The sequence below is a fragment of the Akebia trifoliata genome, chromosome 9 (genome assembly GCF_017979445.1).
Source record: "Akebia trifoliata isolate Shusen 1 chromosome 9, ASM1797944v1, whole genome shotgun sequence".
Classification (NCBI taxonomy): Eukaryota; Viridiplantae; Streptophyta; class Magnoliopsida; order Ranunculales; family Lardizabalaceae; genus Akebia; species Akebia trifoliata.
The window spans coordinates 26,412,725-26,471,847 of NC_141383.1; the positions used below are offsets into that span (position 1 = coordinate 26,412,725).

General features: G+C 35.2%; 7 protein-coding genes across 11 annotated transcripts; 4 read left to right on the forward strand and 3 right to left on the reverse strand.

Annotated features, from left to right (window-relative positions):
- Window positions 1-1,278: 1,278 nt before the first annotated feature.
- LOC147395099 (65-kDa microtubule-associated protein 8-like) lies at window positions 1,279-6,269 on the forward strand. The gene is made up of 11 exons (XM_086454851.1): window positions 1,279-1,640; window positions 1,716-1,919; window positions 2,666-2,923; window positions 3,017-3,232; window positions 3,562-3,717; window positions 3,866-4,025; window positions 4,114-4,265; window positions 4,358-4,445; window positions 5,080-5,153; window positions 5,587-5,660; window positions 5,720-6,269. Exons 1-11 carry the CDS (start codon window positions 1,557-1,559, stop codon window positions 6,057-6,059), a joined length of 1,806 nt encoding a protein of 601 aa, XP_086310977.1. The 5' UTR covers window positions 1,279-1,556; the 3' UTR covers window positions 6,060-6,269.
- A 1,164-nt stretch (window positions 6,270-7,433) lies between these two features.
- On the reverse strand, window positions 7,434-12,078 carry LOC147395100 (ribonucleoside-diphosphate reductase subunit beta). Its single transcript, XM_086454477.1, has 6 exons — window positions 11,682-12,078; window positions 11,145-11,396; window positions 9,649-9,687; window positions 9,468-9,543; window positions 8,075-8,153; window positions 7,434-7,966 (listed from the first exon to the last, which is right to left on the reverse strand). Exons 1-6 carry the CDS (start codon window positions 12,003-12,005, stop codon window positions 7,840-7,842), a joined length of 897 nt encoding a protein of 298 aa, XP_086310603.1. The 5' UTR covers window positions 12,006-12,078; the 3' UTR covers window positions 7,434-7,839.
- A 3,051-nt stretch (window positions 12,079-15,129) lies between these two features.
- On the forward strand, window positions 15,130-19,344 carry LOC147395101 (mitochondrial import receptor subunit TOM20-like). 2 transcript variants are annotated; one of them, XM_086454472.1, is made up of 7 exons: window positions 15,130-15,335; window positions 15,813-15,891; window positions 16,471-16,640; window positions 17,696-17,743; window positions 17,963-18,046; window positions 18,968-19,120; window positions 19,230-19,344. In XM_086454472.1, the coding sequence occupies exons 1-6, from the start codon at window positions 15,237-15,239 to the stop codon at window positions 19,091-19,093; spliced, it is 606 nt and encodes a 201-aa protein (XP_086310598.1). In that variant the 5' UTR covers window positions 15,130-15,236; the 3' UTR covers window positions 19,094-19,120; window positions 19,230-19,344. The 2 variants fall into 2 exon arrangements, with proteins under 2 accessions (XP_086310598.1, XP_086310597.1); XM_086454471.1 differs by having other exon boundaries at window positions 18,968-19,344.
- A 3,900-nt stretch (window positions 19,345-23,244) lies between these two features.
- Window positions 23,245-27,411, forward strand: LOC147395102 (DHBP synthase RibB-like alpha/beta domain-containing protein). Its single transcript, XM_086454698.1, has 9 exons — window positions 23,245-23,628; window positions 23,811-23,926; window positions 25,563-25,616; window positions 25,771-25,795; window positions 26,013-26,135; window positions 26,230-26,396; window positions 26,493-26,562; window positions 26,679-26,777; window positions 27,124-27,411. Exons 1-9 carry the CDS (start codon window positions 23,422-23,424, stop codon window positions 27,208-27,210), a joined length of 948 nt encoding a protein of 315 aa, XP_086310824.1. The 5' UTR covers window positions 23,245-23,421; the 3' UTR covers window positions 27,211-27,411.
- An 8,760-nt stretch (window positions 27,412-36,171) lies between these two features.
- Window positions 36,172-41,051, forward strand: LOC147395103 (acetolactate synthase 1, chloroplastic-like). The gene has a single exon (XM_086453549.1). The coding sequence runs from the start codon at window positions 36,244-36,246 to the stop codon at window positions 38,224-38,226; it is 1,983 nt and encodes a 660-aa protein (XP_086309675.1). The 5' UTR covers window positions 36,172-36,243; the 3' UTR covers window positions 38,227-41,051.
- On the reverse strand, window positions 40,779-42,338 carry LOC147395104 (uncharacterized). Its single transcript, XM_086453550.1, has 3 exons — window positions 42,064-42,338; window positions 41,850-41,942; window positions 40,779-41,741 (listed from the first exon to the last, which is right to left on the reverse strand). Exons 1-3 carry the CDS (start codon window positions 42,109-42,111, stop codon window positions 40,779-40,781), a joined length of 1,104 nt encoding a protein of 367 aa, XP_086309676.1. The 5' UTR covers window positions 42,112-42,338.
- A 2,739-nt stretch (window positions 42,339-45,077) lies between these two features.
- Window positions 45,078-49,845, reverse strand: LOC147395105 (plant/protein). Of its 4 annotated transcripts, none has more exons than XM_086454621.1 (7): window positions 49,712-49,845; window positions 49,552-49,592; window positions 49,319-49,376; window positions 49,128-49,221; window positions 47,042-47,126; window positions 46,899-46,964; window positions 45,078-45,359 (listed from the first exon to the last, which is right to left on the reverse strand). In XM_086454621.1, the coding sequence occupies exons 1-7, from the start codon at window positions 49,815-49,817 to the stop codon at window positions 45,246-45,248; spliced, it is 564 nt and encodes a 187-aa protein (XP_086310747.1). In that variant the 5' UTR covers window positions 49,818-49,845; the 3' UTR covers window positions 45,078-45,245. The 4 variants fall into 4 exon arrangements, with proteins under 4 accessions (XP_086310747.1, XP_086310746.1, XP_086310748.1 ...); XM_086454620.1 differs by having other exon boundaries at window positions 46,899-46,961; window positions 49,665-49,836; XM_086454622.1 differs by having other exon boundaries at window positions 49,552-49,571; window positions 49,665-49,835.
- Between the last annotated feature and the right edge of the window lie 9,278 nt (window positions 49,846-59,123).

Here is a 59,123-nt window from a genome sequence, read left to right on the forward strand (position 1 = left end):
GATATATTGGAATGACTTTCTCTGATATAGATGGTCGAAGCTCTTCCAGAAACTAAGGATCTAGAACCTTCCAAGTTGTTTGATTCCTATAAATTTTTTCAAACACCGAGTTATAATTCTTAAATCTTATCTATCAAAATATATATATCTTAAGAGTTGCCTTGGAAATAGTACTGAGCTCCCCCAACCCCCAATTCCTATGTCCTTAAAACAAGACAACATTTTACTCCAAGAGGCTCTCTGATAACTTGTCGCATACTGTCATACTCGACCAAGGTGCTTGCGGACCCAATGATCTCCCATAATTTACCCAAGCTTCGAATCTTTTACTTTTCTGAACTATGTAAAGGATATTATTCATCAAAAATATATATTGCATTTGCAAGATCCTCATAGAGTTTTGAATTCTCCTTTGATTCGAGAGAAGTGATCAATGAATGTAAACTGCGACCCATTGGAGATATACTTTTGCCTTCAAACAAAGTTGAAAGAAGATAAGATTAAAAAAATGAATAATGCTGAATTGCCTCCAGATTGTACCTCACATCTCACATTCACGACGTGAAAATGTGTAAGAACCATAGATGTTTTCATTGAGATACGAGTGAAAAGTATTTATGATTCTTACATACTCCCATGTCAAGGAAGTAAGTGCGATGTGAGGTACAATCTTGAGGTCACTCCAACACGACTCAAAAAAATGAATGTATGAGATTTTTGGCAAGAAGTTGAACGCAAAGGCACTTAGGTTAGGGCCATTTTATTTGCACCCACCATCTATGCTCAGTGCACCAATATTCCCCTACATTCCACCCCAAAATGTGTTTTAAGTGGGTGCAGCAAGCACAAATGGTGGGTGCAAATAACCTAGCCCTAGGTTTATTAATCTTTTCCACTCTTGTGACTGATGAGATGAGGATGAAGCATCAATATAGGCCAATCAAGTAGGTGCTCATGGTACATTTTTTATCATCAATCACAAATCGGATGGCCCTTAATGTAGATTTCCTTAGAATACTTGAAGCATCAATATAGGCCAATCAAGTAGGTGCTCATGGTACATTTTTTATCATCAATCACAAATCGGATGGCCCTTAATGTAGATTTCCTTAGAATACCTGTCATTGGACCCCACTCCCAACTTTTTTAAAGATGATATTGCGACACCAATTTTTACTAATGCCACACCAATTCCTATGTAACAAACCAAAGAATTGCACAGGGTTGGTGTGGCAATAGTAACTCTCTCTCTCTCTCTCGTTTTATTTTGATTACTTCTTCAAATTCAAAATAATAGGAGAGGGAAAGAGGGACCCTTGATATAGAACTATTGAAGGGAAGAATCCTTGAACCCAAAGCTTCAACTGTTCAACATCACCTACCTTTGTCAGTCTTGTCTTTTAAGCAAAACTCACAACCAAAGCTTCCACCATCCACTCTTGTTGATCTCTTTTTTGTTTGTTTGTTTGTTTGTTTGAGCTCCTCAGGAATTAAAACATAAATAATAGAATCTCCGGTTCTTGGGTGTTTTCATAAACTATAGCTGAATTTACAAGATGGGTTCACCCACAACTTTGGCGAAATTAAGAAGCTCTGCATTGTTAGAGGTCTCTTGTGGGTATCTGCTTCAAGAACTAAAGGTGAATTCTGTTCTTCTTTCTAATAATGTTGTATTGTGTAGATGTTGGGTTCTTACATTTTATATCTTGAAATAGCTAATATGGGATGAAGTTGGCCAAGATCAGCTAGAAAGAGAGAAGGTTCTGCTGGAGCTCGAACAGGAATGCTTGGAAGTTTATAGGAAGAAAGTTGATAGTGCCAATAGTTCAAGAGCTCGCCTTCATCAAACTTTAGCTGATTCTGAGGCTGAATTCACCTATCTTCTTGTGTCCCTCGGAGAACGATCTTTACCTGGACGGGTAATATAATTCATCACTCTCAATTATACAATTAAAATAGCTTATGTATTTCTTTACAATTTTACACCCCGCCCCGCCTAAAAATAAAATAAAAATAATCTGGCATCATATACCGCTTCCCCGATTCAAAAGAAATTAGAGTTGACACCCATGCCTTTTGATTTTGACCACCACCGAAACACAAAGCCTTATCATATGGATTTGGGTCGGCTAAACGAATGTTGTTCCTCCTTTGGAGATCATGTCAAAACAGAGTTGAAATGAGGAAAAAAGAAGTAGTAAAAGGATGTTTATTTTGATCATTTCAAATTAGAGTGGAAAATGGGAAAAAATTGAGACAAACTCAAAAGTCAAGGGAGGGGTTTATTATTATTATTATTTTGAATCGCTGGTGGCATGTCTAATGGGCCTAATTAATAAGGAAGATTAGTTTACAAAATATTGTTGTTCCAATTCAAATGAATGTGTTTACATTCTTCAATGCATATTGTTATTTATCATTTTTTTTTTTTTTTAAAAAAAAAAAAATTCATATATGAATACACTTATGCACATACAATCAACAAATAGTACATGTAATCTAGTCAGGATGATACGGCAGGAAGAGCAATCCTGACTGACCCCCATCTTGCAGGGGTAGAGCCAGGATTTTGCCCATGTGGGGGCAACTAAGTGTGGAATTTTTTTTGTGGTGGCAACTAAGAGGGTAAAATTTTGTGTGGGTTCTGCGTGATTTTCTTAAACAGCCAGAGAAGATGACAGGAACGCTGAAGGAGCAACTAGATTCAATCACACCAGCTCTACGGGAGATGCAAGTGAGGAAGGAAGAGAGAGAGAATCAATTCCGAGATGTCCAAATGGAAATCCAAAAAATTTCCGCAGAAATAGCTGGTCAATCAAAGGTCGATATTTTACCATCGGATGTCATAGTAAATGAGAATGATCTCTCATTGAAGAAACTAGAAGAGTACCAGATCGAGTTACAACAGCTACAAAAAGAGAAGGTAATTAAACAACATACATTAAGTAGTAGGCAATGTGCTTAGAAAAACTAAAAAATTAATGGGTTTGTGTTTGTTTCCTTTTGAACTTCAAAGAATGACAGGCTTGCAAAGGTGGAAGGATACATAGGTGCCGTCCACAATCTCTCTGCGACTTTGGGGATTAATTCCTCCAAAATCAGCAGAAATGTTCATCCAAGCTTGGATGGATCATGTGAGAAACAATCAAAAAACATAAGTGACGATATTTTGACTAAACTCAATAGTACCGTGAAGTCTCTTGAAGAAGAAAAGCAAATGCGGCTTGAGAAGGTAATTCTTACCTGAGCTTTCCCTTCTTTGAACCGATCTGTACGCCTGCACCATGTAAGAAACATACCTTTATAAAGAAACTTGTTCACAGAAGAATGGCCATATAAGCCTGACATGAGAATCCATGCAAATTAAATTCATGAAGAAGATATCCAGAATCAGATGATGTAGTCACAATAATTTCTAAAACAATAATAATAATTCAAAGGGTTAGATCATTAAACTTCTCATGCTTCTGTATTTTCAAGATTTATGCTCCGTAACAATTTCAGTAAAAAAAGAAAAAAAAGAGATAACTTTTTCCTTCATGTTTCTTGCAATCTACGTAGCTTCACAAACTTGGGAAAGCATTGACAAACTTGTGGACTCTCATGGATACACCCTTCGAAGATCGTGGGCTATTTTCCCATGTAACTGACTGTATATCACTCTCTGCGGCCGAAATATGTAGTCCGGGAAGCCTGGCCCTTGATATAATCAAACAGGTAAATGGTTCTATCACCATCATCATCATCATTGAAGCCATATCCCAAAGATTTGGGGTTGGTTCAATGGTTTTATTATCAATGGCACTCAAATCTATTAATCAGAGATAATGTCAAAGACTAATTAGACTTTCTGAAATTCATATAGGCTGAGGCTGAAGTTGAGAGATTGGATCAGCTAAAAGCAAGCAAGATGAAAGAGATTTTCATTGAGAAACGGATAAAACTCGAGGATATATGCAAGAGAACTCACATGGAGATGCCTTCACTGTCAGAGATGGACAACATAATGAACCTCATAAACTCTGGTGGGATCGTACTTGATATATGCGTTCAAAGTGATAAATTTTGTTATTTTAATGACTTAACTGACTCATACACTTGTACAAATTGAAGGGGAGATTGACCATTCAGAACTCCTCTCGACCATGGATGAACAAATATTTAGGGCAAAAGAAGAGGCTTCTAGCAGGAAGGCTATAATGGAGAAGGTCGAAAAATGGATGTTATCACGTGATGAGGAGCGTTGGTTGGAAGAGTATGGAAGGGTTAGTTTCTTCTGGCACACCAATCTATATGATATTTCTGCAGTAATTTTTTCAATATTCTGCCATTTCTGCTGTTCTATGTACGTTTGCAGGATGAGAATCGGTACTCGGTAAGTAGAGGCGCTCACAAGAACCTGAAACGTGCAGAACGTGCCCGAATTACAGTCAACAAAATCCCTGGTAAGAATGAGGTTAGCAAATGCTCAAAAACTATTAGTTGGTCCAAACTCCCCATAATGGAAAAAACTTTGAAGCGCCCATCCCGTCTCAAAATTTCGGTAGAACCGTCTCCCTTAGATTACACTTTGTGTCTCCAAGGAGGTATTCCAAATATTAATGAAAAAGTACAGACATGAAATAAATACAAAAGCTACGTGTTATGTTGCAAGGAAGGTTCATCCAAACTTTTGAAGCGGCCTAGCGGCTTTAAAGTCGGACTCCCACATACCTGCTCGAGTTGGTTCAACTCTGTCAAACAAGTCCTTGATCAACTTACACATTTTAACTGAAGAGCTAACTATCACACACTAACAAAAAAAAAATGTTAACCAAACAGCTAATAATGTCAGAAAACCCTTTTTTTAAGAGCTTGCTTGGTATCTCCAAAAACTCACTGAGCTAGATCATTGACTGACTGAGTTGAGGAAGATTTAGGTCAAACATAATTGGTAGAGTTTGAAAACTCAAACACCTAAAGTCAAATTCTTGGTCAACTTGACAAGATTTCGATCACATGGTTATTTGCTAATTGCAAACCAAATTAATACGACAAACTGATTGAATATGTGTTCACATGCTCTTGGTATGAATGCAGCTTTAGTCGAATCACTGATAACAAAGACAAGGAGTTGGGAAGAGGAACAAAAGAAAGTATTCTTGTACGACGAGGTAATATATTCTTCTGCTTACGATAGAGTTTTGAAATCATATATTCCTTTCAAAAACATCAATCCTTTAAACCATTGTTTAGAAATAGATTTTTGATAAATGTATTTTACTGTTTGCATTTCAAAAATAGCTTTAGAATGCAAATGAGATGCAATACAAAGTGAAAGGCTTACGGAACAAAGAAGAAAAAGGAATTGTGCTACCATTTGCACTACTTCAAACTCTAATGTTCACCGAATAAAGATAAAAGTCAACTGCACAAATTTTTTTAATACAACATGCAGATCAAGATGAGGATTTAAGTTTTATGTTCTATTTATATGTTTGAAGACCCTAAATCATGAAACCATTCTCAAAACTTGTTTTGAATTGCTGTTCTATTAAACCAAATTTACTTTTACGATTGGTATTGAATGTTTATATGTTCGTCTAGGTACCACTCTTGGCAATGTTAGAAGACTACAATTTGCTAAGGTGGGAAAAGGAAGAGGAGAAGCAATACAAAGGGTAAGTATAATTTTTTCATTTAGAATAATCGAGTTCCTCGCTATTTTCTTTCTAATTAGTTTCGTTCAACAGGAAAAGAAGAGGGTGCAAGTTCAGATAATAGTTGAACAAGAGAATTTGTTTGGTTCTAGGCCAAGCACAAGCAACCGTCGTCCCACAAATAGAAGCGTAAATGGAGGTTCTGTCAGTGTTACCCCTTTGAACAGGAGGCTTTCTATGGGGATCCAACAACTAGGATCAAACAGCTTCAACTCCACAGCTCGAGGCACATCTATCATTAAGGGAAGTAAGAGGTCACATGGACAAAAGATGTCACCTTGGCATGGAAATGTTTCTCATCTTGTAGAAGAGACAGCGTCAGTCGTCTCTGCGACATATTCGGGACCATTATCTCCTTGACTTTTTTAGTTAGTTGTGAGAAGAATCTGTTAGTTCTGTATCCATTTATAACCCCAATGTGTGAGTTAGAAAGGAAGTTTTCGGGATATATATGTAATTGAGCCAGCAAACAAGTTGGACTTGTTGCTCTATTAATTTTCTGTAATGTCATCTTACCCATGCACACGAGTGCGCAGTCAGTACCTCAATAAATTTGTGATTGCAAGAGAATCTGTTACTCTCTTCTCGGACTGTACATGAAACCCTAGAACTCTATGTACTACTATAAGAAGGCAATAGTTGCAAAAGAAAAATAATTGAAATAGGTTTAATCTTATTCATATTTGTAAAATCACAAAAAAAAAAAAAAAGGATCTCACGATGACATTATGTTTGGAAGCTGAGAGCTATATAACATTTTGTTGGTTCAGCTTTTACATTCAACAGCATACATTTGTTCAGACGTCTCTTTTGCCAAATTAAGATCCAAGATAATTTGACTCTTTAATACCTACTAAGCTACCATGCCAGGTCCGGGACTTCTGTCCACACTAATCACTTTTTTTGTTGTTGTTGTAATATCGTAAGTTCTTTCTTCTATAAAACCAATTTGTTTAAGGAAAAATGATAATCGTACAAAATTTTTAACGTATCACAGGCTCAGTTTCAGCCAAATTGCAGTCCGATTTTACATTCCTTGTGTCTATGATTGGATGTGAACAAGAAAAAACAAAAACAAAGATAATTCAACTCCATACCATAGTCACCAAAGTCGATAGCTTTTTCAAAAAAATCATGTTTAAATCGTAATTTTAAAAACTAGCAATTGAATCACAACTTTTTGAAAAAATCGCGATTTAGTCCCGACATTTTGAAAAAATTGCGATTTGAACACACAAAATGTATTTTTTTTTTGCTGAGCAAGCTATTTTAAAAGGGTTTTTTCAAAGATCATTTATTCTTAAGTATAAAATAGAATTTGGTGATATAAATGATAACATCACTTACTAGAAAAAAAAAATTATTGTCTTAACATTATTTTAATTTTTTCCCGATTTTTTTTTTCCGACTTTTTCCCTTGCAGACTTATTTCCAAACCACAATTTGGTGACTATGGTCCACACAATCTGAGATTTTTCATAATTCTCACTGAAAAAAGTTTGATTTTTAATTGTTAGTTTCCTCATAATACACTAATAATTCTTATTTTTATTCAACATGGACACTAAGAAATACTAGAACATGCCACTGTCCATATGCACAAACAATAACAGAATAATTCTCTATCAAATAGCCTTTGCCATGATGCTTTCAGTATCTTCAGAGAAGGGTCACTCAGTAACAACCATGTTTCTGTGGGTATTACAGATGATTGCAACTTTTGGAATATGAACATGGAGAAAAAGAATAATACTTTCGGAAATTTTATAAAAGCATGATTCACATTAAGATAAGAGTAAAAGTTTTCATGACAAGCTTGAGAAGAATGCAAGCTGGTTATGTGCAAGATACAACTTGGGCCCTTTCTCATTCACACGTTCGAGGTATGCTAAGTTTACAAAACTCAACTAGGAGACATAGAGATGTGTCACTGATTCCAGTGGATGACAAAAGCTGCCTACCAGACACCTTACACTAGGACACTGCCAGGATCAAGGAGCATAGCAATCCTCCCAATTTTCAAATCTAATGGTGATCTAAGTCTTGACCGTGCATCAACAGTAAAACCCTCTTCATCTTGAGAATGTGGTGCATAACTCAAAATAATCGTGATATTTCTTTTCTTGTTGCACACATCAAATTACTGATGATTTGTGATGTCCATAGGTCCCTGTCCATGCAAGGATGGTGAAGCAGATTCTTTCAAGCTGTTCACATGTCCATGATTTGAGAGGAGGCTGCTAAGCTGGTTCCCCAATTCAGTTAAACTGATCCATATTAAAAAAATAAAAAATAAATAGAAGTGTGAGCGCTGAAATAAACAATATCATTAACTGAAAAACAATAAAAAGGAAAAAAAAGAACTATTCACTTACAGTTCATATCTACGAAATGCTTCATTTCGTTTGGCTAAAGATAAATCTTTAACTTTTGATATCTTCCTTGAAGGATTGCCTGTATAAAAACAGATGTCGAAAGGACATTCTATTTAGACGAGAAATAAATCACATGGAAAATAGGGGAGATCGTCCCCTACATGGAAAAGAATGCCTACGTACACCAATTTTACCTAACAAAGCAACCTTGTTAGCACACGTCCAGAAGTTCTCAAAAGAAGTTTAATTGAATGTTATGATCCCATAGAGAAATGGACTTAAATTTTCACGCCATTAACACCGTGGCATGTTAGGTTTATTGATTGTGTCATATCATTTGGTGTCAAAGCTACCATGTCTTGAGTTTAAACCTCGAGAGGAGCGACTTGCAGGAAGGGCAACCAGGGGCCCAAAAAGAAGAGCACTAGAGTGAACTGCCACAAAGTGGGCATTAGTGGAAGGGCAATCTAGTGAAAGAAGGGTTACCCGGGGGATTGAATAAGAGGGTACCGGAGTGAAAGCCGCCACAGAGTGGACCACCGCAGATGTCGGCTGCGAAGCATGGTGTTATGTTACAATCCCAAAGAGATATGAGCTTAACTTCTCACCATTAACACCTAGGTAGTGTTGGTATATTGGTTGGGTACATATCAATGTGGATGACCATTAAAGTGAAATGATCAAGCATGCACTGAATCCACAAGTATAAGATGAAAAAAGATTATAGGAAGGAGGGGAGAAGAAATATTGTCAAACAGTTAGTAGGAGCAAGGAATATGGTTGTGTCCAGAATCAGAAACTGATGCTGACTAACACCAAGAAGAGTTTCTCAAGTACTAAAAACTTGCATGCTTTGAAGTTCTATCTTTTGTTTCCTTCATAAAGATTTAACGAGCAACACTGAGGAGATACGACTGAAACACCAAAGATAAAAGAACGAAGGCAGGACCCAGAGATTTACCAAAAGACACTACATAGAGTAGAGATTGAAAATGAACCTCGTAGTAATGGAGGTCAGAAACCAATGTGCGGTTAGAAGTCTAACAACAACATCATTTTTTTCTTGATGAATATAGAAAAACCTCAAAGAGGTTGCCCTTCCCATATAGCTTCTTGATAAAAAGATAATAACAATTAATTCAACATAGAATTTATAGTAGGACCAATATGAGACCAATCAAGGGTCTATACTTCAAAGCAGTAGTATCTACACTAAGGAAAGCCCCTGGTTACCAAATAGGCACGTAAGTGTACGAGAGCACTAAGCATAAAAACAGCACAAAAGAAAGACATCCTAATTTATTTACGTTATAATGTTTTTTTATTTATTTTTTATAAGTCAATGTTATTGGACACAATAAATAGACTATACATCAATCAAAACAAGCCTTACATGAAGGAGGAATTGCAAGTGTTGTCGCCCCATTGTTAAGAGCCTTCACCAGAGCTGTTGCAGAGTGTCGGATCCCCTGTTAAAGAATGAAACCCATACTTTAGAATACTCATATGGGCAATGATACACATGGATGCCAACTGGCTAAGTTGGTGAAATCATGAATGTTGGTGACACAGACCTGAGTTTGAAACTTGTTCCCGACCGCTACTGCGCTTGCCTACCAAATATAGAGGGGAGGAAAAAAATGATTGACATTATTCAAGTGAATAGCTACAACAGCAGTTGTCGCTAAAAGATTTTGATCAAAAAGTTCAAATGAAAATGGGAAGTGTTCCAAAACTCTTGACTTGGATAAATACAAAAGGTATAATCAGTGCAAATTACATGCTCAAGGACTAAAATACATAATTTGTGATTAATGAAAATTTGAATATATTAGTTTAAGCATAAATAGAAGTGGATTCGTGATTCTTTAATGTTACTCTTTAAAAAAAAAAAAAAAAACGTGACATTTCGGATTCCATGTACAGTAAAGAGAGAGACAAGCGTAATAAAAAGGATGGAATTCTTCTAAAATATTAGCCTTATCTCCAAAATTTTGGGTTGGTTAAACAAATAGTGTTCCTCCATTTAATTTTGGTTAAATCCATGCCACATTTGATAATTCAAGAACTCTTCCAAAATATGAAAGATTAAAAAAAGGCATTCAAAATGTTACTGATCCTTCAATCTTCTATGTTCAGTGTGAGAGAGAGTTCTTTGATTACACAAGTCAACCACCTTCATGCTTGTGAATTTCTCTCAAGAAGAAGACTGGGATTACCAGCAGTGAAAGCTCAAGCTTTGTTATTTTACCTTTTAAGTGTGAGTGTATGAGTATTGTAGTGGAGAGGGTGAAAAAACTTTGTGCTATCCTTACGTCTTAACTCTATTAAAGCATCTTTATATGATCCTAAATGATCATTTATGTACTTGGATTCGCCTTCTCAATGGTTCATGAGGATAGAAATAATGAGTTAGGCTTTCCATTCCGCATATTTTACCACAAAAAAAAATTCAAATGATGAAATTATTTGATATTCCATACATAATTCTATCCATTCTTTACTCAAAAATAAAGAATAATGTTTCTAATTAAATATGTGTATGTGTCACATAATCCATTTCTTGGCATCATTCTTAACACCTTGGATCAATGTCAAATATTGAGAGTGTTTTGTGTCCATGTTAAATGCATATAGACGAGTGAACAGAATACTTCACATGGATAGGCTAAACCATAAACAAAATAAATTAAGGGATCATATAAATCTTCACTGATAACAATCACAAATGAATGTGGTACAGATAGTAGTAACAACTAAATATTAAAAAATTCAGAAAATTAAGAGTGGGATCACATAAATGTTCAGAGACAACTAAACCAACAAAGAAAAGCACAGATATTTATTTGCAAATGCAATTGTCAAATTTTACATGGCACATATGGGCATTATGATGTTTATTAGGTCATTAATAAGATTCCAAGAGCTAAAGAGATGCAATGGAGTCCAATTAATTGCACCGGTGCAATTGCAATCATGTAAGCTTACCATATGTGATAATTATAACAACAATACTTGAATGTAGTATTATGTGAATAGAAAGGTTATTGAAACAAGAGATAATCTATACCTTTGGCAACTTCCCACGTCTCTTCAATATCTTCATATGACATTTTTGGACGTAGTGCATCAAATGATAACGGGAATGTCTTGAATATAACTTCTCTTTGACACTAGGGTTCTCAGATAACCAATCAGAAATTTCTTTAGATTTAACAACCTCATTTTTATCTAACGATTCTAACCAAGTATAGATCGGTAGCCACTGATCAGTTCGTTGAAAGCGAGCATGTGGAGTTTCAATTGGATTATCTTCCTTCACCTACAAATTAGAAGAATCACATTCAGAATATATCAATAAAGGTAGGATTTTTTTCTCCCTATTTTTCTTTTGGACAAATTAATATTCATAAAGGTCGAAGCTTTAAGCCATAAGGGCACCAAAACTTGTATCAAAAACAAGATTTTTGTAGAACAAAAAGCAATCAAAATTCAGAGAATCCACGATTTCTCAAACCAATACAACATTGTAGAAAACGAACAACATCAAACAAGCTAACATAATGACAGAAATTGAGACGAATCAAAGAAGAAACGATCGTAGGACCTGATTAGATTGTTGCATGAGCTTGTGAATAGCGAGAACCCTCTCACAGATCTGAGGTCTAGGCAAGGATTTGAGTTCTTCGGGTAGAGAATCCTGGTTCGAATCGATCCAAGCTTCAATCTCGTTCGTCATCAAGTTTCGTTCCTTCGGCAATGTAGAGAGCCATGATCGAGTTTTGATCTCCCATTCTTGAACCTTACAATCTGCAGAATTAGGGTTTTGCTCTAGGGCTTGGTGCTCTTTGGTTTGATCTCGAATCGATTGTTCGTCAATAGTTTCTGTTGCTCCTTCGCGGGCTTCATGTTGAAGTTGAGACGACGACATCTCTTCGCGCCCTCGTGTGTTCGATCTTCGATGGAGATAATAGGTCCGCGATGTTTTAAGGCCTGAACCATCGAGTCCTGCGGACTTTGTACTTAATTATTATTGGGAGCTTCTATTGCCACACCAACATTTACTAAGGCAGTATTTGTTTGCACTATTTTTCAGCACTTATTGCTGAAAAAAATTAAATTCAGCACTTTTGTCGAAATAGCGCATTTATTCAGCGCTTATTGCTGAAAATAAGTGAAAATAATTCAGCACTATTTTGATGCTGAAAAAAAGTGCTGAAGCGGTAAGCACTTCGTTTTTTTCAACACGGATAAGTATGCCCTTTATTTTTTTGAGCATGGACAAATATGCCCTTATTCTTAAAGGATATTTACCTCTTATATCCCATAGATAAGTATATAAGCACCCCACAAATTAATAAACCCACATCATAACTAAATTATTTTGTCTTATATGGATTAAAAGTTTTGGAATGAGTTGATTTTTGGTGAGGATGATCTCTACAATGAGGAGATCATCCTCACAAAAAATTAACACATCTTAAAACTTCTAACCCTATCAAAACAAGTTCAAGAATCGTAAATTATCCTTTTTTTTTTTTATATACTATTTTTGATGAGTTAGAAGTTTCAAAATAGATTGATTTTTTATGAGGATGATCTCTAGACCATATAAACCATCCTCACTAAAAATTTGTTCATTCTAAAAACTTTAACCCATATAAAACAAAACAAAAAATGGCTATAGTGTGGGTTGCCCTTATTAATTCATAGGGTGCTTTTATAATTACACATCCTTCATTTCTATCGAAAATTATTCATTCAAAATTAAGTTCTTTTAAAGTTAATTTCAAATTTTGGTGACTTGTATGACATTATTATTTTTAATTTGAAATTTGTGGGCTTTTATAAATAGAAATTATTATTTATAAATTGAAGATTTGAGTATTATTTATTATTTAAAAATAAATTGTATTTTAATTTTATAATAAATAATACATTTTATTGTGTTTGATAATAAATAAGCATTTGAAACATACAAACAATGTATAATATGATTGTAAGGGTAACAAAGACAATTTACCAGTTTTAGCAATGTGTAACAAACATGATTCAGCATCTAAACAAATAACTTTTTCAGCACTTAAATTCAGCGCTTATAAGTTTCAGCGCTTAATGCTATTCAGCACTTATTTTTTTCAGTTTAACAAACAGCACCTAAGAGAACTTCTAGATGTGTGCTAATTGGGCTGCAACTTGGGCTGGGCGGGCCAAACCAAACCCGATGGGTTCAAGTCAGGTTGGGGCACAGTTAGCTAGGGTTTGAGTTTGGGCAAAATAAAATTTGACCAAATCAAATCCGGTTGGGTTCGGGTATAGACAATGCTGATTTGTCCTAATCCGAACTTAATATTATTATAATTTAAATATCTTTGTTTCTTTCTCATTCACAATTCATATTTCAAACTTAAAAGTCAATAGTTATCATCTTTTTTCTTTATAATTTCTTGTATGTATGTATGTGAACTTTGAAATATATTTTTAAGGACAAATAATTGTAATTTTTTATATTTTTTTACATATCCAATTATCTTTATATAAGTCATTATCATTATAATTTTATTTTATAGGTAAGTTGGACTTGAACTCAATACCTGATACCTCATCATAATTTCTAAATTATTTAGTATTAATGAGGAATGAGCCAAGTTGATCAACCCAACTTGATTGGGCTTGGGTTGAACATTTCATGTCACACCGTCGGGTAGGATGCATGCACAAGTTGGTGTTTATCAAGTGTGGGTACATTCCAACCCGCACGAGTTGCCACCCTAGTTGAGCCAGTGAGTCAAACATCGATTGAGATGGGAGGAGGAGAACTTTATTGTAGGGATTTTTAAGAGTTTTTTATTTATTTATTGTCAATATTAGAGATAACCCCCGACATTTTGAAACTGATGACATATCCTCTTGACCTAGGTCTTCTCTGAGAGGTTAACCTAAATGCTATAATCTCCAACAAAACACTTAATTTTTTCTAGATTATCCTAGACTAGTAAAAATTGTCACTTCAAACTATTAATCAAAAACTCTTGATTTTTCTTCCAAAAATCCATTGTCTTCAAGATTTTCAACTTATATGAAAAATTATTTGTACTTGTTCATCATTGACTTGAATCCATCGGTTATAATCTCATCTTAATCTCTTGATTTTCTATCAAAAATCTCATCATCTTCCACTTCCCAGAAATCCTATCTCTTTATTGAAATTTTGCAAGTTGAACTAGATAGATTTTAGAGGTTGAAGAATGAAGATGAGGGTAAAAGATTTTATCCAAAAGGTATTAGATGACTGAGAACATCCCAACTTGTACTTCTCCAAAATTCCTATCTAGTTATTAAGGGTTGAAGGTCGAAAAAGATAAAATTCTAAGGTTGAAGAATGATGGTAAAAATATTGACTAAAGAATACTGATTTTAAGAAGAAAGAACAAGGAATTTTCATAGTTAATGCTTGAGGCCATGAGTTAGATATCTAGTATGAGCATTGATTCCTCAGGGACCACCCGTGAGAGCGCACCCCCACTTACCTGGTGCATGGACTAATCCCTAGACAAGACAATGGTCTATGGATTGGGTAAAGCCCAGATACAAGCTTGGTCCGCTATCTACAGTGATACTCAATTATAAAAAAAAACAAAAACCAAGATGAAGGTATTTAAATCATCGTTAATGATTTTTTGACTCGAAAATTTTCACTTGATCTTCATTCAGTTGACATGGCAAGTGCATAGTATCGTATATCTTTTTCCTTGTGTATCTTGAAGAAAAAGATCTATGGTTCTTTGCCCTTACCACGTCGACCGAGTGAAAATTTTCGAGCCAGAAAATCATGGCTCTTAAATCATTTATGCTATCTTAAAAAGACCTAGGTCAATAGGGTATGACATGTGGTCAATTTGAAAACACAGGGGTATCTCTAAAATTAATCATAAAGTATAGGGACGTATTTCAATCAATATTTATGGAGGGGTCTTCTCACAACGTGTCACAAAGCCACCTCGACAGGTGCCAAAGCAAGAGAAACTTACGTATATATACATATGTAGCCAGACCGTTGTTTTCTTTTCGCACAGTCAAACTCGCAAGCCCTAGCGTGAGTGAGGTTCTAAGTTCGAAGAGAGTTGCAGAGATTTTCGATCAAAACTAGTTTTGAACAGCCATGGAGTTGCCGCAGAGCGAACTTGAACGCATGATGTTCTTCGAGCACGCTAGAAAGGCAGCTGAGATTACTTACGAGAAGAATCCTCTCGATGCCGATGTTCGTATAATCAACCCCCCTTTTTTTCTTTAATTTTTTAACATTTTTTTCCTTCATTAGCATTATAGGATCGTTGATATTTGTTCCATCGATCTCAATTTGATTTATCTTGATCTTCTATTAAAATCGACATTTTCTTAGTCCTCCATGAATTTGTTATATGATCGATCTGTAATTTAATGTGATTGAAACCCTAATAACACACTAATGGAATGAAAGATATATTGGGTTAATGTCGATGAATCTCAAGTTGGATGTTCTCAACCAAAAGACTGATTTTTTTTTTCTGCCTCAATTTCCAAAATGTTGTATTTGTTGTCTGAAGCTCGGTAAGACTGGACAAGTTATTTTATTGATCCATGATAAAAGCATTGCGAGTCATATCCATTGTATTAAAATTTGTACCATTTTTTTTTCTTCCAAAATTTGTATTTTTTTTTTTTCCATCTATATATTTAGATTTTTGTTATTTTGCAGAACCTTACAAGGTGGGGAGGAGCGCTTATGGAGTTATCGCAATTCCAAAGCGTCTCGGACTCAAAGAAGATGATAGAGGGTATGTATCTATCTTTCAATTCAGTTCAGTTCACTTTTATGGCTTCCATTTCCAATTTTTGAGAAAATCAGTGAGATTAGATTAGGAGGGGTAGGTCAAGTTTTTGAAACCCCACGAAGCTATGAATTTCTTGGGGCCACCCTCCAGGGTCCGGTTGACCCTCGACTCAACCAGTTGCACGTCCGCGTGACTGTGGGATTAGTTTCACCTGAAGTGTGGGGATACCCACGATAAGCAATGCACCTAGGCCGACCAGACATGCTTTGGTCCCCCATTTGGGGTTACATTTTCTAGGCCAGAATTTGCCTCTTTGTTTGCAGTGATGGGGGTCGAAAATAGTTTCAACAATGATAGAGGTTAGAAGACTGATCCAATAATGGCTTTGGATGAATGGAAATTGCATTTTATTTTTTTTGGCCCAATGTCTTAAGCAAGAGTGAGTGAATAGAAAAAAGGAAACAATTTAAATTCAATATCGTAAAAATCACTTTGTTCTGATCCGAGGGTAAGTGGATAGAACAAGGTAGCATTTTAACTTCCTAGTTATCTTAATTGTTTGTTTTTATTCTCTATTCACAGAAGCCATGACAAAATTGGAGGAGGCATTGCTACTTAATCCTAGAAAACACGACGCTCTCTGGTGCTTGGGAAACGCACAAACTTCTATAGCATTTCTTACTCCTGAGCAGGATAGAGCTGCACTTTATTTTGATAAGGCATCTGAGTACTTCCAACAAGCACTAGATGAGGTCATTTTTAGCCTTCATGCAATGACGATAGTGTATATTATTCCATCATCATGATCTTCAAAGTCTTATCCCAAGAAGTTGGGGTTCTCTTTAACTTGCACGTTCCTTCTAACCAGGGCCGTTATGGGTATTTGTTGCGCGTGATCGAGTCATTTTGATTGACTTTTCCTTAGTTTATAATATATTGGGAGATTCTTGCATTTTCACGAATGTTTTCATTTCCAATTTTATCTTCTTAATCTTTTCACTTATCCATTTCATCTTTGACTGCTCAACATTTACCTCCATAGCTACTTATTGTTTTCTTATAATTTAGTCCTTTTAATTTGATTGAGATGCATCATTACATGGCACTCCATGAGCACAATTCTACTTTAACCATTTGGTTTTAATTTTGTAGAACGTGGATGATATCGTCCCCAGTATCTCAATGTTTTTAGATAGTGGAACCAAGTTAAAAATGTTCATTATGTATCTCGTGATTGTCAATTTTTATGGGCCTTTCGTCTCTATATTTGTGATTACTAGAGCTGCACTCTATATAATATTTCTTTGTTCTACTTATTCTAAAGTCCGCATACTCCAAAATACTTTTCAAATTTATGTTATTGCTGTTGTTGTTTTAGCATTGATTCCTTTTCTATATATCATTAACAAACACTATTTGATTTGCAAATGACATTCACCAAGGACTACTTTGGAATACGAGTAGTCACTTCACGGCTTCAACAAGTTGGCACAAATGGTCATTTTAGGGTATTCCATGACCATCAGTTTTTACTAGCCTTTCCTCTATATATTTGACATTACTAAAGTTGCACTTTGTATACTATTTTTCACTTGTACTTATTCTAAAGTCTTTGGACTCCAAAGCATCCTTCCAAAGTTCAAATATTACATTATTCATTCTCGTATCTCATCAACTAACATCATCTCGTTTGCAAATGGCATTCACCGAGGGACTGCTCTGGAATACAAGTCATTACTTCATATACTATTATGTGTAGGTGATTATACATATTACAAAACATTGAGAATTCCATTTTCCTTTGTAGGATCCAGGAAATGAGCTTTATCTCAAGTCTCTGGAAGTAACTGCTAAGGTACTCTTCCATCCTTCACGTCTTGGTAGATGTTTCTAAGTTACTATGTTAAATGTGTTTGGCTTATGCCCATGCGTTCTTTGGATACAATTATGCCTATGGAAAGTGTTCATGGTAATTGCTCCATCGTTCTATACAACAATATTCTGATATATATACTTTATGTATGCTTTATAGTGAACTTTCAATGTAAAGTGATTATTAACCTTTTTCTTCAAGGCTCCCGAACTGCATATGGAGATCCATAAGCATGGGTTTGGTCAACAAGTGGCAGGGGGTGGATCTTCAACTTCAAATGTGAAGGTAAAGTTAGCAATCTAACTTTTGTCTATTTGTTGTAAAAAACTGAGAGGTATTACCATCATCTTCTTACCGTCAAACAAGTTCTTTTGAAAATGGTAAACACTTCCAACAAAATGCTTTCCTTTCTACACAATCTTTACCATAAATACTATTATTTGTCGAGTTTACCTTGTGACCAAGCCAGCCATTCCAGCTTCCTTCCTTGAGAGAAATCTCTTTACCATTTGCATATATGAATAGAAGGCTGCAAAGATTTTGTGGGCAAAATATTGTGTATTATACATAGCTACCCATTTTCTTCCCCCATAATTCTCAAGAAACTTGAATTTATGGTTTGGTTGGCACCACTCTTCTTAATTTTCTCAGGAAAATGCTCTTCATTTTTCCGTTCCAAAATTTCCCCTCTATTCAGTGATAACTTCATTTTTCAAAATCAGTCCTTTGGACCTTCCATAGCAACAGTGGAAGCCTTGACATTTTGGATGCCAGATAGGCTCTTGTTTTGTTTTCTTTATCTTGAATAATGATTTTCAGACGCCCCCTCTGACATACGCCTCCTGATGTGGCATATGCTAGAACCATATATCTTTTTCCTCAGTATACACTACTGCAAATATTTATGGGGACATATAGTTGTGTATCCCGAGGAAAAAGATCTGTTGTTCTATCCTATGCCATGTCAGGGAGTGTATGTCAGGGGAATCAGAAAATCACGACTCTTTTATCTTTGGTGGCCTCCTTGGCGACCTCTCCTTTAAAAATAACTATACTATAAATAAATAAAAAAGATAAATGTGGATGGCTTCATATGTCATACCTGTATCACCACATTGTGGATGGCTTCATATGCTACTTTACACTTGGCTTCTTGGTTGTGTGAAAGCATAATTTAATTTGAGATAATTGATTTTTCTATTTCAGAGCTCTAAGAAAAAGAAAAACAACGATCTTATGTATGACATATTTGGATGGGTAATCCTCGCTGTTGGGATCGTGGCATGGGTAGGAATGGCAAAATCCCATGTTCCTCCACCACCTCCAAGATAAGAACACCAATATGGCCGATCCTCCGAGGTAATTCGACAAGGTTTCATTTCGTCAAGAGGTTTCCAGAGCTGAGATATGTTGAAAACTAAGTAATACATGTGGGTTCTTTATCCAAATATTATTTTTGATTTTGTAGTTTTCAGTCGTCGAGTTGATTGCTTAGGGGAGAGTGCATCATCCTATACTTAATCATTGATTTTCTCTACTGAAATTCAATCAAGAAGCCAGTGGTACACTGGTCTATATGTGAATCTATTTTTGTTTAGGTTCCATTTTTTTTTTTTTCGGTTCTCTTGTTGGAGGGGCCTGAATAGAGGCGAACTTAAGTTATTGTTTTGGCCCAATAAATGATGACTCTTACAATTTAATAAAGCCAAAATAGTTCCTAAGAAGAGATTGAAGATTTATTTTGGGTTCAACTTTGCTAACGCCGCACCAACTTTTGCTAATGCCATCGCAACCGATTGCAGTCCTTTGGTGATTAACATAGGAATTGATGAGGCATTAGTAAAGTTGGTGTGGCAATATCAGCCCTCGTTATCTAATTCAGATAGATCTTTCATACGAATAATTGACTGAAAAAAAAAATCCATACAGCAGAGGTTAAAGTGGAACTAAGGACTAGTGCTTAAATATTTGGACTTGATACTCAAACACAAGTCCCAGGAGACACGTGTTGTGGTGTGCAAGGAAATGAGAACCACCAATTGATGGGTCTCCACTATGAAATCAAGAGTAAAAATTGATTAACATTGAACGACAACCATTCGATCTTCTGGATCATTGCAAGCATTTCTTCTCTTGGCTTTTCAACTACTTAAAATCCTGAGAGGGTGGCTCAATGGCAATTTCAGATCCAGTAAGTGGTGAGAGTCCGTAGGTCGTGAGTTCGATACCTAATATGAGTAGTATTTTTTCACGAGTGAGGGTCACTCGTGAGGGTGCACCCTCACTGCCCAGTACTTATGATGTTTCGGCCTGACTCTGTCCTCACAATCCCGTCATATTTAGAAAAATAAAAAAAAAACCCAACTTGGGCATGCATATCTCAAGATGGCACTCCAATGTTAGTTATCTTACAACATTGATTCAACCAACTATTAGCATCACATGAATTGCACGTGTCACTTTTCAAGGTTTTTGGGAATAATTTGGCAAGAGAAAGTTTTAGAATTTATTTATTTATTGACAAAAGCATATAAAATTGGGAAAATATCGGATAAATTAAAAAATAAAAATAATTATTTGTAAATATAAAAAATTATAGAACATATGTATTTATATATTAAATAATAAAATAATAAAAAAAAAATATTAGAAATAAAAAATAATCTGTGATTTAAATTTTATTTTTTTTGTCACTATTGATTGTGATTTTTAAAAGGAAAATGTTTAAGTACCATTAGAATTGACGTTGTTTCACACATTGCTGACATGGATGTAGGCATTGAACCATAGATGCAATTCATCAAGATACAAATGAAAGCATTTACAATTTTGTACACACCAATGTGTGAAATGATGTCGATTTCAATGTTACTGCAGCACAATTTTTTTTAAAAGGGTAAATTATTAAAAGATGGTTAAATATTTTAATATTTACAAAAGATAATTTATCTTTTTAAAAATGATCAAAAACGAATTAAGTCATTCGATAATCCAACGTTTAAATCATTCGAAGGGCATTTTTGGTAAAATAATGCATTTTAACATAATAAAACAGTGGGCTGTCCAATAAGTTATTAAAATACTGTCAAACAACATAAGTCGTTTTTGGTAATTTTTGAAAAAATTAATTTTTTTTTATTAATATTAAAATAATTAACCCTCTTTTAATAATTTTCACTTTTAAAAAAGGTAAAATACTGCAGTGACATTAAAATTGACAAAATTTCACACATTACTAATGTGGATGTGTATACGGAATCATGGATGCTTCTTATCGAGATTCGTGTGAGAAGCATCTATGGTGGTTGTTTGAAAAAAATCGCATATTTTTGTCAAGGCCGTTATTGGCCGTATGATCGCACGTGTTGGTCGATTTCTTTGTCAACAACGAGGCTATTTTGGTAATTTAATCTCCTCACGGGTCATGGCTTCATGCAAGACGATCCATTCCACGACTTACTGTGATTCTCACATTTCTGACGTGGACATGCATACATAACCATAGATGGTTTTTACTTGTATTGCGAGGAAAAACATCTATGGTTATATGCACATCCCACGTCAAATTATATTTTAAAAGTTATCGATTTTTTTTTTTTATTATTTAAACTTGTTTCAGCACACCACTCTTGAAAATTTTCCCAATTTTCTCTTTAACGTATTCAAATTAAATAACTTGGCTACTAGCTATGAATGTTAGAAGGTTAGGAGCATGGTTTTTAAACTCGGTATCGCGTCTAGTCTCATCTTGTTCAGCTCTGATACCGAGTCGTCTCGAACGAGTTTTTCGATACGTTTGAGACGTCTCGTGAGACAACTCGAAAAATTGTACGTGAGACATAAAACTCGATCAAAAAAATGACTTTGTGAGTTGGTCACGTTCAACTTTGATATCGAGTTAATTCAGACGATACGTCTCGGTCTCGAATGAGTTTAAAACCATGGTTAGGAGACCTACTGAGTTATTATTTTTTACTTTTTCTTTCTCTTTTGTGTAAATTAGTTTATACTTGTTCATATAACATTTGGAATGCTTTTATAATTTTTTCTTTAAATTTTTTTGCCTTTGAATGGAAAAACACATCATTAACTTTCTCAAAAGCTAGAAGTGTTGCATATTATTTGTAACATTTTCAACAGTGGCCAAACCCACTAAAAGTAAAAAAGAGGATCATGGGTGTGTTAGAATATTGGAAGGTCCAAACTATGGATGTTCCTAGGGATTGGTACAACATCGATCTTTAGAAATATCCAATTGTCTTCACCCAACTTTCCAAGTGAAGTAAATATGACTAAATATTTATTTATCATCACTTTTCTCTCTCTCTCTCTCTCTTTCTAGACTAAAAAAAAATAAACAATAACAAACTTCCAAATTTTTTTTTTCTCATCCATTTCACTTTAAGAGAACAGTTGGAGGAAAAGAATGGGTTTGATCTCTCCTCCTCTTTCTTTTCTTTTTAAAGATCAAGGAGAAAAATGGATTAGGAGAAAGTTGGAAAATAGGTTATAATGTAGAAAAAAGAGAGGTGGTATCTACAATCTAATTACCAGCCATTCAATTAGAAAAAATTGACGTGCTAATAGAGATTTTCGTTAAAATTTATGAAAAATTATTAAAAGAAGGTTAAATATTTTAATATTTATAAAAAAGTATCTATTTGTTTCTTAAATTACCAAAAGAGTCGGGTTAATCTGACAACCCCATGTGACATACTCAATCGACTACTTGACCTGACAAGTTCAGGAATTGTAGATTTGCAATCCTTAGGAAACATGATTATCTCAAGATACACTTTTTTTTATAGGAAAGTACAGCCTTGTATCTCGAGGAGCACAAATCTACTATTTCCAAACTTGTCAAATTGGGATAGTCGATTGAGTTTGCCATGTGGGGAAGTCAAATTATCAAGATTCTTACTAAAAACTAATTAAGTCTACTAGTCTTTGACCTTTGAATGTGTTAAAATACATTGATTTACCAAAAATGCCCTCCAAATGATTAACACGTAGGATTGTCCAACGTTTTAATAATTTGCTTTAATACTTCATCAATTTAGTCTCTATTTAAAACGATGGATAGTCCAGCGAGTTACTAAATTGTTGGATTGTCCAACGACTTAATTCGTTCTTGGTAATTTAAAAAAAAAAAAAAAAACTTTTTTATAAATATGAAAATGTTTTTATACTCTTTCAATAATTTACTCTAAAGTATATTTATTATAAAAATATAATTTTGAGTCATGATTTTCAGACATCCCCTCTGAGCACGTCCCATGACGTGGCATGGATTAAAACCATAGGGATGTAAAGATGTGTATCCCGAGGCATAAAATCTATGATTCTAGCACATGCCACGTCAGGAGAGTATTTTGAGTATGCCACGCGGGGGAGTCCGTTATCACGGCTCTTTTTTAAAAATCAGTTAAGGCAAAAAAAAAATAAAAATTTCTAGTGCCCTGTACTGTGCATCGACGTTGGACGCTAGAGAAGTCTATTCAAACAACCCTATCTAATCTCTAGACTCTACTCGAGTCTAAAATTCCAGAAGAGTCAGAGCTTTAGCTTTCTTTTCGAGACAAAATTATTTTTGATTTTGATTTGTTGGCTTTCTGTTGTACTCAGGTTCCAAAGCTCACTTTCACTCTCTAGAACGTGAAATGTCTCCAGAGACGATTGTGTGTGGTGGCGCCACTGCTCAATCTCTCTCTTCCCGTCTCTCGCTCGTAAATCTCCGCCAATTCCCAGCCCACCATGTGTCCTTCAATTTAAAGACCTTCGAGTCACCTCCGAGGCTCAGATTCTGTACGTTGGCAGCAAAGCGAAACCCTAAACGTCTCAAATACACATCTCCCCGCATCACTGAGGTACACTCTGCTTCCATCCCCAGTTTGAGAGTTTTTTTTTTTAGTACTATTGTGATTTTTAGTGTAGTTTCTTGGAGATTGTTTGAAGTTCTGTTAATGATTTAAAAATTCGAATTGTGGGTATAATTCTTTGATTTTTGGGGAAGAATGGGCTTAATTTGAATTTTGTTGTATATTTTCAGGGAGATGGATTGCTTTATGTGGAAGTTGATCCGTCAGGATTAGACAGTTGGAAATTGGAACCTGTTGTTAAGCTTTTGAAAGAAGGTGCAGTTGGGGTCATTCCTACAGATACTGTGTATGTTGGTTTAACAATTTTGCTACTTTATTTCTTGGTTATATGGCGTTTGTTTTATTTTTATCCTAAAAAAAACTTAGTAGCAATTGCCCTTATTGAAATCTAAAGATTGTATTGCGAGGGTGGTTTCAATTCCAGAAAAAAAAAAAAAAAGAAAAAGATTTTCCACCTTACCCTGCAAATGCCAGATTTTTTTTTTTTTTTTTGAATCATTAATTTGCTTTATTGAATAAGGATGAAGGAGATATGACATAAATATAAACAAAAATAGCTTTTTTTTGCTAGGAAAATTTCCCAATTAGATCGTCGGACTCCTTCATGATGACGGTGTAATAAAGATCCAATCTGGCCTTCAATACTTTAACACTTTGTTAGGATTGATAGGAGAGAAATTGGGACAACTTTGGAATTTTAAAATGTCTTAATAGAGATCTAGGGGTAGAGTTGGAATTATAAAATATTTTAAAAGGGCTTCTCTCCGTTTCTCTCCACTTTTGGAGAGAGAAAATCCACTATTCTTCTCTCCTCTTCCCTCCCCAATTAACAATCCAAACAAAGAGAAATGGAGAGAAACTCATTTATTTTCTCTTCTCTCCATTTCTCTCAATCCAGACAGATCGTAACACTCTGCTTGGATAGAGAGAAATGGATAGAAGAGAAGAGAACCTCATAAGAGAAAAGAAGAGAATAGAATGTAACTTTCTCTCCACCTTCTTTGGATAGATAGGAGACAATAGAAAATTATTTGTTGAAAGAAATTTTGAGTCTTGTTGAGTGAAAACCATCCCCATCATATCGCTTATCTTTCCCATTTGTCTCATTTGTTTCTTAGAAAAAATCGGGAGCTACACTCTAGCATGGACTTAAAAGATTTAAACCTTTCCCCATGAGGTATCTTTCTCGACGTCTATCATTTGGTCCGTACTTGTTCCTTCCAAGCTTGCCTCATTGGGTAGAATCCTCACTTTGAATAATTTGATCTCTCAGGAGTGGATTACCCCAAATTTTTGCTACCTTTGTTAGAGAGGTAGGGAGTCCACCAACCACATTCTTATTCATTGTTCCTTTTCCCGTGTTATTTGAATGTTCTTTTTATCTCATTTTCAGGTGGATTGGGTTTTCCCTCAATCTTTATTCGTGCTTTTGGAAGGTTGGAGTTTCAATATTTTCTCTTTTAGAAAAAAAAAAAAAAAAAAACATCTTTGGGTTATCCTTCAATCTGCTATTGCTTTAGGTCCCTGGAAACAACGCAACAACAGGGTGTTCCAGAGTAAGGAGAACTCGTCTCAAGCAAGGATATTGAAGATTTGGGGTTACTTTTCTTTTGGTCGAAGATGAGTATAGACTTTGTGGGAGTGTGCTTCTAGGATTTTGTTTTCAATTGGGGTACCATTTGTGACTCGTAGCCCACCTTTGGGCGTGTATTTTTTTCTTTCCTTTTTGGTTTGCTTGTTTCTTCTCCCGTTTCTTTCCCGTTGTTTGGGGGCTATCTCAGCCTTCTTTTTTTCCTCTTTTTCTAATGAAATTTTATATTTATCAAAAAAAAAAAAAAAAAATTAAAAGGCCAAGTTTCAAATCTGAAGACAATTTTTTTTTAATAATGTTTATGATTCTTTGTGTTTGATGATGCTATCAGGTATGCAATTGTTTGTGATCTGAAAAGCCATTCAGCCATTGAACGTCTCCGCAGGTAAAATGGGATTGGGTTCATGCGTTGTCTATATATTTTTTTTATACCTGTCATGACTCATGATAATGGAAAATTCCATTGGAGTTTTGAATTGGTTTGTGTGGCTTCGGTTTCTTTTGTTCTTTTCGTGATGAAGACTTCTTTCCTTTTGCAGAATAAAAAATATAGAAACTTCAAAGGCAAGAAATATTTCTGGTTACTAATATCTACTTTAGCGTGCTTGAGAAGAAGTTTTCTGTATGGCATTAAACTTCCTAGAGAGTAGGAGATGCTCAGATACATTTTGCATTACCATGGATTGTGCACAGCATATCCAGGCCAGTAACTACCACAATTTATTTATTTATTTATTTTTTGACATTGCTTTATGATGACTTTTGTTGATCTTTTATGCAGCCACTTAGTATCTTATGCCACTCCTTTCATGACATAGATACTTACACGACGGGGTTCCCACGTGGTAATGACCACGGTTTACCAGATATCTTTCGACTAGTCAAGCATTGCTTGCCGGGGCCTGTAAGGATGTTTCACATTGCTCCATGTACCCTAGATTTCGTCTAATTTTCCCAGAAATTTAACGTTTTTTAGAATCTTTTCTTGACAAAAACAGTATACTTTCATCTTACCTGCAAGCAAAAAACTACCAAAACACTGTACAAGGTATGGCACTGCAACTGCTAAATATTTAACGAGGAAGAACGTTGGAGTTCGCATGCCAGATGATGCTATATGTCAAGCCATACTAGAAAAGTTGGATTGTCCTTTAATATCAACGAGGTTGGTAGAGAATCGTGTGGGCTATTTGAAACGTTCTTTTTTGTTTCTTCTTGAATCTATCATGCTTTTTCATTCTGCGGATATCTTTTTTCTTAGTGTGAAGTGTCCAAAAGAAGATGAATGGATGATAGACCCGGTTTTAATAGCTGATAGTTATGAACCACGGGTATGAATATCTGTTTCACATGGTCTTCCTTAATTTTATAATCTAAGTTGTTTCATCTTTTATGTGTCAAATGTAGTCCATTTCATCTTCTGCATTACTTGTTTGATGTATTTCAGGGTCTTGGTTTTGTTGTTGATGGTGGTGTTAGAGTGGCAGATCCATCTACTATAGTCGATATGACAGGAGTTTATCCAACGATCATACGACAAGGAAAGGTACATAAGTAAAGAGTTGTGCTGGAGTAACATTGAAATGTACATCGATTCTGACATTCTGATGTGGTGATGCACACATAACCATAGATGCTTTTCACTCGTATCTCGATGAAAAGCATCTATGGTTATGTGTGCACCACCACATCAGAATGGACAATTGATGTACATTTTAATGTTACTTCAGCCTTATCCACAAGTAAATAAGGATGCAACACTTGATTAATGAAAGATTTGACCCATTTTCCTTTTTATGACTTAATAGTTGGATTGGGTTTAGTATCCTTTCGAGTTTTAATTTTCCTCCTAATTTTAGACCTTAGATTGATAAGTAGTTTCTCATCTTCAGGGACCAAAGCAGGATTGGATGATTGGAAAAGAAGATGAATATTCTACCACACACGATGAAGAGCTTCCCATCGCTCGTGCAGCTTAAACCCATACCAACATATAGAACCGAACTTGTGTATAGGGTAGAGCAGTGTGCAAATTTAAAACCAAAAGCTTCAAATTGTGTTGAAGTTTTAGTTTTGGGCCAAGCTCTAATGCCCAAGATTGATAGATAGTAAAAGAGTAAATTTTGTGCTTGTAAGTACCCAAGTAATCCACATAGCAGCAATTCTGAATCTTTTTTTTTATTTCTCATTTTTTGTTCACATGTATGTTACAATTAAAAATATGAGAAAAAAAAGAGGATCAGAGTTCCCCAAAGGCAAAGAACAAGAGACAGGTCCCAATTGTGTGGATATCTATATAGGCATTGTGGGGGACAAAATTTGGCCTTTGGCAAAAAATCAAATTTGATTTTTTTGATTTTTATTTTTTTATGGGTATCCCTGTAGATAGCGGACCTGGCTCGTATCTGGGCTTTGCCCAGTCCTTAGACTATGGTCTTGTCTGAGGATTAGCCCCGAGGCACATGCCACACCTGCACATCACACACACACACACACACACACACACACACACACACCAAGTAAGTGAGTGTATGCCCTCGCAGGTGGCTCCTGAGGAAATAATGCTTATATTGGGTATCGAACTCATGACTTATAAGCATTAACTGCTTATCAGTCTGAAATTGCCATTGAGCCAACCCGTGGATGGTCCTAAATCAAATTTATTATATCAGTTGCAAACATTTAATAAAGACAACTAAACTTGTATCTAATGGATTTTTATAGCAAATAATTTTAAAACTATTTTATGTGAAAAATATCAAAATCAGTCGACTTCAGATGAGTTTTCATTGACTTGCCCTAGATTTTCAAAATATCACGAGTCGACCAATCAATCTTAGGCTCGGTTAAAGATCGAGATGACTTGCTCAATAGGCACCCAAAAAACATGAACGTGGAAAGTAACATAATAAGGTGACATCAAATTACTAAGGATCGTAACCATTAAGGGTCGGTGAGATGGTCAAGACCATGCCTTAGAGAGCTTGAGTTTGAGACCCCTCTTAGGGGCCACAGTGTGAGATTGCACGTGCACCAAGAATTGGTTGAATAATTTAAGAAAGTCACTTACCTTGGTTTAACAAAAAAAAAAAAAAAAAATACTTGGGATTTGATCACTACTAGAAAAAGCAAAGATTTGTTATTTCAAAATTTATGTGTTAAGTTAATGAACTAATGGCATGATGTCATGTACAAACATTATCATGCCATTGGTTAGTAGTGATGAATGCACAAGATTTTAGTACACGGTTGGGTATGCGGTTGATGTGGTAAGGGCACAGAACCACTCATCTTTTTCTTATGTATCCCGATGAAAAAGATCTATGATTCTGTGCCCTTACCACATAATGCCTATTAAAATCACTTGCATACACGATGACTCATTGGTTAATGAGCCAATGGCTTGACTTCATGGTACTGAGATCATCATGACATTGGTTCATGAATTGGCACATAAATTTTAAAAATGTAACTCAGTGTCTGCATGGCACTTTTTAATTGGATGTTAAATATATCGATTGTGTGTCACGTAGCGAACGACTTGGTTAAGAGCCGATGTGCTTCAGACTCCAATTAAAACGTGCCCACACCATTATATATATTCACGTATAATTATAATATATTTGTATAATTATAATATAAGAATCCAAATCTCGTACACACTGTGTTTACCCTTCCGTGGATTCCTTTTGCACGTGGGTGACAAATGGCCATGTGTTCTCTCAGCAAAGATGATAATTTATTTTCGTTAAAATTTAGGGAAAATTACTTAAAAGACTCTGGTGGAAGGATTTTTTTCTAAATAATCCCTAAGTTTTGAATGATCTCTTAATAATTTATTTAGTAATTTTTTTTTTTCTAAATAGTCCTTGGACCTTATCTCCCACATTTCTCACGATTGAATGTCGTAACCGTTTGAATTCATCGTTTTCATCCAAAAAATTAAATTTTGATATTTCAATCGAGTTTCGAAAATTCTATTCCATAAAAAAAGGATTTAAGAAAGAAGAAGAAATCATTTTCAAGGGTTTTATCACATTTTTTCTTAATTTTTTAGGTGAAAATCAATCAAGAATGATTATTTTGAGTTAAAATCATCTAAACAAGTTGTTATTTCAAGTTTTTAGTTCGATACTTTTTATGTATTTTAATTGAAAAAAACTCAAAAATTAAAAATGAGTGGATTTTACTAGTAATGAGTTCACCACTTTTTATTTAAAGAGTGGTGAACTCCACAATAAATAAAAAATGGTGAATTCGACGATATTGAGAGATTATTAAAATATAATTTTTTTACTAAATGTCTTATCAAGGTTTCTACAAAATTTAAGAGACTATTTAAAAATAAATCCCTCGACCAAGGTCTTGTAAATAATTTTCCCTTTAAAATAGCACTTAAATTAGCATGAAAGTTACATGACCTAGGGTGTGCAGAAACCCGTGGTGCCCTGCACATACATAATGTTATTTTGAGTTTATTTCGAGTCACTGTAGCAAGGTTTAATGGTGTTGTTTTTTTTTTTTTTTTTTTTTTCCTTTTTTAAAGTATAACAATTGAGAGTCACTCTCGAGGATTTGGATCGCACGTCAAGAGTCACTCTCGAGGATTTTTCTCAAAAATTATTGGGTGTTCTGAATATGGGTAATGGGGATAACGATGAGTCATGTTGGATTGTGTTCGTGTCATGTTGTATTGTGTTGGGGTAACTAAAAATTTACCCAATCTGCACCTGACCCATTTAATAATGGGTCTTGTTAACGAGTGCCATAAGACACACGTAAAAATGCAATAAATACACTTTGAAAATCGGATTTTGTATCGAAAATGACCTTGAAAAAATTATTATTTTTATATTAAAATTCCCTTAGATTCCAATTTCCAAAACTTAATTGTTGCACATTGCCTTTAGATAACAAAATCCTTCAATAATTTAGACACACATCTGACTTGTTTATCAAACAAGTAAAACAACACACATGTGTGACACATTTAATGAACAAGTTGGTTTGTGTCACGTTCAGGTTGACTTGCACCAATCGTGAACACGATATGATCACAATTGGAAGATGAACGTGAACACAAACATGATAATGATTCGAAGTGGTTCACAGTAGAGCAAAGTGGGTTTTGCGTTTCTTGGTAAGATTATTTGTAAAAATGGGTAGGAATTCTAAATTGGTCTTTAGTGACTACTTCATAGGAGCCAATAACTTGATTTTCAAGGTTATACAAAGCATTTTGTGGAATTAGGCACAAGGTGGATTAGAACAAGTCAATGCATTTTTAATTTTCTCCTTCTCCTTATCCTTTGAGGAGATTAAAGTCCCAGGTTAAGGGGACATTAAAAGTCAGATTTCTAACAACTTGCGAGTGCTTTAACTGTGAAATTATTGTTAGTTGAACATGGGCATTCCGGTACTTATTAGTGTGGAAGGCCTCCGTATAGAATATTTTATTGAAATTCTTACAATTGAACTTATAGAACTACTTTGAACTTATAGAGCTTTATTTGATATTTTCTTTTATGTTGAATTTTGTGACAGCTCTAGTGATTCTGCTGAAGTACATAAGTTGAAGTAAAAACTACAGTCTTTGGAGCAACAACAGATTATGAGAGATGTTGAGGTGGAGAGACTCAAGGAATTGATCATTATTCTAATAAAAAAGGTAAATTCTCACTGATAATAGAATATGTTGTGTTTTAAAATATTTTATTAATAAATAAATATTTATTGATAGGATTAATTTAATTAATGTATATGAATTGTAGGTTGATGAGTAGCATTATCAACTCGACAATGATCAGTGTTCACAACAACAACCATGATAGATAGTTTTTATTTTTTGAGTGATAAACATGGATTTATAAGCATTGATTCTTAAATCAATTGACTTATTATTTTGTTATACTTGTCTCTTAACTAATTTGATTTACTAAGTAATTGTGTTTAATTGACAGGTTGTATAAAAATAGGTATTTAATTACAAGAAATTAAAAAATAAAATAAAAAATCTTATTAGCGGTGGCCATTACTGTCACTATAGGTATTTAAAATTGTATTTATAGGTATGGTAAAAAACTAATTAACGGTGGTTTTTAACCACCACCATAGATCTCGCTCATATCTATAGCGACGGTAATACACTATTAGCGGCGGTTAACGACCGTCAGTATCGGACTGTCGCTAATACTTGGAGGACTCACTCATATCTATAGCGACGGTAATACGATCTATTAGCGGCGGTTTTTGACCGTCACTATAGGACTCACTCATATCACAGTAATATAATCTATTAGCAGCGATTTTTGACCGTTACTATAGGGCTCCATATGACCCTTAGCTACACCACCTATAGTGGCGTTACATGGGGCCATCACTATTAATAATAACGACGATTTTTTGGTATTTGCGACGATTTTTGACCCCTGCTAAAAATCTAAAATTTTGTAGTGTAACCAAATTATCACAAAACATATATGAATTTCTTCAACCAAAAAGATGTGGCACAAGATACGAGTCAGATTATACACAAGTGAACACATGTCAAATGATACGATAATTAAATGGGAAAACATGTTAATGGATTGATGTTCCTAATTCAAACATGTCCCATGTGATAATCATGTTAAATTGGTTTTGTGTCCTTTTCGAGTTGTATTTGCGTGTCGTGTTGAAAATACATATGTGAACTCATGTTAAATGATACGATAATTCAATGGGAAAACATGTTAATGGATTGATGTTCCTAATTCAAACATGTCCCATGTGATAATCATGTTAGATTGGTTTTGTATCCTTTTCAAGTTGTATTTGCGTGTCGTGTTGAAAATTGCCAAGGGGGGGGGGGGTTGTGTTTCATGTTAAGAGATTTTGGTGGCAAACTTTGAGGAATGGGAATATGATTTAAACAAGACTCTTAATTTTTTAACAAGAGTCATGCAGGAGTGACCTCAAGATTATACCTCATATCGCACTTTCTTGACATGGAGGTATGTAGGAACCATAAATGCTTTTCATAGAGATACGAGTTTTTTTTTTTGCTAGACAGGATTAATGGTTTACGAGGTTTGAACCTAAGACCTTGGAACAATCTTCACAAGGTTTTACCACTTAGCTAAGTGATCCTTATTTCATTACGAGTGAAAAAGCATTTATGATTCCTATACACTTTTATGACACGAAAGTGCGATATAAGGTACAATCTTAAGGTCACTTCAACATTATTCTTTAAATAATTATCAAATTTTTTTTTTTTTAGAAATTACGAAAATCAATTTAACTTTTTTGATCTTTGTAGAGGGAAATAATTGTGCAATTATCTAAGAATATTAAGTGGTACCACGCGCATGTTAGTAAACAGGCGCTGCCCTTCAAGCAGGGCAGGTCAAAGTAGAGATCTCCCTAGCATGGCTAGAAAGGCAGTACAATATTAAGTGAAACCTGGTTTGCTAAGCAGGGCAGACCTGGTTGTAGAATCACGGTAAGCTGTATATGTGCATGTCAATCCCAGAGATCTCGGAGGAGATCTCTATAGTATAGTACGATCAATCCAGAAGATTCTTGTTCGATAAGTGAATTTGCAGAATCAGGGGATATCCCAGGATTGTCGCCTGAAACGGGGGAAATCCTAATTTGCAGTCAAGAACTATAAATAGCATAGTAAGTACTACTGAGGGGATCTTTTAGAGGGATCATAGGTCTAACCAATAGTTGGAGATTATTCCTCTACTTCTCTAACTTGAGCATCGAAGTGATTTTGATAGGTATCACGCTACTGCGAGGAGGGAGGTGATCGAAGCGACTTCAGATCAATGAAGCAAAGTCTATCAGAGTCGTCCATCAGATTCTGACCACACAATCTTTCCAACATTTTTAGAGGTCGTTCGACTATCTAGCGTTTTGCTCTTTCCTATGTCTCATGGGCTAGTTTATGTGAATGGTAGAAAAACACTTTCCTTACAAATTATTAAGATTTGAAATCTTGCTAATAATTGTTGAACTCAAATGAATTATCAAATTGGCAATCCAATACCACATCCCTCTAGATTTCACTAAAAAACTCAGATCCAAAAAGAAAATTAAAAAAAATAATGTTTTTTGAACTTGATCCAAAGTTTTGAAAATGGACGATTGTTGAACTTCTACCGAACTCTCAACTTTAAAAGTAAAATTTAATGCTAAAAGGGTAACTGTTTTTTTTTTTTTTTGGGTTCATTGAAGTGGCGTTTTTCTGATTAGATGACGAGGGGGGCTTTGAGATAATTTTCTAATGATGACGATCTACATTATAATAACATCGAGGATGACCATAACATCGACCTAGGTTCAAATTTTGCCAATTTCGAGCTACTTATCTTATTAACGTCAGGCTTAACTGATTTTAATACAAATTTTTGACAAGGTTGAAAAATAATAAGGTTAATTGATTCTATTAATAACTATTAATTAAGTTATAAATCTCATGGAGCCCACATGTATTATCACATTGGAAATCCGACATAAATCTCATGGAGCCCACATGTTGAAATTGGACAGCTTCTATCTCAAATTTGAAAATTAAAGTGATTGCATGTATCATAAAGGTTTATTTGTAATTTGAAATATTAACTTATCATGCAATATGGAGATATAATTTTTTTATATTATAAAAATATAGGTTAATTTCTTTTTTTTTTACCTTCTTTGTAGAAAGTATTTTTGATTTGTTTAATTCAAGAGAAAAATATATCGTGAATGATCCGAAAAGTTGAGAATTTTTAATAAAAATTAAATTAGATGGAAGTTTTAATCGTTTTATGAGGGCAATCCACACTACAGTCAAATTATTTTGTCTTATATGAGTTAAAAGTTTTGGAATGAACTGATTTTTTATGAGAATGATCATTATGATGAGCAGATCATCATTACTAAAAACCTATCCATTCGAAAATTACTAAAAATTGATTTACAAAAGAAAATAAATGATTGAGTTGCCCTTATTAATTTGTGTGTCCCCTTACACCCAATATAAATATCCTTATTTTCAACTTTTAACAAAAATCCTTTTATTTTTTAAAAAATTACTTGAGGGTCACTTCAGCATTATTCAAGAAAAATATGTCATCTTTTGTACCTAATATCCAAAGTGACTATCACAAGTGGCATACTCAATCAATTACCTGACGTGATAAGTTCAGGAATTGTAGGTTTGTGCTTCTCAGGATACATAATTCTTTCAAGATATATATTTTTATGGGAAAATGCATTATTATATCCTGAGAAGCAGAGATCTACGATCGTTAAACTTGTCACATCAGGGTAGTGGATTGAGTTTTTCACGTGAGGAAGTTAGATTATCACAATTCATATAAAAAATCTCTTGGGTTTTCTCCCAAAACACCACCCATCAACTTCTCAACCTTTTGTATAAAATCCATTCATCATCTTTTCTTAATTATCCAAACAATCATGATTTCAAAATTCGTCTGAGTTGTTTCGATATCAGGCATGGACAAGACGAGCTGTGGAACCGAGTTTTAAAATCATGCAAACAATCCCATCTTGATCAAATTGTCCATGTTTTCGCTGCCTAAATCGGTGGAGGTTAAGATTGAAAGACTTATGAAGAACTTTTTGTGGAATGATAATAATGGTGGTAGGAAGTATCATTTGGTGAATTGAAAGGTAGTTTGCACTCCAAAAAGAACGGAGGTCTGGGAATTCGAGGGCTAAGATTAACCAATAAAGCTCACCTAGGCAAGTGGTTATGGAGATTTGGGGAAGAAAGAGACAACTTGTGGAGGAGAGTGGTTAAGGCAAAATATGGAGAGAAGCGATTTGGGTGGTATAGTAAAGAGCCCACAAGGATTTACGGAAGTAGTATTTGGAGAGGTATTATGAAGGTTGTCAAGAAGTTTGACAGGGAGATCAGATAGGGGTGGGGGACAAGGTCATATTTTGGGAGGATGTTTGGTGTGGAATTTCTCTTCTGTCTGATCAATTCCCATCCTTGTACGCTTGTTCGTTGAAAAAAAATAACTCAGTAAGGCAATGTCTGATTCAGGACGGGCATACAGACTCTTGGGATCTGGGATTTAGGAGAAACTTCAATGATTGAGAATTGACAGAGGTTACATCTCTTCTGGATCTCCTCAATTCGATTCAATCAAGAGAGAATGAGTAGGATAAAAGGGAATGGTTTAAGGCTAAGGACAAGAAGTTCTCTGTCAAGTCTTTCTATCATTGCTTGATGCCAGCGGGTGAGGTGTCTTTCTTTCCATCTATTGTTTGGTCTGTTCATGTTCCTTCAAAGGTGTCTTTCTTTCTCTGGCTTGCCTCTTTGGGTAGATTTCTCACCTTGAACAATTTGATCTATCGAGGGTGGGTTACCCCAAATTTTTGCTTTCTTTGTTCTAGGGATGGGGAGTCTAGTAATCATATACTTATTCATTGTCCTTTTTCTCGAGTTATTTGGATGTTTTTCTTGTTCGTTTCCGGGTGCATCTAGTACTTCCGTTATCTTTTTTGGTGCTTATGGAGGGTTGGAATGTAAATATCTTCGATTCTAGAAAGAGGCTTCTCTGGGCTATCTTTCCGTTCGCAATTGCTTGGGGTCTTTGGAGAGAACGCAACAACAGGGTATTCCATAACAAGGAGAGCTCGCCTCACACAGTGATCTTAGAGATTTTGGGCTTCCTCTTCCTTTGGTCAAAGTTGAGTATAAACTTTGAGGGAGTGTGTTTCCAAGACTTTGTGTTTGATTGGGACAGCATTTGTGACTTTAGCCCCACGAAGGGCATGTATTTTTGCTTTCTGTCTATTTTCCTTGTTGTTTTGCTTTTTTGTTGTTTGGAAGCTACTTCAGCCTCCCTTTCGTCTTTTCATTTATATAATTTATATTTATCAAAAAAATAAAAATAAAAGAGGGTGTATCTCTAATACTGACCAAAATGTAGGGATGCATGTTTTAATCACCCAATATAAAAGAAGCTCAAGTGCTTACCACTTTTGCCACCAACTGTTCTCTTGTAATGGCGTCTGCTACTACTGCAAATTTGGTCCTCTCAACTCCTGCAAATGCATCTCCTTTCCCTCACAACAACAATACCCTGAAACCAAATTCCAATGCTACCCTCCCCATTTCCACTAATTACCCAAAAACCACTCGCCAGAGTCGTCTTCATCACATTAAAAACACTCTTTCTGAATTCTCTCCCAAAACCTTCACCACTACTACCACCACCTCCATTACCCAAACCTTCGTTTCCAGATTTGCCCTTGATGAACCCAGAAAGGGTGCTGATATCCTCGTTGAAGCACTAGAACGAGAAGGCGTCACCAATGTCTTCGCCTACCCAGGAGGGGCATCCATAGAAATTCACCAAGCTCTCACACGCTCCACCACAATCCGTACCATCCTCCCTCGACATGAACAAGGTGGCATCTTTGCTGCAGAGGGCTACGCACGTGTAACGGGTCGTACTGGCATCTGCATTGCAACTTCGGGTCCTGGCGCCACAAACCTCATTACTGGTCTCGTCGATGCAATGCTCGATAGCATTCCTCTTGTCGCACTTACGGGTCACGTCCCTCGACGAATGATTGGCACTGATGCGTTCCAAGAGACTCCAATTGTCGAGGTCACTCAATCAATCACCAAGCACAATTACCGCATTCTCGATGTAGAAGACATTCCTCACATTGTACGGGAGGCGTTCTTCATCGCTTCGTCGGGTCGACCCGGTCCTGTTCTGATCGATATCCCGATAGATATACAACAACAGTTCATTGTGCCTAATTGGAACCAACCCATGAAGCTAACCGGGTATTTATCTAGATTGCCTAAATCCCCCAAAGAACATCATTTAGAAGAGATTCTACAATTGATATATGAGTCGAAGAAACCAGTATTGTATGTTGGCGATGGGTGTTTGAATTCAAGTGAGGAATTGAGACAATTTGTCGAGTTAACTGGTATACCTGTTGCGAGTACTCTAATGGGTCTTGGGGCTTACCCGAGTTCGGATGAGCTATCTCTCCAAATTATTGGAATGAATGGGACTGTGTATGCAAATTACTCCGTGGACAGTTCGGATTTGTTGCTTGCATTTGGAGTCAGATCTGATGACTGGGTCATAGGAAAAATCGAAGCTTTCGCCAGTCAGGCTAAGATTGTTCACATTGATATCAACCCAGCTGAGATTGGAAAGAACAAGCAACCCCATGTCTCGGTATGTGCCGATGTGAAGTTGACATTAGAAGGGATGAATGGGTTGCTCAAAGAGAAGAGATCAAAACTTAAACTTGATTTCTCAGCTTGGAGGGAGGAGCTTAAAGAGCAGAAAAAGAAGCATCCATTGAGTTTTAAGACCTTTGGAGAAGCCATTCCTCCTCAATATGCAATTCAAGTTTTGAGCGAATTAACCGATGGAAGTGCAATTATCAGCACTGATGTTGGGCAGCATCAGATGTGGGCTGCCCAATGGTACAAGTTTAAAGGGCCCCGACAATGGCTAACATCGGGTAGATTTGGGGCAATGGGTTTTGGGTTGCCTGCAGCGATTGGGGCCGCCGCTGCCAATCCCCATGCCACCATTGTAGACATTGATGGTGATGGGAGCTTTATGATGAACTTCCAGGAATTGGCAACAGTTCGAGTGGAGAACCTTCCCGTCAAAACTATGATCTTGAACAACCACTATTTGGGTATGTTAGTTCAGTGGGAGGATCAATGTTGTAAGGCAAACGGGGCTCACTTGGACCTTGGCAACCCATCAAAGGAGTCCGAGAGATACCCTGATATGGTGAAGATTGCAGAAGCTTTTGGTATACCCACTGCCCGTGTGAGTAAGAAGGACGAAGTGAGGGAGGCGATTCAGAAGATGTTGGAGACCCCTGGGCCATACTTGTTGGATGTCTTCATAACTCATCAAGAACATGTACTTCCCATGATTCCCAGTGGCAGGGCCTTCAAAGATGTGATCACCGAGGGAAATGGGAGATCAACATGTTGATCTATTGAAAGGACTTAAGCCATACTGGTATCATGATATTTTTTTCTTTGAATTTGATGCTGAACAAAACTTGTGGGCCAGTGTATTGGTGTGCTGATTTAGGTTCGATGGATGCTCTATTTTCTAGATTTGCTACATTTGGGGCAAAAAAACGTAGATTTATCAAAGCTTGATAGGGGAAATCACAGAGCCATAGATGTACTATGGGATTAAACCCAGAGGATATGATGATCTTAGACACGAAGGAAAGGGAATTGTTGTTTTGTTCCAATGTGCAACATTTAAGGATTAACAAATGGGTTTTTGAACATAAATTGTATATATATATATATATATTTTCAAAATAATATCCCATTTCATTTAAGCATTGTTTCATGTCTGTTAGTATCCCTCTTATATATAGAGCTATAGATGATGTTGCAAAGTTGAAGATGTTTAAAAGTGTTGCCAGTTAATACAAGCTCTCTGATGTGTCGACAGGATAAATTACGGATGCAAGACGTTAAAAATGTTGTGGTGCGTAACCTATTGGTATGTTTTGCTTTTCATTTGCTATTTTTGATGCACTTCTATTAAAGAACATATGGTGGTGCTGTTATAGTGCGTTCATTCCTTATCATGTTGATGCTCCATCCAATTATCTACCCGACTATTCCATTGGTTGCTTCTGCTTGGGTGTACCATATTTTGAACTTGTACGATTTTGATCATCTTCATCACCTTATGTATAATCAAATTTTTAGCTATAGATTGACATACTATGTTCATTTATAAGGTTTTTGCCTATTGCTTTATAACAAGTTCACTCGATTTCCTAAGAATTTGCTACGTCAAAAACATGCTTATATATTTTCAATCCGATGTTTACTTTATGGCTATAATTTTGTTTCACATAACTTTCCTTATCATAATGGCTTCTTATCCACATAGGGGTTTGAGAAAAAATCAGGATGAAATTGAAGTATCTGTATCCTTTTCTCACATTGAATGGATTTTCTTGGAGTAATTACGGCATTTGTGTAGCTTAGCATTGTCATTCTACACATGGTTTTTTTTTTTTTTGGGTTGTTACATTTCATTCTACACATGTTTTATGCAAGTTCTTCCTTTGGAAAGATTCTGCAATACCCATTTTTGGTAATTAATTTTCGATAACAGGTGTTTGATGAAATTCCTTTGTGGATTTTGCTTACTTTTTATTTTTATTTTTTTTCTACTATGCCAATTCTTTTTAACGGAGTTTTTCTCATATTAATTTATTGTGTACTCATAAAAACTTGCATGGAAATTGTGTCCATCATAAACTAAAAAAAAATTCTCAATTTTTTATTTTTATTTTTATGAATACATGCCTAATGGGAGATTGGGGAGGTTCTTCGTGGCAAGAAGGGTGGTCATTTGCTTTGGAACACGAGGTATAAGATTTCAGTGGAAGCACGCTTAGGGGTCCTGTTACCTTCATCATGACCATGGTCAATGAACACGAGGTATGACTGTTCACCATTTATCCTCCACTGTGACGTGAAATCAAACACCATTCTTCCTGATTCCAACTTGGAAGCTCATGTCGCAAATTTTTGTCTTGTCAAGTTTTTGAAGGATTTCAGGCACTTAAAAATGCATGTCTGCCATTCCTAGTTTCTTACGGGTATATCACACCAAGTAAAATACAACATATAGGTTGAATAACTGTTGTTGGATTAGTTTGTATTCTATTTGACATATTAAACAAGTTTTCCATCATTTTGTTTGTCAAAAATCAAAAGTTTCCAAAAGTTAATTGTGAGTTGCAATGATGGTTTTAGGATCTCATCTTGCACCAATCTCCTTAACATTTATTTTATTGTGGTTTATTCAAATTTCAAGGATTCCTTCAACATCTGAAACATTTAATTTCATTGAGAAGGATATCTTATCTGTAAAAAATTTAGCAGAGAAAGTGGATGTTAGAAATTAGTATACCCATCACATTTGATCTGGAACTCTCATTCTTGAATAAATTTATTCTATTATTTGTTTAAATGGGTTGCACTTATACCTCCTTTACCTTGTATTTGAAGAACTATGATTTACTAGAATGACCTATAGTGTACTACTGTTTGTTTGATTGTAATTTTTTATTCAAATTGTTTGATTTTGATTTCCTATCAAATTTGGAGTTTGCATACAAACTGAAGGTCAAAAGCTATGACGACACTACTTTCATTGGTGGGGTTTTACTTCAGATGTAGAAACACACTTCATCTTAACACACACACAAACATATATATATCTATACGACATTTGTATACAAAAAAACAGGACAAAGGACTGCTCACTAGTTAATATGGAATTTCTTACATGATTATAATTCAGATCTCTCATGTAATCTCTAAAGATTTCTGTAAATTTCTTTGTTAGCTCTCATAATAAGTTTAAGAGATAAATTTGGGACAAGTGAAGAAAGATTAGAGTAACTTCAAAATGTCCAGCACCATTAGTTCCAGCAAAATAGCAAATATAGGTATAGATATTGGTAACTCAATCCAATCCAATCCAATCCAACTCTTTATTTACTCTACAAAACCCTTCTCACTCATGAACCTGAGTTGCAGATGTGTTGTATCAAAAGATTTCCTTCTTATAAGGAGGCAAGTAATCTTGGGTGGATGATCATGTGTATTATTAAGTGCACCCAACACAAAGTCAGGTCGGTGGAGCGCAAGGTTCAGCCCATCGTCTTCCCCAACAACCAAACCCGTTGCATCGAAAAGTACATGCCATGAGTTTCGATGGGCCTCCGACACCCAATGCATGGAGTAGCGCATACCGTTCACGTCGGCCGGGTAAGAAAATAGTCCCTTGGGTGTGTGCTTACATTTCCTTCTAAAGTATTGGCTGAGTTGTGATCCTTTAATCCTTAAATTCAACCACGTTTCCGGGGCAGAAATAACCTTCGATTCCTTGTAACTCGCAAACTCTCTAATGCAATCCGCTTCCTCGCCTAAGACAGTCATGTAGAAGTTTCCCCTAAAGAAAGGGTAGCTTTCCCCTACTAACATCATAGCATCCTTGTAAGTAGGAGTGAAGAGGACTAAGTACTCTTCCTCCGTTAGGCCGCAATGCTTCAAGACACGATTTCGAGCTTGGATTTCAGGAATTGAGATGAAACTCCCAGGAAAGGAGGATTTCTTGGTGAGGATGTCTTGTAGTCTTGAAGGCTCTAATTGAGTTTTTTCAAGATCAGGAAGATTGCATCCCGAGGAAGGGGACGAAGCATCTCTAAAGACACCCCGAGGTGATTTTCGATCTGAAGACGAAGACGAAGACTCCTCGTTAATAAGATCATATAGATCAGTCTTGTCATCTTCTTCGACAAGGCCATTGGAGTATTGTGGATACTTCGTAAAGACATATTGTTCAACATATAGCCTTTCGTTAGGTGTTATTGGCCCCGACCATCTAATAAGATCACGACCATGGAGTTGTGATATTGCTTCGGCTACCAAGTGAGCAGGGATCACTTTATGTACTTTCTGTTTATTATACCCAAAATTTTCATCAAACATCAATCATAATTCTATCTATTATGAATTGGGTTGAAATTCTATTAAAGTTAGGTGAAGAAATAATTTAAATCATACCTTAACAACCATACTACTTGGTCTTCCATTTTGAAGTGGTGATTTTGGTATAGAAGCGAAGAGTGATTCTTCGACCTCATCTTCTTCCATAACCTTGATTTTTTTATTTATTTATTTTTGTTGGCAAATTTCAATATCAGAACTATGGTACTTTTGTTAGGAAAAAAAAACTAAGATTCAAAAAAAAAAAAAAAGTGGGAATTTTGAAGCATACCTTAGGTCCTTGGTGTGGAAGAATCTGTTCTTGGATGTTTCTGCCCATGCTACAACCTCTGATCTTGATACCACATAAACTATAAAGTCTAAATATGGATTTATAAATTCAAGAGAGGAGACCTAAGGGAGGGATGAAGAGAGGCACCAAGACTAACCCCAAAACCTTTCTAGTTGTACAAGTGGATCTAAATTGAGGAAATAAAGAAATTAAAAGATCTTAGAAAGAAGACAAGTAAACCAACAATGACAATAATAATCTCCTCACAATATGATACCTTGAAACAGTTAAGTTAATAATCATTCATTCAACTTGTAACCATGGTTTAGATATATAACTGAGTTTAGTTCAAGTCACGATCAAATCGGTCCATGCCAAACACACCTTATTTTCTTAACTCACCTGAGTCAAGATTGAGTGAGATTCTGATAATTTGGTGGTTCAACTCCAAATCAATTGACAATGAGTGCAGAGGCCCAGGAATTTATAAGGAGAGAGACAAGGCAATGAGTGTTTGATGTGCGACTAAACTCAATACGTCCTCAACACACATGTGGGTCTGATTGGGTCAAAACATGTGGAGATATGAACTAAGTGACATGACGGAGAGAAAGGCACGTTCAGATACCATAATAAATTTGGGGTCCAACCCAAAATCAATTGACAACGAGTGAAGAGACCCAGAAGCTTATAAGGAAAGAGAGAGAGAGAGAGAAGACAATGCATATCCAATGTGGGACTAAACTCAACCAAGTTTTGTCTGGTTGAGTTTAGTTTTATAAATAAACATTGATTATAACGAATGATCTATCCTTAGTAAACACCTTTGGCTATCTGACTTCGTATCAAAGATTAAAAAAATAAATAAATAATAGAATTTATTAAATGAATTATAAAATGGCAACAACCCATAAATTATTTCCAATTGAAGAGGCTAGTCACTATGAGGATTTAAAAATTTAAACAGAAAGTGACCGTTTGAGGTTGTTGGGGAAAGAGAGGATGGGTGTGGGACCCATCTGTAAACTTAAATCTATTAAAATTGGTGATTTGGACATACCCCTTCATGTGTTGATGAATATTTGAGATACTCCTATGTTTTTGAACTAATAACAAGCCCCCTTGACCTTATTCTTCTCTAATAAATTAATGAAAAGTTAATTAAATACCCCCAAATTCAACCTTTAAGTCAAAAACCCTTAATTTTTCTTTCCAAAACCAGTCATGTTAACTTTTTAGTAAAACATTTTACCCTCATTTTTAACCTTTAAGGTTTTATCTAATCCACCTTCAAGCCTCAAAAATAAGAAATTTCGAGAATTAAAAGGCTATGGAATTTTGGGTAGAAAAAATTAGAGTATAAAATGGGTTTGATCCGGGTTGGATCTAAGTATATCAACATTCAAATCCCAATTTTTTTTTTTTTTTTTTTTTGGATATGAACTCGGATTTGTATCAGACTTGGATCAAGCTAATTAATACCATATCCAAACTCATCTGATTGATCAACTAGGTTGGTTGCATTGCATTTTACATTAGAAACATTCCTAGATTCGGAGAAATCATCTCTAAAAGATTTGTTTTTTTACATTAAAACATTCCTAGATTTGTTTTTTTTTTTTTTTTTTGGCGGGCTGCACATACTAACCACCCTAGCATGTGTTCATCATTTAAATGTAGCCACTTTTATGTGGAGGGGCATATATACATTTGAAAACCATGGCAGGACTTTTAAGAATGTAAAAGATGTTGGAATTTGGGTAAAAAAATCAAGTACAAAGGGTTAAAGAAAAGATTGTAGATGATTGGCTTTGGAAAATATTGTATGATCATGGTGGGGAAAAGTGAAGATCGGATTTAGAGCAACTCCAACGCAAATAGGCTTATTTGCTAGGTATTTTACTGTGGAGAGTAATTTTGCCTATTTAAGGGATCTTCACTCCAACCGTAGGAACCAAAATGACTCTCCACAAATTCTGCTAAAGTAAAATATTTCGCAACTGCCTCATTTTTTAACGTTAATAATTAGACAGAGAGAAACTCACTCTCTTCTTTTGCCTCTCCTACTTTCTCTCTCTCTAAAATATTTTGAAGCAGTGAGCCTCAGCTCAAGTGTGTTGAAATGATTTTAGATGACTTTGGCTCTGTAAAATTACAGTTGAAAGATGATATAGAACTAGAGCCCGAGTGCGTTGGAGTTGCTCTTACGGTTGTTTTCTTCCTTTTTATTTTACTATGTAATTTTTTTTTGGAAGGTAAGCTGGGGGTTAGGCAGACCCCCGATCAGTTATATTAAATTAACAAAAAAAATATTACATTCTCAAGAAAGATTGCCCTGAGACGTCCCTCTCAATAATTTGACTCAAATCCCTCTCAATAATTTTTCCTTTACCTTACGTAACAAAATTATTATCTAATCCAATGTAACCTATGCTTACAAGGGGATAGTCAGCTTCCATATCAAACAAAAGAATTATTTACCTTCCAATATACGCTAATTTAAAATTATTATGAAAAAAGTCAATGATTTTATTTTCAAAGTTTAGAGGGCCTTTTACAATTGTGACAAAATTAAGGTAGACACTGTCAAACGCAAACATAGATGCATATTTGATATCCTTCGTTTATGATGGCATGTACAACAGATCCCTCAATTCATCTATTTAGAAATAAATTCTTTACTTTATATGATTTCATACTTCTGATCTTGTTCTTAGGGTGAACAATTTTATATTAAATTATTTCAAGATCAATTATTTTACTCAAACTAGGAATCACCAACATTACTCAGATTCAATTGATTTATATATAGAACACTAGTGATTATTTTACTCAAGTTGAAGGCCGTGGGTTCAATCGCAAGGGCTGCATGTTCCCTCAATGTAGTTGAAATTGCCTTGGTTGTCCTAAGGGTTAACCCAGTTTGGTGCGATGGGTACTGCCCCGTACAAGCAATCGGTCCAACAGAACAGACCAACCACCTTACCTAACAGAAAGAAATCAACACAAAACACTGAAAGAAAAGTAGAACAATGTATAAGAGTTTTAAGTTACAATTCATATTCTGCATGTCATAGCTACAAACAATATTTGACCCAAGAAGGAAAAAAACAAGAAAAAAAAAAAAACATGGAGGAGATGAGAACAAGAACGAGAACTTGAACTTGGGAAGAAAACCTGAACTACATCGTCTTAGAGAAAGGGCGATATCCTCTTCGGACAATCTCCTGAATCTGTTCAGATGTCAAAACTGATGCACTATCATGGAATTTGGCGTTCTCCATCTGCTGGTGCAACTGTAAGAAAACAAGACCAAAAAGGGAAGAAGAAATATTATTGGAAATATTTTAAAATAATGAAATGTGCAACAAACTATAGTAAATTAAAAATTAAAATCATCCCACCCAAAATGGCTACATGCCCATTGATTAGATTATCGAATCAATTAAGCTGACTCAAAAACCAGCCAAAACCTAACGGTCTATCACTAACCTACCCTTACGCCTTAATAGAAGCAATGGGTAATGGCAAATAAAAAAGAATGTCATTTAGTTTGGATAGCGATCAATCAGAATAATCAGTCACCAAGTTGGGATACGGGTTTAAAACGGCAAGGGAAAACTTCGGAAAAAATGTAGAAAACGGGGAAAAAACGATAAATATAAAAGAATATAATATAATATATTAGACATTTATTCTAAGTTTTCAATATATTTTTGAGAAAAAAATATTATTGAATATTTAAGTGTGATAACAAATTTATTATTTTTTTTTTTTGACAAGAATAACTTCATTGAAAAGAGGACGAGAAGTCCTCAAGAAGGAAACAAACAAGCTTACCAAAAGAAAAGAAAGCACAGAAAAGAAAACAAAAGCAAAGAACAAAAAAAGAAAAGAAAGCAAGCACAGCCCAAACCAACAACAGGAATCACCCTCTACAAACAAGATCCATCTTATCAGAAAAACTTCAATGAAATGCCCCTTGAACTCTTTGAACTACTTACACCGGTAAAAGAGCAGACCCACAATATTAAAGATAACTTCCTGAACAGACTGTTCCTTTCCCTGGAAGATCCGCTTGTTTCTTTCCTTCCAAAGACCCCATCAAATGGCTGGAGGTAAGAAGTTCCAAGGATCCTTTCTTTACCTTGAAAAACTATGGACTTCCAACTTTCAAGCAACACGCCATAACTGAGCGAGGGGAGCACCACGAGACTTTAAACAAAGAAAGGAAGGACCACACCCGATGGGCCACCTCACATGATAACATGCTTTACCAAATAACTAAAACTGACAAGACATTATAAATTAATCATAGGCCTATAAATAAAAATGATTTATTTTTATTTAAAAAAAAACATGTTTAACACGTAAAAAACATGTTTAAAACGTAAAAATTGTATTTAAAACATAAAAAATTTGTTTTTTTTAAAGTCGAATTTTATTTATTGTTTTAACTGTTAGAGGTGCAAAACATGTTTTAAACGAGACTTTTCAAAGAAGAAAAAAACGGAGACTTTTGTTACTTTGGGTATAATTATAACGTAGCTCATCCAATAATTGAGCTGTTAGCAAATATGAAATGATAGGTGTTTCAAACTACAATTAATAACAATCACTTGCATCTATGGTCATTTTATTGAAGACTTGCAGATTGGACTCTATATATCATAAATCTCAAAATTGGGACGGGGAAGATGGTTGCTCCCCAACCCCACTCATGTAAACCACTTGTTTGGGCATGAATATTTTTACAGTCTACCAAGACTGTAGACTTTATATCAACCCTGTTAAATAATTTCCTATGAGAGCATAAAAGTATAGCTGTCATTTACCGTCTCAAGTATTGCAGACTGGTCATCCGGGTGAAATTTCCGCATATGCTTTAGCATCTCCAACTGCTGCAAGAACATTAAATTTTCTTTTACATTTAAGAGAATATTCCATAATTTGTCAACAATGAATGAATAAAACCTACCTGTTCTTGTAACTTGTGTTGAATTAGCATTTTTTCTTCCAATTCACTGGGTTCAAGCTCAGCTTCATCACAGGCCATCTCTTCCCTGTAATTCGAACGTTAAGTTTAACAACAATCAATAACAGAGTCATCCACTACATCGATCAAACATATCCTAGAGGTATTAATAAACATTGAATTGCACCAGACTAAATTAAACATAACAGCAGATCTAAGGCAATGCCTTGTGGAATTATATGAGATACCATAGCTCATAGATCCTGCAAATTATCAAAGTTTTGTCCCAAAAAATTGAGGTTGGCAGATCTCATTTCGCCCCTCCATAGGGGCGGAGCTAGTAAGAGCCAGTGGGGGCAATTGCCCCCACTCAATATTTTGAGTGATTTCAGATACCTTTGCATTTTTTATTTTAATTTGAGATACTCCATTATTTTCGACTAATGACATGCCCCCTTTGACCCCCTTGCCCCCCACCCCCCTCCATTTTTTGGGTGATTAAAACACCCCCTTTACACTTAAGTGACTATTGGAGATACCCCACCTTTGTTTTCAAACTGATGAAATACCCCCTTTGACCTTTTTTCTTTTCTAGACTAACAAAAAATGACCTAACTACCATCATTTTCAACTTGTAACCAAAAAAAAAAAAAAAATTCTTCCTAAAATTAGGCACCTTCAAGTACTTCAACCTTTATAAAAAAATTAATTTTAATTTATTTAAGTTCAACTTCAATCCATCGTTTTGAACATTGTCTTAATCCCTTCTATAAAACCTTAAAATTTTCTATAAAAAATCTCATCATCTTCTACCTCAAAAACCTCATCTTGTTTTCAGATTTGAAGATTAAAATAGATCTTAAAGTTGAAAACTAGGGTAAAATTTTTACCCAAGAGGTTGAAGATGACCGGTTTTGGGAAGAGATTGAATTCGAAAGGTTTTTGATTTCAAGTTGAAGAAGGTAACAAAGTCATTTACAATTGTCTATTGGATAAGGCTGAGGCCGAGGGTGCATGTAGGCATTTTGGTGGATATCTGAGACAGCCCATGATTTAGAACTGATGACATTGCCCCTTGACTTGGACCTTCTCTCATACAATGAGAAATGACCTAAATGCCTTTTTCTTCAACCTCTGATCTAAAACCATAGAATTTTCTCCCCAAAACAATTAATCTTCAAGCTATTAAACCTTACCATCAATTATAGTTTGTCCCTTCCCACCTCTCTCTCTTGGGAGATTTGATTCATTCTGAATTCAAAAATTCAGAATGAAAGGGCTCGCTTTGACCGTTAGGAGTAGGTAACCTGTTCCCTGTCTTTGTTTCTATTGCATTGTTTCTATTGCATTCTATCTCATCGTATCACATTCTGTTCTGCGATATTTGAGAATCACCGTCAATACCTCGGTGTAGATCCGGGATAATCCTTTGTTCCATTGGGGCTATTTACAACTAGCCATACCCAAGAAAATCCTGGCTCCACTCCTGCTCCCCCCATTTAGTTGTGTGTAAATGAAAAGAAGGATCAAGATTCATAATAGGAGGTGGTTGGTGTTCATGTATATAAACCATCAGAGTACCATGTGACATAGTATTGAAGGACTGTGTTGGAGCCTACCTAGCATATCCCATAAACCATCCAAGTACACCTACTACCAAGACTCATGCATCACTTCATGACCAGCACACAAATGTATTATTGAATGCTTCCTATATATACAATCAGTGGGTCGTCGCCCAAGTATAAAAGTTGACTGATATAACAAAGCCATCACAATACTCAACCAGGCTACTGTGCCAAGCATCACCCATGACCAAAATAAATGCATAACTTCTACCCAATACTGTGTGACCATGTATGCAAGAACAGGTAACTTGGCCTAGGAGCACCAAGCATCCCAAAATAAGGCAAGCCCATTCCATGATGTTATGGACTGCCAATCCCTCCATAGGAACACAACAAACAGATTACTGAATTATATTCCATGAAACAGTTGGTTCCATATTTACTTTTACACCTTAAAACGTTAGAATAACACAAACTTCAAAAGAGTAACAATAAAAATGCTAAAAAGAGTGAGAGCTTACTTTGCAACAAATCCATAAAACTTGATCATCAAATCACGATCATTCTCATAAGCCATATTTACATTCCCCAAGCAAGAAATTCCAAGTCTAGGATCTGTAATACAAACCAACCCAAAAATAAAAAACGAAATATTACTTTTAAGTATAATTCGATCGTGCGGTGTGGATAAAAATTATTGAATAAAACATACCAACACCCATTTCGATAAGTATTTCTTCTTGGATTGAAGTGGTTACAGCGACTGCTTCCTACAAAGGATTATTAAATGGTTTTTGTCAGATTGAGAAACTAATTGCCCAAATCAAAAACCATTTTCCCTCAAAAACCATCTGCCCAAACATTCACCACAACAAATTATAAATTAAAATGCTGAAAAAAGTGAAACTTTAGAAGAGAAAAAAAAAATGCAGTTAGAATTCACACCTGTTTATCCTTCACAGCATCTGCAATCCTTTTCTTCACATCTAATCATCAAAGTAAGAAATATTATTAAAAAAAAAAATCAGAGAGAGAGAGAGAGAGAGAGAGAAATTTACCAGGTTGGGAAGTAAGGAATGAAAATCGATTGAAGAGATGAATTAACTGTTCCCTGGAGAGCATTCCCGAGTTCTGGAGCTCGGATGTAGTCGCATTCGCACCAGAGCCAGACATTGCTGCGCAGGATAAGACTCACTGCACTTCTGTAACATATCTCGCTTCTAATATGCGCCGTTAGTTGAAAGCATAATAAATTAAATTTTAGATGACACACCAAATAAGGATACACACGCACCAAAATTTTGTGGGGGTACCCATGAATATTTGAGATTCTTGTGTTTTCATTTTGATGACACTAGTGTGCCATGCACATAGAAATAATTTGATTTGTGTCTTTTGAAGGTAAAATAGTTCAAAGACCATCGAGTAAAATAAGTCATTAAAAAATAATGTTTGGTTATTAATTATGATTTGTTTAGGTGGTTGTACTTTAATGTTTTCATAGTTAATTTTATTCATCAGAATAATTTGATTAACTTGATTTAATATTTGTTATGAAAATAAGGTTTTTTTAGAAGTTGTTGTCTGGGTTATTTTTATATTTTGATATAAACTACTATGCACATTCAGGATAAGAGATGGCTCGCTAATCTCATATATCAAAATAATTTGATACATTCAGATGTAACTATTTATGATATAATTGCACATTCAAATATGTGATTTATCAAACAAATATACTATAATAATTTACTAAATCGATCAAGACCATTGGGTTGACAGTATTATTTTGTTTAAAATAAATATATATGAGACTAACATGAAACTATCAATAATTTAAATTCATTGAGTTGATATAAAATTCATTGTAGTGAAATTTAAAATGTGTCAAACTATATCAGATTTTCACAATAATTGTATTTTTTTTTTTAACTTACAAACTCCCATTGAACGTAATAATGTTTTTGAAATTATTATCACCCGAAATATCTTCTAATTTAAAAAAATATGAATTACTTTTGTAACTGATAATTTCAAAAGAAAAAAGATGCATTTATTTATTATAGAGATGATATGATTTGATATGTAAAAGTTTAAGCACAATAACAGAAAGTTATTGTGATTTTTATTGACTTTTACTAAAGTCTTGTTTTTGTAAATATTTTACAAATTATAAATTATATCTGTTGTAATACAAATAAGATCTTTTATAATGACTTCATTTAATGGTTATTATTTTTATTTGGTTCATACTTTCACATCTTTTTTTAATGAAAATAAGGGATTTATAAAGGAATTAAATACTAATAGTGTGAAATAAGTATATGTAGATAACATATATATAGATAACTAGTTAAATGTAAGAAACTTTAAAAGTTGCAATGTATAAAAATACAGTAGAATACATTTTTTTTATACAGTATGATACATTTTTTTATATCTCTTATTTATGTTGTAAATCTATGATGTATTTGCATGAGTTTTAAATTTTGATATTTTTATAGTAATAGGTTCCATTGCTTGGAACTCAAGATCTGGAGAAAAGTTGTATGGTAGTTTGTTATCATCTTCCGAAAAATGATAGAGATCATCCTATAATAAAACATTAACAAGTAAAAGATTATTGTCAAACAAGAAATATATATTGAATTTTGAATTCTTGTTATAAAATAATATGGAATAATAGTTTTTCCCTTTTTTCTAAGAACGCTTGTAATACAATGTTTAGCAATATTTGAACTATTGTCTTTTAAGGTGAGTATTGATCTGAAAAAAAAAAATTTATTTGGTATGATGTTATTAGTTAAATTAAATTAACAAAGAGAAAAACATTACATACCCTATAGGTAGAAGTATTTCAACAAGAGCAAAGAATTTTTTAAAGTCAATGATTTTTATGTTCGAACTAAATAAAATATTATATTCTGTTATAAATGAAATTGTACAAAAAGGCTGTAGAAAATTGCGATGGTCAATATGAAGAGGGATACAATTTCTTTCATCATATATATTGACTATGCAACTATTTGAAATATAAATTCGATGAAGAATATTTCAATTAATAAGTCTTTTTTTGGAAAGAACTAAAATAGTGCGAGGATATAAAGAGGGGTTTTTCTTTGAAAGATTCAATTAGTGGATGTAAAGAATTATCTTCTTTTTTTTTTTTTTTTCAGAAATTTGAGTTCGTGGGATCTCCTTTATTTTTGTTCTCTTTTAAGACCTATTAAGGAAAAAATTTGAAGCCTTCTTTATTTTCTTAGGAAATTTCAGTCTATGTGGTTCTGTTAAGTTGTATTTATTTTTTTTTAGAATTCTAACTTCGTGCAAAGGCTTGCTAAGAATAAAAATAAATAATAATAATAATAAAAAAACTCCCAGCGCAACCTTGACAGATTTTTTTTTTTTTTTTTTGGGGGGGGGGGGGGGGGGGGTCTTCCTTTCAACCGGGGCCTTAGGCAACCGCCTAAGTTGCCTTATGGTTGAGCCGGGCCTGTCAAGATCATCAGGGCATTAGCATCTCTATTTTGAATTTTGTGTGTGTGTGTGTGTGTGTAGCTCTTGTTCTGTGGGTGTTTTAGCGACTTCGTTTTAGTGCACTTTTTTTTTTTGTATTTTTGACTTGTCTCTCCTTTAATGAAATTCAATAGTTATTAACTCTCTCTCTCTCTCTCTCTCTCTCTAGTGTAAGCATATAGTGCGTGGAGCATTTTTGGAATCGAGAGATTCTTCTAAGGAAAAGATCGAATGATTAGGTTGTTGATTGATACCTGGTTATCTATCCAATTTGTGTGGATCTTCCATACAATTTTCATCTCATAAAGCAAGAAAATACTCAACTTTCCACCCATTTTTTTACCCTATTTATCCTTGAAATTTCATCCAACACCAAAGCCCAAATAGTTCCAATGTTTTCACATCATTATTGCAGCTCGAAACCCTTCTTCCTGCATCACCCATTCTTGCACTGCTTAGGTTCAAATGAGCCAATGAACTCTTGTGTGAGATCCATGAAGGGGAAGATGGTAATCATTTGGGTGGAAGAATGTTGGCCAAGAAGATCACATCTTAGGGATACTTCCAGCCATATATGCAGTCTAATGCAAAAATCCACGTAAAGATGTGCGACAACTGTCAAGAAGTATGCAATGATCATCCATCAATCAATAGTGGAACTTCATTCAGTCCTAAGTCCATGGCCGTTTGAGTAGTAGGTGATGGACATGGTTGTTTCAGTGCCCCGGACACCAGAAAAGATAATGTTTCTATTGGTAGCCACTGATTACTCATGAAATGGGTGGAGGTATTATCTTAACGACTTTCAAAAAGCAAGACGTAAATAAATTCATCTAGATGCATATAGTGTGCGGAGTCAAGAGTGTCGTATACCATCATAATCGACAATGGGAGGGAATTTATCAGAAGCAAGATAGTAGAGCTATGCTGAAACTTGAGGATAAAACATGTATTCTCAACCCCCAATTACCTGCAAAGAAATGGCGAGGTCAAGGCAACAAATAAAATCCTCTTCGATAACCTAGAGTCAAAAGGGAGTTGTGCAGATGTACTCCATTTGCCGTTGCATTAGTCACAACCCTCATATGCACATACTTAATATGTCAATGAATCCATTTGAGACTTCTTTTTTTCTGAGTACCCAACAAATTAGCTTTTAGGTAGTTTGTTGTATGCTCTCTCTAAGTCTATAAAAATCATTTGAAGGTTCATCGTCTTTTTTCTACATTTTTCTAAGTAGAAAGATTGTTTCGATTGTTGATTTATCTGGAAAGCCAAACTGATTCTGTGATATATTCACCTTTTTTTGTCTCAACATTTGTTATCTTTCCCATAGTTCCATAGTGTGACTCATTAGTTTAACACCCTGATAGTTGGTACAACCAATTATGTATTATATTCGTCCATAGAATCATCAAAATATATTACCCAACGATAAACAAATTAAAATTCTCCGGTTATTTCAATGTAGTTTCACAATTTCGTGGACAAGAAAGGAACATGACCGTTTCTTGATATGATTAGTTATGTGTGTACATCTTTCCCTAACTATTTAACATGCAAAAAATCTTTACTCTTTGGAATAGGAATTGTTAATTATGCATTTTTTATATATATGGATGGATTGTGTAAGGAAGTGATTGATAATCTATTTTGGTTTACTTTTAAATGGCTAAACTGGTATTAATGAACTTCAGGAACAAATTTTCAACCTGAGGGAGGATTTTAGATAGAAGCTCCAAATTTCCACATTCTAGCGTTTTCTTTGTGTAATTACTCTAGACTTGGGAGTCGCATGAACAAGGAAAAGTTTGTTTGAAATGGAAAGAATGTCTTGATTGGGTTACAAGAATTGGAAAAACAAAAAAGAAGGTAAGAGCTTTGATATTTTTGGTCTCCCTTTTGCAACTCCATGATGGGTATCCCTTGTTGTCAAACTTATCTTCCTTATCATTGCCGTGCTTAGTGTTGTTAGGGACTCCTGATCTTGATGAGAACTTGTAAGAGTTATGAATTTATTTAAGCATGTTTTATGTCGGCTACTGATAATGCAGTCAAGTCTCTGTATAGAAAGGGAGTGTTGAGATTACCTCTGTGACATCTTCATCATCATCAAAACTTTGTCCCAAATATCTAGGGTTGGCTGAATGAAATTTATTTTAAGTCATATCTTGTGTTCAACCTCAATCCACGTCCTTCTTCTTCTTTCTTTTTACTCTTTTAGAACTTTCAACCTGAATGTTCATTCTAATTGGGTTGTGATAATAAAGAAGAAAAAAAAAATCAGTCATTTCAACTTGGGTACAACTCATTATTTAACATGTTTATCTTACGGTATTTCTGATATGAACCCATGCTGTGATGTTCAATGTGGATTTGAATGGTGAGATCATGGTAGGAGAACATTTCAGGAAAACCATGTCAGACCAACCTATTCGCAGTACTGTCACAAGGACTCCTGATAGTAATCTCACCCCTCAAAGAAACTCTGTTGGAAATGGAACTTGTCCCAATAAGGTGTTTGTATCTGTCTCTGAAATCAGTCTTAGAACACAACCCTCGCAAGTGCCACCTCCCTCAAGACCACCACCTAAACTAATTATTAAACAGGGAGAGTCCAAGAGATTCGTGGCTTCAAACCTTAATGTTTCTGAAAATTCTTCGCTTGAAGGGGTTGTAATGGTTCACCACCGTTCTTTGATGTGGAAGTAGACGCAAGTTCATCTGGCTGCAGCCTCTGCAGCTGCAACGAAACAAACAATGGAAATAGCTCATGCAAGACTAAAATGTGCAAAAGAATCAATGGAAAGAGAGAAGAGGGGGGGGGGGGGGGGGGGGGTGTTGAAGGATGACTTAAAAGGTAAGGAAAGAAAGGAGAGTGAAAGTACTCTTGAAGCCCACAGATTCAAGGAAGAGAAAGCTCATGAATCATTTGAAAGAGAGAATGGTGAAATGAGAGGTCTTGCCAAGGAGGGAAGGAAAACAACCATGATGGCAGCACAGCTACCTCTTTCTTGATTTTGAAGCAAGGGGAAAGCTTCCAAATGTATCTAGTGAAGCTGTATACCAAAAGCACGTGAAGGAATCTAGATCAACTCAAGAATCTCATCAGCAGGAGAGTGGAAAGTGTGGAGAAACAATTCTACGAGCTCATAAAAACAGATAAGTTCAGTACAGTTCTGGAGGCCCCTGAGAAGGAAAAAAGTGAGGAAACTTATGCCAATTACAAAAGCCTATGAATGTGATCAAAATGAGAAAAAAGCAGCTGAGGTGGCCTTTAAGCAGCCGGAAGAAAGTTAAAAGCAGCTTGTGAGCAGGAAGATGGGTGGATATTTGAAGTAGTTAAAGAGGTACATGAGAGGGAAGAAAATGAAAAGAAAATAGAAGAGGCTCATGAGCAGGAAGAACATGAGAGGAAACTAAAAAAGGCTTATGAGCAAGCAGAAAATGAGAAGAAACTAAAGGAGGCATTCAAACGGGAGGAAATTGAGAAGAAACAAAATGAGGCCTGTGAACAGGAAGAAAATGAGAAGAGAGAGAAAATGGCACAGGAGAGAGAAGCAAATGAGAAGAGGCTAAAGAAGGCTCGTGAGCAGGAAGCGTATGAGAAGAGGCTAAAAGAGGTTCATGAGCCAGAAGAACATGAGAAGAGATTAAAGGAGGCCCGTGAAAGGGAAGAAAATGAGAAGAGACTAAAGGAGGTTGTGAACGGGAAGCGTATGAGAAGAGGCGAAAAGAGGTTCGCAAGCAAGAAGAACATGAGAAGAGACTAAAGGAGGTTCGTGAAAGGGAAGAAAATGAGAAAAGACTAAAAGAGGCTCTTGAATGTAAAGAAAATGAGAAAATGCTAAAACAGGTTCATGAACAAGAAGAAAATGAATAGCGACGAAAAGAGGAAAGTGAGAGGGAAGAACATGAGAAGAGACTAAATGAGGCTAACAAATTCTCTGTTTTCAATCTGAATTTCACCTCACTCACTTGTCCCAAACAAGTGGCAATGACAAGAAATATGATAATGCAGTGCACGACCGGAAAAATGACCAAGAAATGAAATTGAACAGCTATGTAACATACAATCATGCATGCAAATAGACCTATTTAAGGGCCTTGAAGTATAAATAGAATTTTAAGGAAAAATATAATGCTCCAAGGTATTTAAAACATCTATGAAAATACTATAACAATTTTATTTATGTAGTAAATGGGTTTTGACAGAAAGATATATTAACCACACCTAGACTTCGATAGTTCATTTTTTACCTTATCCAATCTTTCGTCCTTTCTTTATATTTCCATTCTTAATCTCCTCATCAATGCCTCTCCAGCACACAAGCATCCTTGAGCGAAACAAGGCTTGGCACATAATGAAATACTTTGAAATTTTTTGGAAGCCCAGGAATTATAAGATTCTTAATCTTGTTACTTTGAGGGTCATAAGAAAACAATGCCATATTAGCACACGCGAATAGAATTTTGCCATCTTTTGCACGCCCACAATTTTAATTACTCTCAGTTTTATCGAGTGCGATATTCTTTTTGATGTCGAAAACTTTGTTCCAAGACTCCATCACACCATAAACCTTCATTACCCATACCTCAAAATGTTCCCAAAAATGATCATCAACCAGAGAAAGACAACCTCCCAATGATCCCAAATGTATATTACCTTTGTTCATTCCAACAACAAAGGGAGGAGGCTGAATCAATCGGAGCTTTTCACCTCTGAAGTTGACGGACACTAGAGAACCAACTTTTAATAGACCACGAAAACCCAACCAATGTAAATTTTCTTCAACTAAAACACCATAATATTCTAGATACATACTTGTATTTGACAAAACACCAATACTTCTCCAAGAATCAGTGACAAGGGTATCTACCTCAACCTCTAACGTTCTGCCATTCCCAACAAATCTAACGACATTGCCAACAAATCTCACTCTTACCATCTTTTGTTGTTTATTTTCAGGATCAAAACCGAATCCGAACAAAACACCATTAAACTTACCAAATGTGGCATTGTCAGGTAACTTGATGTATTCTCCAGTCACAGGATTACATATAAATATGTTTCGATATTCACGATTAACATCTACTAAGCAAATAAATCCATCAAAAGAACCAATTATAACTCAGCTTCCACACAATAAAACTATCAAACATTTGGTACCCAAAACAAAAATTACAAAAACAAAAGAACCAATTATAGACGAAATGAATCCTACTTTGCAATTCAAATCTATCTACATTTGCATACTTTATCTAAGCAATCTTTTCTTACTACATCAAATACACATTGTTTTTGGCCTTCCTCTCACCTTCTAAATCTTTTAAATTACAACAATATGTTTCTTTTCAGTGGGGTTTCATCAACTTCCTTCATTGTATGTGTCTAAATTATCTCAATCAAGTTTCCTTTACTCCATTTCCTATTGGGGCAATTCCCAGATTCCCTCATATGTACTCATTTCTGATTTTTCTTACCTGATTTTAACATTCACCCACCCACCTAGACTCCCAACATTCAGCTCCATGAAAGCATAGCAAGTCTATTGTTGTCCGGTAAAATTTTCCGGAAGCAGTTTCCACTTTAGCCGTCCAGTACTAATTCTAAGGGGCATACTACCCTAAACAATTCCTTTATCCCGCAAAATGAAATTGAAACTCTTCTACAACAAGCAATCCCAAAAGAAATTTGCGATCTTCAGCAACAACGAAAAAAAAATAAAGGTTTATTAAACTCGTTTGAGCTTGTATTGACATAATCTAATCGTAATTCAACCAAAATATAAATAAATTAGGTTACGCAATACTGAACAGAACTTGATTTTCCCATTAGAAGCAAAATAAAGAAACGCAAACATAAACGAAAGAATAAAACAAATTCAATATCTACAAATTAACCTGATTTCCATCCGTACAGTTAATCAAAAGAACACAAAACAACAATACCCAAAAGAACAACTACACAATCAATAAATGATCGAAGGTCATTGATTCCAAAATAGAAGGAGGCTAACTCCCCTAGATACAAACACCAAAAATCAAGATGTTGGTCTTTGGGTTTGAAACTTGACCTTTTAATTCACTCTTACAAGTCCATGCTAGAGGGTAGTCCCCGATTTTCTCTAAGAAACAAATGAGACAAATGGAAGATACAAGCAACATACTAGAATTTTGTAACCACTTTTTATGGTAATTGTGTTTCTGTCTCTCTTAAAAGTAATTACCCATTTCCCAACAATTATAAAGCATTCAAAAAGTTGAATGAAGGAGTATAAACAAGTTTGCACAAAAAAGAAAAAAATAAAGATAGCCGGTACAGCTTCTCACCTTCTAACCTTCCCAGCCTCTCCTCTCTTGAAGTACTTGTCTTCAATTTCTTTTGCTTTCAACGAATCCGTCCAGCACCATCTTATCAATCAGTTTTTGCATTGTAGTCTGATCGGCTTCTCCTTCTAGCTTACTCTGAAGCTTTGTTAACATCACATAATCCATTGAAAGAGCATAATACGGATAGAAGAGGTTAGGTTGGTATAGCGGCGGGTCTAAAGATTCATATGGGTGTAGCGTTGGGAAAGGGGTACTAAAAGTTAATGAGGATTTTGAAAAAGGAATTAGGTTCAAAGCGGGGTTGGGAAATAGAATTAGATTTTGGGAGGACATTTGGTGTGGCACGTCGTCTCTGGCAATACAATTTCCGTCTTTGTACACCTGTTCTATGAAGAAGAACTGCACTATCCAACAGTGTTTGATTGGTAATGAGTCCGGGCCTACTTGGGATTTGGGGTTCAGGAGAAACTTTAATGATTGGGAGCTAACTGAGGTGGCATCTTTCCTGGATCTATTGTATACGTTTCACCTCAACGGCAGCGAACAGGACAAATGGGAATGGACTAGGGCTAAGGATTTGAGATTCTCAGTTAAGTCTTTCTTTAAGTGGCTCACTCCCTCTGCAGAGCGGTCTCTTTTGGGGTCCATCATTTGGTCCAGGTTAGTCC

Bases quoted from the DNA above. Each gene is read 5' to 3' on its own strand.
- LOC147395099 (XM_086454851.1), top strand. From the start codon at position 1,557: ATGGGTTCACCCACAACTTTGGCGAAATTAAGAAGCTCTGCATTGTTA. The intron at 3,718-3,865 runs GTAAATGGTTCT...AAATTCATATAG, and splicing joins CCCTTGATATAATCAAACAG to GCTGAGGCTGAAGTTGAGAG. The intron at 4,446-5,079 runs GTAAGAATGAGG...GTATGAATGCAG, and splicing joins TACAGTCAACAAAATCCCTG to CTTTAGTCGAATCACTGATA.
- LOC147395100 (XM_086454477.1), bottom strand. From the start codon at position 12,005: ATGTCGTCGTCTCAACTTCAACATGAAGCCCGCGAAGGAGCAACAGAA. The intron at 9,688-11,144 runs GTATAGATTATC...TATATTTGGTAG, and splicing joins GACGTGGGAAGTTGCCAAAG to GCAAGCGCAGTAGCGGTCGG. The intron at 8,154-9,467 runs GTAAGGCTTGTT...GTTTTTATACAG, and splicing joins ACTTGCAATTCCTCCTTCAT to GCAATCCTTCAAGGAAGATA.
- LOC147395101 (XM_086454471.1), top strand. From the start codon at position 15,237: ATGGAGTTGCCGCAGAGCGAACTTGAACGCATGATGTTCTTCGAGCAC. The intron at 15,336-15,812 runs GTTCGTATAATC...GTTATTTTGCAG, and splicing joins AGAATCCTCTCGATGCCGAT to AACCTTACAAGGTGGGGAGG. The intron at 18,047-18,967 runs GTAAAGTTAGCA...TTTCTATTTCAG, and splicing joins CTTCAACTTCAAATGTGAAG to AGCTCTAAGAAAAAGAAAAA.
- LOC147395102 (XM_086454698.1), top strand. From the start codon at position 23,422: ATGTCTCCAGAGACGATTGTGTGTGGTGGCGCCACTGCTCAATCTCTC. The intron at 25,617-25,770 runs GTAAAATGGGAT...TTCCTTTTGCAG, and splicing joins GCCATTGAACGTCTCCGCAG to AATAAAAAATATAGAAACTT. The intron at 26,778-27,123 runs GTACATAAGTAA...TCTCATCTTCAG, and splicing joins CGATCATACGACAAGGAAAG to GGACCAAAGCAGGATTGGAT.
- LOC147395103 (XM_086453549.1), top strand. From the start codon at position 36,244: ATGGCGTCTGCTACTACTGCAAATTTGGTCCTCTCAACTCCTGCAAAT.
- LOC147395104 (XM_086453550.1), bottom strand. From the start codon at position 42,111: ATGGGCAGAAACATCCAAGAACAGATTCTTCCACACCAAGGACCTAAG. The intron at 41,943-42,063 runs GTATGCTTCAAA...AAAAAAATCAAG, and splicing joins TTCCACACCAAGGACCTAAG to GTTATGGAAGAAGATGAGGT. The intron at 41,742-41,849 runs GTATGATTTAAA...TATAATAAACAG, and splicing joins CAAGTAGTATGGTTGTTAAG to AAAGTACATAAAGTGATCCC.
- LOC147395105 (XM_086454619.1), bottom strand. From the start codon at position 49,779: ATGTCTGGCTCTGGTGCGAATGCGACTACATCCGAGCTCCAGAACTCG. The intron at 47,127-49,127 runs GTAAGCTCTCAC...TTCGAATTACAG, and splicing joins TTTTATGGATTTGTTGCAAA to GGAAGAGATGGCCTGTGATG. The intron at 45,360-46,898 runs GTAAATGACAGC...GTTTTCTTACAG, and splicing joins AGTCTGCAATACTTGAGACG to TTGCACCAGCAGATGGAGAA.